The following is a 64868-nucleotide window of genomic DNA, read 5'->3' as shown; positions in this document are numbered from 1 at the left end:
ACTATAAAGTTGGAGATAATGAGGAACCAATAAGGGAATGTTTGGGTTAATGGAACGAGACATGTTGATGGTGTACGTGACTGAGGTCCTATATATATGATTTGATTCTGTTCAATAAACTTGAGAGATAAGAGAGAATCTTTGACAGTGTGTCTTATTCCTCTGTTCTCCCCAAAGAATTCTTTGAGCATTGCTCTTTCGATCTTCCTTCCTGGTTATACGCAGATTAATTTAAAATTTTCCATAACAGTTGTCACAAAGCAGCTTCACACAATTCCAGTAAACAAAGTTTTAACATTAAATGCAAAAATGTAAAGAATGTAAAAATCCCCCTGAAGAATGCCAGGGGCAACAGTGGCAAGTAAAAAAAATCCCTCAAAGCTGAGGAAAAAACCTTGTTCCTTCTTTTTACCTGAGAGTCTCCAGATTACAGAGTGAACTCTTCAGTCCAGCAGAGAGCAGCCCCACTCCTGAATCCTGCAGGTCATTGTTACCGAGGTCCAGCTCTTTCAGGGAGAAGTTTACTGACTGTAGAGCTGATCCCAGAGTTTCACAAGATTTCTTACCAATTTTACAAATCTGCAGACTGCAATAGAATATACAGAGCATATAGGATAATGTAAGAGAAGATGTGAAATAAAGTATTAAAAGATTGCATTTACTGTTTTAAAAGTCATAAGTTCTGTGTTACAATTACACTTTTTTTCAAATAAAGAATGGTTTTAATGATTTATTTTTTAACAAGAGTTTGTCAAAGTGTATCCTTTTCTCTCTTCACATGTTCAAATTATTGCTCTCCAAAGACATATATGTATCTTTATGGACCAATAGAAATGTTCCAAAATAACATATATAATAAAATCTTTTTACATCAAATTCCACTGAATTTAAGAGACAAACCTTGATCTCTCACAAAGTCTACACACCTCAAAAATGCCATGATTTTGTTATGTAAAAATGACAAGATGAAAAATTTCATAAAAACTCCCACCTTTAACATGAACTATAAATTGTACTATTAATTACAAAAACAAATATTTTAAGGGACCTGTGATTGACTGTTGCCCCATACAGTGTGTGTTCCTCCCTTGCACCCAATGACCCCAGGTGGGTTCTCAGCCCTCAATGACCCTGAACTGGATAAGCTGTTGCAGACACTTTATAAATGAATTAATTAATTTTTTTAAGGGGTGGGGAATTTTATATATACATGGCCATAGAGATCAACTTTGGTCTCATATTTTCCCACATGCTTTTGGCAGACATGATGTAGGATTTTGCAAATTGGGCTTGGCTTTTGGCCTTTGATGCTTTGTAAGCTCTGTAGGGACCATTGCTTTTGCTATGTACATTTACATTTACATTTTACAGTTATGCATGTGGCAGACGCTTTTATCCAAAGCGACTTACAAAAGAGGATCTAACATTTGACCATTACTATCAGCAAAATCCTACATTAACAGCTGAACTAAATATAAGGTTAAACAGTCTCTTTAATTGATGGAAGGTGTGTACTGAATACTGTTAAAGGATCTGAAAGTGATTGGTTAATTCCGATCACAGCCTCACTGCCAATTATAAGAGGGTGTGCACACTTATGCAATAACATTATTTTGTTTTTTTCCTCCCTAAATTAATTCAGAGGGTTTTTTTTTTCAGTTCAACTTTACATATTATAGGTCACATAAATGATGGAAATATATCTGAAACTATTTTAACAAGGGGGTTTACCATATTTACATCATTACTGATGTACATGTTTTAAGATTATTCATTCATTCATTATCTGTAACCGCTTATCCAATTCAGGGTAGCGGTGGTTCCAGAGCCTACCTGGAATCATTGGGCGCAAGGCGAGGAATACACCCTGGAGGGGGCGCCAGTCCTTTACAGGGCAACACAGACACACATTCACTCACACCTACGGACACATTGGAGTCACCAATCCACCTACCAACGTGTGTTTTTGGACTGTGTGAGGAAACCGGAACACCCGCAAGAAACCCACGCGGACACGGGGAGAACACACCAACTCCTCACAGACAGTCACCCGGAGCGGGAATCGAACCCACAACCTCCAGGTCCCTGGAGCTGTGTGACTGCAACACTACCTGCTGCGCCACCGTGCCGCCCATGGGAAGATTAAAAGTGACTAAATTATCTGTGAATATTTTACCTGAGAGTCTCCAGTTTACAGAGTGAACTCTTCAGTCCAGCAGAGAGCAGCTCCACTCCTGAATCCTGCAAGTCATTGTTACTGAGGTCCAGCTTTTTCAAGGAGGAGTTTACTGAGTGTAGAATTGATCCCAGAGTTTCACAGGAGTCCTTGGTGAGATTACAGCCAGTGAGTCTGAAAAAAAATAATGATTATTTTACATTGTTGAAAAAGAATACATTCCCAGTTAGAAAAAAAAAATTGGCATCATTAAAGATGCAGTGAAATTGTGATATTTTTCTTTGATCCTACTAGCTTTAAACTTTTTGTCCCTCACCTACAGTCAAGCCTGTTTTCAAGATGTGTCAGAGTGAATGCACTGACTCTTGACTCCCCATCACTGATTTTTACTTCAATGTCCATTGAAATTTAAGTGATGAAATGTGACAATCACAAAGTCTACACAACCTACTAACACGTTTATGTGATGTAAAAAAAGCCCCTTGTAGGGTCTCCCAAGGCAAATTTGTCCTAGGTGTCCCATGCGCCCACTCCCTGTGGGAGAGCTAGTAAGCTGTGTCTGGTGCATTGTGGATCGGGTGGCAGCCGAGGGCATGGACACTGGCATTCTTATCCTCGGTTACTAAAACTGGCTCTTGGAACATGGAACGTAACCTCTGGTGTGAAAAGAGCCTGAGCTGGTGTGCGAGGTTGAGAGGTACTGGCTAGATATAGTAGGGCTCAGCTCAACACACAGTATGGGCTCTGGAACCAATCTCCTTGAGAAGGGCTGGATGCTCTTTCACTCTGGAGTTGCCTAGGGTGAGAGGCGTAAGGCAGGAGTGGGCTTACTCATAGCCCCCCTGCTTAGCGCCTATACATTGGGGTTTTCCCCAGTGGACAAGAGGGTAATTTCCCTGTGTCTTCGGGTTGGGGAAAGGACTCTGATTGTTTTTTGTGCTTATGCACTGAACAGCAGTTCAGAGTACCTGGCCTTCTTTGGGACCCTAGAGGGGGTGCTGGAGAGTGCTCATTCTGGAGACTCCATTGTTCTGCTGGGGGACTTCAACACTCACATGGGCAATAACAGTGAGACCTGGAGGGGCATGATTAGGAGGAATGTCCCCCCAGATATGAAACTGAGTGGTGTTCAGTTATTGGATTTCTGTGCCCGTCACACACAGCAAATTCACCAGTGTTAAATTAACACTGTTAGTGTAATAATTTAACACTCACAGTGATAATTTAACACTAATAGTGTTGATTCACCACTGATGAATTTGCTGTGCAGTTTATTCATAACAAAAACCATGTTCAAGCATAAGGGTGTCTGTAAGTACACCTGGTATCAGAATACTCAAGGCCGCGTTTCGATGATGACTTTATAGTTGTATATGTGGCCATATTTTCTGGATACTCGGGTGAAGAGAGGGGCTGAGCTGTCAACTGATCACCACCTAGCGGTGAGTTGGATCAGATGGCGGGGGAGGATGCTGGATAGACCTGGCAGGCCTAAACGTGTGTTGAGGGTTTGCTGGGAACCTTTGGCAAAAGAACCTGTCATAAAGATCTTGAACTCCCAAATCTGACAGAGCTTCAACTGCATCCCAGGGGGATGCTGGTGACATTGAGACTGAATGGGCCATGTTCTTGACCTCCATTGTTAAAGCGGCTAACCGGAGCTGTGGCTGCAAGGTTGTCAGTACCTGTTGTGGTGGCAATCCCTGCACTCCGGGATAACCCGGGTGAGGGAGGCTGTTAAGCTGAAGAAAGAATCCTATCAGGCCTGGTTGGCTCAAGGGACACCGGAGGCAGCTGACGGGTACTGAAGGGCCAAACAGATTGTGGCTTTGACTGTTGCTGAGGAAAATCTCGGGTGTGAAAGGAGTTTGGTGAGGACATGGAAAATGACTTTCGGTCTGCTCCAAGAAGATTCTGACAAACCATCAGGCAACTCAGGAAGAGAAAGCAGTTTTCCACCAACACTGTATATGGTGTGGGTGGGGAGTTGTTGACCTCGACTGGGGATGTTATTGGGCGGTCTTCTAAGTCCCACCAGCACGTCTTCCACAGTGGAAGCAGAGTTTGGGGACCCCAGGGAGGGCTCGTCTATCACACAGGCAGAGGTGTCTGAGGTAGCCAGAAAACTCCTTGGCAGTAGGGCCCTGAGGTGGATGAGGTCTGCCTAGAGTTCCTCAAGGCTCTGGATGTTGTGGGGCTGTCCTGGCTGGCACGTCTTTGCAACATCATGTGGACATCGGGGGCAGTGCCTCTGGACTGGCAGACAGGGGTGGTGGTTCCCCTTTTTAAGAAGGGAGACTGTGTGTGTGTGATTCAACTATAGGGATATCACACTCCTCAGCCTCCCAAGTAAGGTCTATGTGAGAGTACTGGACAAGAGAGTTCAACTAATAGTTGAACCTCAGATCCAGGAGGAACAATCCGGATTCTGCCCTGGTCGTGGAACACAGTACCAGCTCTTTACCCTTCCTAGGATCCTGGAGGGTGCATGGGAGTTTGCTCAACCAGTCTACATGTGTTTTGTGGATCTGGAGAAGGTATTTGACCATGTCTCTCAAGATATTTTGTGGGGGGTGCTCTGGGTTTATGGGGTACTGGGCTCTTTGCTACGAGCTTTCCAGTCCCTATATAAACAGAGCAGGAGTCTGGTTCATATGGCTGGCAGTAAGTCAGACTAGTTTCCAGTCAAAGTTGGACTCCGTCAGGGCTGTCCGTTGTCAGCGGTTCTGTTCATAACTTTTATGGACAGAACTTCTTGGCGTAGCCAAGTGGCAGAAGTGTCTGGTTCGGTGGTCTCAGGATCCCGTGTCTGCTTTTTGCAGATGATGTGGTCTTTTTGGCTTCATCGTCCCGGAACCTTCAGTTTGCAGCCGAGTGTGAAGCAGCAGGGGTGAGAATCAGCAACTCTCTTCTCTTCAGGTTGGAAGTGAGATCCTGCCTCAACTGGAGGAGTTCTTGGGGTCTTGTTCATGAGTGAGGGAAATATGGAGTGGGAGATTGAAAGGTGGATTGGTGCAGCGTCTGCAGTAATATGGACTCTGTACTAGTCCGTTGTGGTGAAGCGAGAGCTGAGCAGAAAAGCAAAGCTGTCAATTTATCATTCAATCTATGTCCCAACCCTCACCTATGGTCATGAGGTTTGGGTAGTGACCAAAAATTAATTTCCTCCGCAGGGTGTCTGGACTCTCCCTTAGAGACAGAGTTAGGAGGCTAGACATCCAGGAGAGACTCAGAGTGGAGCTGCTGCTCCTCCATGTTGAGAAGAGCCAGTTAAGGTTCGGATCGGGCATCTGGTCTGGATGCCTCCTGGACGCCTTCCCGGTGAGGTGTTTTGAGCATGTCCAATGGGGAGGAGGCCCCGGGGAAGACCTAGAACACGCTGGAGAGACTACGTGTCTCGACTGGCCTGGGAACGCCTCAGTATCCCACCGGAAGAACTGGAAGAAGTGTCTAGGGAGAGGGAGTTCTGGGTTTCTTTACTCGGACTGCTTCTCCCGCAACCTGGACCCAGATAATCAGTGGACAATGAATGGATGGATGGGTGTGATGTAAAAAAAATCTGAATTTTTTCCACCCTAATGTAACCTATATACTGTACAATTAATTAAAAAAAACTTTAAAATTATTGTACGAATATAAATGGTTGGGCCATCAAGTGTCGCAGTCTCAGAGAGAAACGTGCCTCTTCTTACTTATCTTTCTATAACAACAAGCTAAACATTAATTCCTTTTCATCCTCCATATATCTGGAATTTAAACCCTTTAAAGTTACTGGGGCTATGTTTATTAAGTTTCTAGAACAAAAACTCAGATCAGAAATGTTATGTTTTTTGCCTCACTGAAACATGGGTTGGACCTCATGAATATTTTAGCACTAAATGAAGCCACTCCTGCAGGTTATGACTATGTATACAGCCCGAGATTATCAGGCAAAGATATGGATTTTGTGTAATCTACTAAAATACCTTAGATATCAGTCATAAACAATGTGCCACCTTCACTTATTTTGAGATTCTTTCCATCATCATTACTAATCTGGTCACAAACAAGCTCATGCTGAAGCTGTCTGTATTAAGTCCTTGCTTTGGGAAAATCTTGGTGTTATTATGTCCAGAGTAAGTAATTTTATTATTATTGCTTAAGATTCACAAATATAGTAATTTGGTTGCCCTTTTATGTTCAATGTAATGCCTTGATACAAGAAGTTTATAATATTATGTTTATGTAGAAGGACATTTTTTACTGGCTTACTCCAAGACCTTCAAGGATCTCTATGGACGGCCAGCTTTGTTTTGGAACCTCTACACAGCAGAACTCAACATCTACCCTCGCATAGGAATTAATTACTCTTATCCTTGTTTTTCTCTACAATTGTCCAACAAACAAAGAACTGAATTAAATTGTGAGGACCATCCAATTCTTTACCTATTTTCCAAAGCCATCTACTGTGGGACGTTTAAGGACTTTCTCTTCCTCTCTCTTATATTTTTCTATTTGATAACATGTGAATAGGAATGGTTTGTTTCCCTGCTTTATCACTGGATGTAAATACAAACTGGATTCCAAAAAAGTTGGGACGCTAAACAAATTGTGAATAAAAACTGAATGCAATGATGTGGAGATGGCAAATGTCAAATAAAAATATTTTATTCGTAATAGAACATAGATGATAGATCAAAAGTTTAATCTGAGTAAATGTAACATTTTAAAGGAAAAATATGTTGATTCAAAACTTCACAGTATCAACAAATCCAAAAAAAGTTGGGACAAGTAGCAAGAAAAAGGAAATTGAGCATATAACGAACAGCTGGAAGACCAATAAAAACTAATTAGGTCAATTGACAACATGACTGGGTATAAAAAGAGCTTCTCAGAGTGTCAGTGTCTCTCTGAAGCCAAGATGGTAAGAGGATCACCAATTCCACCATTGTTGCGCAGAAAGATGGGTATCTGCCAGAATGGTGTTACCCAGCATAAAATAGGAAAGACTTTTAAGTTATCATCATCAACCGTGCATAACATCATCAAAAGATTCAGAGGATCTGGAACAATTGCTGTGCGTAAGGGTTGTGGTGGAAAAATTATGACAGAAAATAAGACAGCTGAGTCTCTGAGTCGGCATCAAGTGAGACAGAAATTTTATTTATGTGAGAGAGGAACATGTGCACAACACTGTTTACACCTCTCTGCTGACCATTTTTGATCAGCGTCTTTTATACCTGGAAAACCCTTTGAAGTTCACCATCTGTTCGCCCTTTTACATTTCAATCATATTTCAATGTATCCTGTTCCAAAAACTCTCAGTTTCCCACCATTTGTTTTTCACTCTCTCCTGTATTTCTAACACCTTGTCACGGTTGAGGCAGGACAGACAAGGGAGGTGGACGTAAATGCAAGGAATCTTTATTTAACCGGACCAAAAATCAAAACAAACACGATCAAGGAATTTCATAAACTAACCACACTAACAGAACAGGAACAGACAGGAAGACTGACAAACAACCGAGAACAGCGGTAGACATGGGAGACACCAAGAAAGAGAAACACACATCTACACACACAAGAACCGACAAGGGAACACTAAAACAAAGGGACTATATATACACAGATAACTGATAAGGGACACTTGGGGACAATAACGAGAGGGCAGGACTACAAAGGAGACTCAGATGAGAGGGCGGAGCTAAGGCGGGACTAGGGCGGATACAGGAAGAATAAACAGAGCCATGTGCTAAATGAGCACATGGCTAGGGAAACAAAAACAGGATGTGACACACCTTTCCAGACGTGCCCTGTGCCTCCCCTTCTACCTCTGTGGTCTGGAGACAAAGGGAGTTGATTGAAGGGAAGGTGTCGATATGTTATTTGAAACACACACACACACACATAAGTCTGCTGTCTCACACAGAGAATTAGGAATAAAACAATTTCAGTTTACACAAGCATGCGTGGTCATTGCTGATTAAAATATCTCTATTGATTATGAATCATTTCTATAAACAAATATCCATCACAGGGTCAAGACTGTAAAACTCTACTGGATGCTCTTTATCTCCGGGCCCTTAAACAACAGAACTCACTGCTGGACCTCAACTTTCAGCTTCTGTCATTCCTTCTCTTCACCCTCCGCTGTTTATCGCAGTCTCTCGGTCATTTCCTCCCGGTGTTTAGTTTATCTCTCAGCGCCATGAGCTTTCTCTAATAAACACTCAATTCTTCTGAACTCACCGTGTGGAGGAGCAGTGTTTTAGTGTTGTTTCTCCTTCAGATAAGTTTCTTCTCTCCACACACTTCCGCTATTTCTCCCTCCTCTTTTTAACGGTTCTCCGTCATTTTCCCCCAGATCTGAATCCTGTTCTGTCTCTAATAACCCCTCCACTCTTATACACTTCACTCAGGAGTAAACTCACCGTGTGGAAGAACAGCAGTGTTTTAGTGTTGTTTCTCCTTCAGATAAGTTTCTTCTCTCCACACACTTCTGCTATTTCTCCCTCCTCTTTTTAACGGTCCTCCGTCATTTTCCCCCAGATCTGAGTCCTGTTCTGTCTCTAATAACCCCTCCACTCTTATACACTTCACTCAGGAATAAACTCACCGTGTGGAGGAACAGTGCTGTTTGGGTGAAATCTTGGGTTCGTCTCCTACAGCTCCGTCTCTTTATTCCTTGTCTCCGCTCTTTACTTACACTTCTGACTCTGGGAGCAGGAGAAGCCTCTCCCTGCAACCTGTAGGAAGGCGGAGTTGGACATCAAGCCCCGCCCACATCCAACCCCGCCCTCTCAACACGTCAGAAGCCACGCCCGTGCCCAGTGACTTTTCTGTGTCCCAAATGGTGCTCTAGTCACTATATAGTACACTATTTTAAGGTAGTGTCCGAAATCGTCCCCTACCCTCGTGAATTCGAACACAGCTCACGCTCGCGCCCAAAAAACTCTCAAACAGAATTTTATTAACGGAAAAAGTAACAGCGCACGTTATGTCGGTGAGTAAAAACATTTAGTTTGTAAGTGTAATTACAAAGCTCGTTGTTGTCAGTGTTTTTGCTAGATACACGAACACGATAATATTGCCTCCGTGTAAGGAACAAGACTTTTGACTTAAAGAAAAGCTCACAAATGTAGTTACAATGAACAGAGATAAACTGTAATCTCCTTTTATTGTTTTATGTTTTTATTTTTTTCAGCGTCCAGCCCACGTTCAGGACACTTTTGACCCTTCAGTGTTATAATGTTCTCAGCTGTATGTATGGGATGTTTCAGTATGAACTCTACATGGCCCTTGGTTGGCCTTTTAGTGATTACTTCAGATTATTACTTTTTTGAGGATACATTTCCAGTAAGACTTTAAACTGCATTCTGAACTTTGTCATTTGTCTGTGAGAGTGACATCCCACAGCTCCGTAGGTGGTGGTGCTGGTTACTTTCAGGGAGCATGTCACCTGCAGGGTTTATACACCTGTTACTGAAACAAAAATATTTACACACACATTCAGCTTTCTCTTCAGACACATTGTACATTGTACTGTGATGTTTTACATTTTAGAGAGACCACTCGTTAAAGTCGTTGTATTGAGTTATTTACATTGTTTTTGTTTGATTGGTTTATCGCAAACAACGTAATGTTTGTAAATGTAGCTGATAAACCGAATTTTCTATTATCATTTATATTCCAGCTGTATTTTAGAATGGTGAGCTCTAATGCACAAGGAAAGGCCAGTAAACAGAAGAAGGGAAAGACTGAGGAGCGTTTATTTGAATTTATAAGGGCACATGTCAGTGTGAAACTGGTGTGACTTAAAAGCAGTTATTTATAGCATCTGATGAGCTCAAATTAGACATGGCCCATTGATAAATAGTATTTATATTAATTTCAGTCTGGACAGTAACAGTAAAGGAGACAGAATGTTTACAGTCTCCATTGACCAGGTGTTTATTATGTGTCTGTTCTTGAAGCTGAACTGGGCATTTCAACTTTCATTTTGTTTAATGTTTTGCTTACCGGGTTTGTGAACTGCGTATGAAGTTTGAGAATTGTTTCTTTTGCCGGTGGTTGCAAAAAAGTTGACAAATAAATTTTTATGATCAGAAGATTTTGTTGGAATTTTGCTGTCAGGAGCGAGGGGCGGACTGAAAGAGGCGGAAGCACTCGCTAAAACACAGTAAACGTTTATTTTAACTGAAAATAACAAAACAGACTTTAAACATAAGGAAAACAGATTAAACTACACACTAAGAAATAAACAGGGTAAACGGGGACAGACGGACAACAAAGAGAAACGACGACAGAGGAAACTTCGGAGACAGACAGAAAACACGACTGACTAGACATGGGAGAAATGTGAAATGTTTGACAAACAGGACGTGAAACAAGAGGGCTTAAATACAGACACAAACGAGACACACCTGGACAGATAACGAGGACGGGTTAACACATGACACGGACGAGGAGGCGGGACGAGGGCGGAGACAAGGATATAAACAAAACATAGCCATGTGCTAAAAGCACATGGCTGGGGACAACAGACATGATAGGACAAAGGCGTGACAGATGCCCCCCCCAAGAACGCGCAACTCCCGGGCGCGTATTCCTAAACCCCCCAGGAGCTGGCACAGGAGAGGGCACGGAAAACATGACAGGACAACAAACCAACGGGTGACAGGACTCAGGACAATACGGGAACAGACACTGGAGCTGGGGACACAACAGAACCGAATATACGAGACGGGACATGGGACATGACAGGTGACTGACAAAGGGAGGTAACAAAAGACTGGAACGGACTGGACATGACGGGAGTGGACACATGAGACTCGACAGGGTTTTTGACATTGGACATGACACTGGATGGAAACAGGGACTGGACATAAGACGGGACAGGTGACAGGACTTGGTGCTGGGACTGGACGGGAGCAGAGACTGGTGACAAGACACTGGACAGGATAGGAACGTTAGACTGGACAGAGGTACATGACTGGACAGAAGACAAGACAGGTGACTTGACACTGGACTGAAACGGAGACGGGACTGGAGACTGGACAGGGGATTGAAAGGGAAACTGGACCGGAGACAAGACAGGTGACTGGACATTGGATGGATACGGGAACTGGACGTGAGACAAGACAGAGGGTTGAAACGGGGACTGGACAGGACTAACAGGGGACTGGACATGAGACAAGACAGAGGGTTGAAACGGTGACTGAACAAGGGGTTTGAAACAGAGGCTGGACCGGAGACAAGACGGGTGACTGGATATTAGACGGATATGGAGACTGGACATGACTAACAGGGGACTGAACATGAGACAGGACAGGGGATTGAAACACAGGACTCACAGGAGACTGGACTGGACTTGGTAGGGGAACAGGGACCAAGACATTCAGGGGGACAGACACGAACACAGTGACAGGGACTGGGACAGAGACAAAAGCTGACACGGGTACTGGGACAAGGACAGAGACAGGAACCAAGACAGGGACAGACAAGGGAACCAATATAACAGGGGGGTGCCCAGGACTGGCTAATGTCTGTGGGGCAGTCTGAGGAACCAGCCTGGGCACAGTTCTGGGGATCGGCTCTGAAGTCCTTCGGGCCGACCTACGGACATGGACAGGAGCGGCCGTAGCCACAGTCACGGGGACAGGAGCGGCCGTAGCCACAGTCACGGGGACAGGAGCGGCCGTAGCCACAGTCACGGAGACTGGAGCGGCGGGGGCCGCCATCACGGAGACTGGAGCGGCGGGGGCCGCCATCACGTAGACTGGAGCGGCGGGGGCCGCCATCACGTAGACTGGAGCGGCGGGGGCCGCCATCACGTAGACTGGAGCGGCGGGGGCCGCCATCACGGAGACAGGAGGCCCTGCAGCGACGTCCACGAAGGCAGGGGAACCTGCGACGTCGTCCACGGAGGCAGGGGAACCTGCGACGTCATCCAAGGAGACTGGAGATTGTGCGACGACGTCCACGGAGGCAGATGAATCTGCGACGTCGTCCACGGAGACTGGAGAACGTGCGACGACGTCCACGGAGGCAAAAGAATCTGCGACGTCGTCCACGGAGACTGAAGAGTCGACTCCTCCGGTATATGAATCGGAACAGCGCCAGGCAGGAGCTGGAGCCGGCGACTCCATTCCGAGGCCTCTTTCAAAGCCTCCCCCACAGGATCTTTGGGGCCTGTGCGGAATGGAGTCCGGCGAACGGCACACCCCTTAAGGTAATAGTCCGTGCTAGCTGCGTCCTGGGGGTCGTACATTCTGTCAGGAGCGAGGGGCGGACTGAAAGAGGCGGACGCACTCGCTAAAACACAGTAAACGTTTATTTTAACTGAAAATAACAAAACAGACTTTAAACATAAGGAAAACAGACTAAACTACACACTAAGAAATAAACAGGGTAAACAGGGACAGACGGACAACAAAGAGAAACGACGACAGAGGAAACTTCGGAGACAGACAGAAAACACGACTGACTAGACATGGGAGAAATGTGAAATGTACGACAAACAGGACGTGAAACAAGAGGGCTTAAATACAGACACAAACGAGATACACCTGGACAGATAACGAGGACGGGTTAACACATGACACGGACGAGGAGGCGGGACGAGGGCGGAGACAAGGATATAAACAAAACATAGCCATGTGCTAAAAGCACATGGCTGGGGACAACAGACATGACAGGACGAAGGCGTGACATTTGCAGTCAAAAGCAGTGTTGCTGGCTTTGATAATAATAATAATAATAATGATAATAATAATGATAATAATAATAATTATGATAATAATAATGATAATAATAATGATAATGATAATAATAATAATAATAATAATAATGATAATGATAATGATAATAATGATAATAATAATGATAATGATAATAATAATAATGATAATAATAATAATGATAATAATAATGATAATGATAATGATAATAATAATAATAATAATAATAATGATAATAATAATGATAATAATAATAATTATGATAATAATAATAATAATAATAATAATAATAATAATAATAATAATAATGATAATAATAATAATGATAATAATGATGATAATAATAATAATAATGATAATAATAATGATCCATCCATCCATCCATTATCTGTAACCGCTTATCCAATTTAGGGTCGCGGGGGGTCCAGAGCCTACCTGGAATCATCGGGCTCAAGGCAGGAATACACCCTGGAGGGGACGCCAGTCCTTCACAGGGCAACACAGACACACACACATTCACTCACACACTTAAACCAGTCGGTCCTGGGGATCGAACCAGCAACATTCCGGTACCAGGTCTGGTCCTCTAACTGGGCTTGGTACCGGCCAAAGCTGCTGGGTTTGTTCAAATAAAAATCTGTAGATGGTTTTACAGTTGTTCTCAATTGCCAAGACACATTTCCTGAAACCATGCATCCATTTCTCCAAACTGTAAACACAAAACTCAATTCACACACTACATTCACAAAACCTCTGACTCTTCATGCAAAACCACACTATTGCCTCAAAACAGTCCACGCAGTGCTCAACACCAAACAGTGTGGTCAAATCAGGCCTCGAGTCAATCACAATGATAAACAGCACTGAACAGTCATTACACACAACACTGAAAAAAGGAAAACACAGTGATCAGATCCTGAAGCTGTAGAAATAATCTTTATTGTCCACAAAGAAAAAAACATACAGTATCTACTCTAGTGCAAACATTATGTTGATGGGCTGGGTCACACCACAGGACTTCATCTACACCACAGGCCACATTCTCCCTGGCCAGACAGCATGGGAAATAACTCCTAGTATGTCAGGCTTGGCATGCATCCACCCCTATGGCCAATCACATTCCTGCCTCTCCTCCTCCTTTTGGTGAGATTGAACCCAGCTTCATCCATGTAAATATATTCATGTGAACGGTCTGAGAAATCCAGCTGAAACATTCTCTGCTGTATTTCGCTCAGTGTGATTACACTTGTCTTTGAGGGACCATGTCAACAATGAGGGTCTCTTGGAGTGGGTTCCACATAGACGTCCTCCCTGCGATATGGCAGTTTTGTGATTCTACAAAAGAACATGGCATTACAGAATATTACATGCAGTACTAAGACTACAAACGTTTTAGGAAAATCAGGTAATGAAACACCATTTTCAGATCTGTACTGAGTCATACTGTAAACGTAAACATACACGACATGAATAAAGCAGTTACCTGTTCTCCTCTCTGAATGTTCAGACTATGGTGGACACTGAATCTACTCAGTTTGGGCTGAATTTGAAGTCCTGCTTCCCTCAGAGTCAATCCATGGACAAGAACGTGGTCAATGATGGTTGTCCGTATTTCATCTGAGATTATCATTCTTCGTCTCGTCCCTCCTCTTCCACCTCTTCCCCTTACTCTGCCTCTGTTTTTATTCACAGTGAAACTTCTACGACCGGGACCCTTGTACTGGTTTATATTGGTTTCTTCACATCCTAGGTCACATGTGTGATCAGTTTAGAGGCTGTGTTTAAGTTGTGACACCAGTGCTTTATTTGAGTTTCAGCTCCCTGTGCTCACCATTATACAACCCACGTGCATCACAGTGCAGAATGTGTTTCAGTGGGTGAAAATATGTAGCAAATTGTGTCTTAATTGATGAAAAGTGCTTAAGGTTCTGACAAAGGGGTGACAATTTCAATGAATGGGTTTAGGACACTGAGCATTTGATTCAGAAACAGAATGTTGTGTTTTAGCAACTGAGAAAAACTGTAATGAGACTCTTAAAAATTCCTGCTCCAGAAGCTCAGATACATCAGTGATATGCTTTACATTCACAAAGAATTCACAACACACACAGTTTCTATAATCTCTGTATAATTACAATAAATAACACTCTGGAGCAGCTGCATATGGTCATACAATCATGAGTGATTCTATTTCACTGCAGGGAGACAACAGGCAAAACGTAGCTACCAATTCCCCCAGTTTCTGAATCTGAAAAGAAAAAAAATAGTACCACTGTGTTGGAAAGGAACCACGCACTCTCTCTCTCTCACTCTCTCACACACACACACATACACCTCACATTGAAAGTGAAACCCCACAATTAAAACAACACACCTCTCCATACACCAATCCCTGACCACCCACCCCAACACACACACGCACGCACACACACACACACTAAAATCCCAAATAAATGCACAACATCCATTAAGCCGTAAAACACCACACAAGCTGTCCAAACGACAGGGGGCGGAGTGAATGCAGAAAAGGCACTCTGTGAGTCCTGATTGGCCCAGGACCCTCAAAGTCCACAGCAGACATCCATCCATCCATTATCTGTAACCGCTTATCCAATTTAGGGTCGCGGGGGGTCCAGAGCCTACCTGGAATCATCGGGTGCAAGGCGGGAATACACCCTGGAGGGGACACCAGTCCTTCACAGGGCAACACAGACACACACACATTCACTTTCAAGTCGCCAATCCACCTGCAACGTGTGTTTTTGGACTGTGGGAGGAAACCGGAGCACCCGGAGGAAACCCACACGGACACGGGGAGAACACACCAACTCCTCACAGACAGTCACCCGGAGCGGGAATCGAACCCACAACCTCCAGGCCCCTGGAGCTGTGTGACTGCGACACTACCTGCTGCGCCACCGTGCCGCCCCCACAGCAGACACTGTTTTAAAAACTACCTCAGGTTTTACTGGAATATTTAAACTCACCTGGCATTTTGCAGCAGTGTGAAATGATGAAATGATCCAGGGTCTGCTTGAGAGAGAGAGAGAGAGAAAGAGAGAGAGAGAGAGAGAGAGAGAGAAAGGGTTAAATGTGATTTTAAGTAAATTAATAAACAAATAAATAATACATGCTGTTATTGTCATTGTACATTTTAAAGGATTGTTTTTCTTGTAATTTAACCCATTCATTATTTAGGTTCATCAGGTTATTTACAGTGTGACCACAAACCTCTTACTGAACTAAAGTTAATATAAAACTTATTAGATTTAGTTTTTCTGAAGAAGCAGATCTCTTATATTTTTCTGTCAGTGTGTAAAAGAAACTAGAGCCAATTTACTGCAGCATGGGTCCAATGCCCCTTTCTGGTGTTTACCTGGAGGAGCTGTGTGTGTGAACGCAACCTCTCACAACAAAGAGGAAACTTTACAGAAAAAACACACATTCCCCAGACAAAGGCTGGCCATGACTCTGCTAACAGTAAACATTAGCATTGTTCACCCGCTGGATAAATATGTAATAATTATTTATGTCTGAGTGGTCCTAATGTTTTGGCTCATGTGTACTGGGTAAATCCCTGGTCTAATGATATATACAGACTCAAGAACAGTTTTCCCAAAAGTCATAACCACTCTGAACGCACACATGCACTGACTTTTACAGCCTTGAAGTAAAAACACACAGCGTGGCTCATTCAACCCACTGTCTCTCTCTCTCTCTGACATGACCAGGCTTTTAATGACAGGTCCTCGCCTCGTGTAATTCTGAGTCTCGACAGCAGGTGGAGCTAATGCACTTTGATACAATCTGGGTCGATCTAGTGAAGCTGCACTGGACCGGAATGAGTTGAGGGATTACTTCCTTTTTAACCCTGGACCTGGAGGCCATTCCTGGCTCCGGAGTCTACCCGGATTCACTGGGCACAAGGCGGGAACACACCCTGAAGGGGGCGCCAGTCCTTCACAGGGCGACACACTGGAAAATTACTGTAAATGTAAAGATAATATTTTGAACCTGATTGCAGTAATATGCTGTAAAATTAAGAGCTATTTGTATAAACCTGTTTACAGTGAACATTTAAAAAAAAACTACAGATTTACTGTAAAATATTACATCTCATTTCCATGATAAACACATTATTATAAAGACACGATTATTATACAGTGTTTTATTGTAAATTTAAACTTTACAGTAAATTACCAGCAGCTGTGGTTGCCAGAATATCCTTTCAAACAATACGCACTACACACTAGGCTTTACAGTTTTTTTGTTAGAAAGGAAATAGAGTTAAATATAAACCAAGGGACAGACTATTATTGAGGCATTAGTCCATTCTCAGTGTAAAAAAGATGGAACAGATCCAATACCTTTCCCAGTACACTTCCACCGCAGTGGTGAGGTCACGTGTGTCCAAACGTGTGTGTGTCCACTAATCCATGGTGGAATGAAGAAACATTATGAAAAGTGGCCACTTGCCCTAGTTCATCAAAAACACAACTTTCTGCAGTTGAATTAAGATAAAACTGAGATTGATCTATTTGGGAACAGCAGTGAGACACAGATTGGCTCGTGACCTTGGTGTATTAATGGACTCAGATCAGTTTTAGTCTCATATTAAAGCAGTTACTAGATCAGCATTTTACTGTCTGAGAGACATATTGTCTCTTAATTGGACTTCCACAAAAGACCAATAAACTGCTTCAGCTGATTCAAAACACAGCGAGACTCTATTTTGGAGCAAAAGAAGAATCACATCACCCCCTTCATCCTCAAATCTTTACATGGGATACCAGTCTGTTACAGAATAGACTTTAAGGTGTCATTACTGCTCTATAAATGTCTTAATGGGGTAGGACCAGTGTATTTATCTGCTACAGATATATGAGCCGAGCAGAGCTCTCAGATCTTTAGGAACTAGAGTTAGTCCTGTCTCAGGTGAAAACATCATGTGCAATAACTTCTTATGTGTAACCATCTCTGTATGGTTGTATGGGATATGTTTTGTGAGTATTTAAGTTTAAGTCTTTTCCTCCATTGTTTTTTATTGCGTTACTGTCTTTTTTTCCCCCACTTCTTGTCCAATGCCTAAGATTGTGTGCTGCTGTAACAAGTGAATTTCCCCGATGTGGGATCAATAAAGTCAAGTCTAAGTCTAAAACTAAACATGGAGAAGCAGGGTTTAACTCAAATCAAATCAAATTTATTTATATAGCGCTTTTCACAACTGATGTTGTCACAAAGCAGCTTCACAGAATTCCAGTAAGACAAGATTTGACATGAAATGTAAAGACAAATGTAAAACCCTCAAGTGAGCAAGCCAGGGGCGACAGTGGCAAGGAAAAACTCCCCCAGCTGAGGAAGAAACCTTGGGAGGAACCAAGGCTCACAAGGGGTGACCCATCCTCCTCTGGTCAATCTACTGGTGATGATAGTTAGTAGTCCATGAGAACTTCAGTGTAGGGACAGCTTCAAGGCACTTGGTGGTTGCTGGAGCGTGGGCAGCTGGTCTGAAGCGTGGAGGAGGATCTCGACAGTCATCCATCAGTGTCCAGACAGACAGGTGGGCAGTCGTTTACTCGGAAAGATGTAAAGGGATGGAATTAGTTTTGAACTGTTTTGTGTTTGTAAAGTAGAAAATATGAAAATTTCCAGAGTGTGGCTAATGACTCCGGCAGATCTGACTATGACAGCATTAACTAAAAGGAGAGAACCAGAAGGACACACAGACACGGGAGCATCCTGAAACACTGGCATCCCTCCGCTCCACCGTCAACAAACCTGAGTGATCGCGAGAAGCGGCGGGACGACAGCACCAGCGTCTCAGTATACTATAATTCCCTGTGTCCATGGACCCCCCGGATCTGCCGCCTTTATCTATGGGGGAGCATTAGCTACCAAATGATAAACTAAACAAATGAGTTTTTAGCCTACATTTGAAGATTGCGACTGTGTCTGAGTCCCGAACATTTTTTGGAAGATCATTCCAGAGTTGGGGGGCTTTATAAGAAAAGGCTCTTCCCCCAGCTGAGGCCTTCTGAATTCTGGGAACATTTAAAAATCCAGTATTCTGTGATCTGAGTGAACGTGGAGGCTCATAATAGGAAATTGTATCTTGAAGATATTCAGGAGCAAGCCCATGTAGAGCTTTATATGTTAATAACAAAATTTTGTAGTCAATGCGGAATTTAACAGGCAGCCAATGAAGTGATGATAAAACTGGGCTGATATGTTCAAATTTTCTAGTTTTAGTGAGGACCCTAGCTGCAGCATTTTGAACTAGTTGAAGTTTTCTTAAATTGCTGCTGGTGCATCCTGACAGTAGTGCGTTACAGTAGTCAAGCCTTGAAGTAATAAAGGCATGTACTAATGTTTCTGCGTCCTGGAGGGATAAGGCATTTCTAATCTTAGCAATATTGCGAAGATGTAAAAAAGCTGTCCTAGTGATACTACCTATGTGTTGATCAAATGATAAATCCGGGTCAATTATGACACCAAGATTTTTTGCTGCTGAACCAGGTTTAACTGGAAAGTTAGCTAGATCTAAAATTAAATCTGATAATTTATTTCTTGTCACTTTTGGACCCAAAAGCAGGACCTCTGTTTTGTTGCTGTTTAGAAGGAGGAAGTTACGCAACATCCAGCCTTTCACGTCTTTTACACAGTCCTCTATTTTCTTTAATCTGTGTTTGTCATCGGGCTTGGCTGAAATATACAATTGTGTGTCGTCTGCGTAACAGTGAAAGTTAATGTCATGGTTTCTTATAACTGTGCCTAGCGGTAACATGTATAATGTAAATAATAATGGTCCTAAAATAGAGCCTTGTGGAATTCCAAATCTTACTTTAGAATAATTTGAATTTAGATTGTTTACTTTTACGAATTGATAACGTTCCGTTAAGTAAGATTTGAACCATAATAGGGCTGTCCCTGTGATTCCAACCATGTTTTCTAACCTTTCTATGAGAATATTGTGGTCTATTGTATCGAAGGCTGCGCTTAGGTCAAGAAGCACCAACAGGGATACGTGGCCTTGATCAGAGGCAAGAAGAAGATCATTTGTTATCTTGACTAGAGCTGTCTCTGTACTATGATGTTGCCTGAATCCAGATTGGAATTTTTCATATATATGATTCTTATGTAGATATGAACTAAGTTGTTGGGCCACAGCTCTTTCTAAGATCTTAGACAGAAATGGCAAATTAGAAATAGGCCTGTAATTAGACAGTGTACTAGCATCAAGATTTGGTTTCTTGATCATAGGTTTAATAACTGCTAGTTTAAAAGCTTTGGGTACATGGCCCAGACTAAGCGATGAGTTTACTATAGTTAAAAGAGGATCAATAATAGCTGGTAGTACTTCTTTGAGCAACTTTGTGGGAATTGCGTCAAGTGTGCAAGTTGTACAGTTTGCGGAGGTGATAATCTTCTCTAGTTCTAATTGTGGGAGTGGGTAAAAGGTTTCAAGTCTTTCTTTTACAGTTATATTATGTTTTATTTCATTCACATCAGGTGGCAGCCAGGATGGATTTGATCCTGTGGCTAGAGTTTGTTGTCTAATATTCTCAATTTTATTATTAAAAAAGTCCAAAAAATCTTTACTGGTGAGAGTTGCTGGAATTAGTTGTTCGGAACCTGCTTGATTTTTTGTAATTCTAGAAAACACACTAAACAGTGCTCTCGGATTATTTTTATTATTGGAGATCAGCGAGGCCAGATATGCTGAGCGAGCTTTAGTGAGGGCATTTCTATACTCTATAAGGCTGTCCTTCCAGGCAGAATGAAACACTTCAAGCTTGGTTGATCGCCATTTCCGCTCTAGTTTTCGTAATGTTTGTTTTAAAGTACGGGTCTTATCGTTATACCATGGTGCGAGCTTTTTCTGTCTTATACTTTTATGTTTAAGTGGTGCTACCTTTTCTAAAGTAGATCGACAGGTATTTTCTAGGTAGTCAGTTAGTACATCTAGGTCCATTGGGTCTGATGGAGTTGGAACTGGGGTCGATAGTTCTGGTAGGTTTTCTATAAATTGTAGGGCGGTAGATGGTTTTATTATACGCCTTGTAGAATAGCGAGGGTTCTTACATATATTATGGCTAAAACGTAGCTCATATGAAATTAAGTAATGATCGGAGATTGCTGAGGATTGCGGTAAGATATTAATTTTGTCAATGTTAAGACCTAGTGTCAGAACTAAGTCTAAAGTGTGGCTGCAGTAGTGTGTAGGCCCTGTTACATTTTGAGTAATACCAATAGAGTCTAAGATTGAGGTAAATGCCTTTTTTAGTGGGTCACTTTCCTTCTCGAAATGGATATTGAAATCTCCTACAATTATAACTTTATGATTGCACACCGCTAGGTTTGTAGCAAAATCGCTGAATTCTTTCAGAAATTCTAAGTAAGGCCCTGGTGGTCTGTAAATGTTGCATAATAAAAATGCGTCCTTTTTTGTGACCGGATTTGTAATAATAGTGGAGAGAACCTCAAAAGAAGAAAAGGTGTCACATTGTTTAAGACTAATTTCTAGGGTATTTTGGTAAATTACACATACTCCACCTCCTTTGCCTGATATTCTTGGGCTATGTGCATAATTATAGCCTAGGGGGGTGGCTTCATTTAGTGCTAAATATTCATTTGGTTTAACCCACGTTTCCGTGAGACGGAAAACATTGAATTTATGATCACTTATAATATCATTTACGATGAGTGCTTTTGAGTTTAGCGATCTTATGTTGAGTAACCCAAATTTTAGTTCTGAGGTGTTGCTGCTAGGTGTTGTGTATGATTTAATATTGATTAGGTTGCTGAAACAGGCTGATTTTGTTTTTCTACTTTTACATTTAGTTCGGGGGAAAGACACAGTCTCAATACAGTTGAACCTGGGTGACGCCTCAAGACAGTTCGCAGACGGTCGGTTTAGCCTGTCTGTCTGCGGCCTGGTCCCGGCTCTGGATTGTCAGCAGCTATCTACACTACTCTGCCGACTAACTAAAAGACTATGTGCTATACTGCAAGAAAGTAAGGCAGCACCCTCCCGCGTGGGGTGGATACCATCCCTACCTATAAGACCAGGCTTGCCCTCAAAACGTAACCAATTGTCTATAAAGCCCACTTGATTTTCGGAACACCACTTGGACATCCAGCAGTTTAACGCCCAAAGTCTGCTGTAAGCTTCGTCGCCACGCCGCATTGGTATGGGACCAGAGCAGATTACGGCATCGGACATCGTCTGGGCCAGTTTAATCACCTCTGTAATATTACCCTTAGTTACCTCAGACTGCCGCAGACGAATATCATTGGCCCCTACATGAATGACTACCCTCGAATATCTCCTATTAGCTAACAGTCTAAGGTTGCCACTAATATCCGGCGCTCTGGCTCCCGATAAACAGCTAACTGTTACTGCCGGCGCCCCTAAAGGAGTAGCTAATTTCACGTGCCGAACAATAGAGTCTCCTATAACCAGAGCACTCTTAACAGGCTCCTCAGCGGGTGCTTCGCTGAGCGGGGCAAACCTGTTTGACACGCGAATCGGAGGAGCGTGGTGTCCCGGTGGGCTAGCTTTGGCCTCAGCGTTAGCATCAGCCTTAGCTCTCCGGCTATGACGCCGAGACGTCACCCATTCACCCCGCTGTGAGGGCTCTAACGCCGGAGTCGTGGGGGTGCTAACTCTCCCTAAGGCACCCGGAGTTGCTAACACTGAATCTCGCTGTTTATCCCTCAACAATAATAAGCTCCGGATGCGCACTTCTAGCTGGTCCACTTTATCCACCAGAGAGCTAACTAGCTGACACTTACTACAAATACAACCACTATATTTATCGCTAGAGGTGGAAAAGGGCGTTAAACTAAACATGCCACACTCTGAACAGGCAAAACAGCCAGTAGTAGCCATGGAATTGCAGGTACTTACCGCTTTTAGTGAATTTTAGTAACTTACACCAAGAACGTTACTCCAGGGTCCGGTGGCAGTTTTAGTGCCTCTGTAATGAATATTCCTGCGGAGACAATCTAAAAGATAGATCTATGGATGGTTAGTAGGTTATAAAAACAGATATAAATATAGAAATAACAATGGAAACGATTAAACAGGAAAACCCGAGCGATCAAAACAGCTTCCAAACGGGTACAGAAACAGCCAAACGGGTTGCCAGATCTGGCGCCGCTCTGAAACAGAACCAGATTGACAACATGAGAGCCCTGACTTTAGACTCTTTTAAATCAAGACTGAAACATTTTTGTTTGAGCAGCTACAGCTCGGTTTAAAACACTCTGCACTTTTATTCTGTAACGGCACTTTAGTTCTTTTCTTTTATTGTATCATTTTATATTGTTCTAATAATTTTTAATCATTTTACTCTTTGTATGTATTTCCTTTTACTGCAACATTTTACTGCAATATATGATTATTTTATGATTTTTATTCTTGCTTTGATTTTAACTGTTTCTTCTGTAAAGCACTTTGAACTGATTTTGTATGAAAGGTGTTCTATAAATAAACTTGCCTTGCCTTACAGTTGAGAGTGGCATGGATTCTGGTCAATATCAGCATATGCTTGAGAACAATGTTCAAGAATCAGTGACAAAGTTGAAATTGCCCAGGGGCTGGATACTTCAACAAGACAACGGCCCTAAACACTGCTCAAAATCTACTAAGGCATTCATGCAGAGGAACAAGTACAACATTCTGGAATGGCCATCTCAGTCCCCAAACCTGAATATCATAGAAAACCTGTGGTGTGATTTAAAGTGGACTGTCCACATTCAGTAACTATCAAACCTGACTGACCTGGAGATGTTTTGTAAATAAGAATGGTCCAAAATATTTTCAGCCAGAGTCTAGACTCACACTGGAAGCTATAGGAAGTGTTTAGACTGTTATTTCTGTAAAAGGAGGATCTACTAAATATTTCTCTATTTTTTCTGTTGGGGCGCCCGGATTTATGCACCTGACTAATTTAGTTTAAATAATTATTGCACACTTTCTGTAAATCCTATAAACTTCCATTTCACTTCTCAAACATCACTGTGTTCGTCTGCTGTGTGATATATTTAACTGAAATTGCCAATGATTTATAAAGGAAAAATTTTTTCTGACCAAGAGCAATGGTCAAAGTACTTCAGGATAATACCCAGAATGCAGTGCTACCTGGATGATAGCCTGGTTACAGGGAAGGATGACAGACTATCTACAAACCCTTAGCAAAGTGCTTAAAGAGAGAAAAAGTGTGAAATACCATACTGTGGCCATGCCATTGATAGATTAGTCTTACACAAATCACAAAAGAAGGTTGAGGCAGTGTTAAAAGCCTCAAGACCAGGAAATGTGTCTCAAATAATATCATATTTGGGCTTTGTGAATTACTATCACAAGTTTCTCCCAAACCTTGTATCTCTTGAACACACTGCTGCAGGTAGGAACTAAATGGGAGTGGTCAGAAAAATGTGAAGGAAACAAACCAACTGATAACTTCAGACGAACTGCTCCCACATTAGGACCCACAATGGCCAGTTCATCTGGCATGAGGCACATCGCCTTATTGCATTGGTGCCATCTTGCCATACACCAGGAAAGGAGTCCCTGTGATGTCCGCCACATGACCGCAAAGATGGGCACTCTTCCTCAGGGCTCAGTCATATGATATATGAGGATATTAAACAACACTGCAACACAGATGGCTTGTCACACTTCCCTCAGCTGACAGCTGAGGAAGAAAGGCCTTCAGCTAGAGATCCAGCAGAAGTGTTGCCTGTAACCAGTGCTGAGATTCAGTGAGAAACTAGAAATGATTCTACACCATTCAAAGCGTATGACATCACAGTTCAAGGCTGCCCTTCACACGCTATGTGCAATGTTTCCTGAATTTCTACAAGATGTGATCAACTCTGTTTGCCAGGGAACACTAATGTGTGGATCATGTGATGTAGTGCCCTCGAAGCTGGGCAAAAGGGTACTGGAAATGAGGGTCACCTTGGCATGGGTTAGATAAAGAGCCTCGTCTGTGGGTATGATGGCTTGGAATAGACTGATAAATTGAGGACATCACCAACACCTGCTCAGGATGCCACAACATTCAGAACACACCACCACAGGCAGCGTTACACCCATGGGAGTGGCCATCTACAGCATGGCAAATAGTGCACATTGATTTCACAGGACCTTTGTGACAGAACGGACAATACAAGACCACTAGATAAATATTTCTGTTCCCCTCTTATTCCTCATAGCCCTTTCTGTCCCTGTTTTATCTCCCAGTAGCCCACACACACATTATTCTTTTTCAATTTTACATCCATATTGCTAGCTTGGTAAACAATCTCACCCTTTCAGATAAAATACACTACTGAGTTGTAAGGCAGATATGTCATACTTACATAGGACTTACTGCACCTTCCTGATCCAAAAAAAGACCCAAACTGAGTTTTAGGTGTCCTTAAATAGTGCCTGAGCAAATTCAGACCTGCCTGTTGGAGCCAGGTTGAGTAAGGTCGGAGAGTTGGCTGAATAGTTTGGCTGAGAAAGTATCTTTGGAAGAGAAACGATTAATCCCTCTAAACCCCTGTATGTAATTTGTAACTATTGTAACTAAATAAAGCACCTTGCACTGTAAGTGCTATTCTGGTTTGCCATCATTTAATTAATTTATAGTTATTTATTTTCTTAACCCATAACCTTGTCGAGACACACTACCCTCACCAGTGAGCAAGGTGTGACATATGGTGGCAGCGGTGGGATGGCAAGCCACAAGAAAACTGCCAAAGAGAACTGGATTGCTGTCACAGAAAGTGGTTCCAGTGAAGACAAAGTTACCTGCAACAGACTCGGACACCGATGAGCAGTGGGGCACAATGGACTCTGAGGAGGAGTACACAGCATGAATTCAATGTTCCTGATAGCTGTGGATGCCCATTCAAAATGGCCAGAGGTCATACCAATGACACCCATAAGGACATATTATCAAAGAAATGGACCAGTGATGTACATTGGAGACCAAACATGGAAACACCATTCAGATCAGTTACTGAACACTCAACCAAACATCTCCAACTGCCTGTTTCCAACTCACAAGAAACAATGGGTTTGCCAATAGGTTTTTAAATGAGTTAATTTACTCAGTGTAGTACACATCTACAATGGGAGAAGTGAATTGTGTTAAATAAGGATCTACTTTCTTTAGTGGAAGAACTCCCCCATGCATTGTTTGCCCTCATTGGTACTTTGCCTAGAGCATTGATACTTTAATTTAAACAAAACCATGGAAAAACTAAAAGTAAACTAAGTGATGCTTCACAAGTGGATTTCACCTCTGCCTCTGTGATTAGTAGACACGACAACCACCACACTAGGAAATGGAAACGTGTAAAGGTTAAGGGGAAACAGTTCCTCTACATCCTGCTATAACCTTATCAGCCCCACTGTTTGCATTTTCATTTAAATAGACTTCCACCTGTCACTCATCCCATTACACTCAGCAGACAAGACTTTAACTAAAGACGTGGAAATCTGGTTAGTTACTCTTACGTTAGCAGAGGAGGTGAAGGAGTGAAACATACTGCCCCAGCAGGCCCAGTCTTCCCCCATGAGTTATCTAATGTTTTTAGTCGTTTTTTTTTAGATGTATTCTGTACAATGGGGTTCTGGTAAAGAAGAGGTGCATAGTGTACCAAGTGATTAATGGATTTATAACAACTTCAGAATGTGAATTAAAACTAGTATTTATATCCATCTTGAACGACCAGGTATGGAGCTCTAAAGTAATTCTGGGAGAAGATGAGAAATAGTATTGGAAAACAAAACCATAGCACAATGTAGAAGAAATGAACGCTGTTAATCCGTCTGAGGAAACACTGTAAACATTTTCTCTGTGCATTTGTCAGTTAAATACATGTCCAAGAGAATAATAATATCACAGATTCTTGTTTTATAGCATTTTACAAAATTGTTCAGAGTTGTGTAGAAAGGGTGTTTCTATGTGAAACATGGATATGTATGATTTTGTGTATGTTTAAAAAGTATGGTGCCATTACTTTCAATGCAGTCTCGAATAGAATATTAGATTCCTTTTGAGAGTTGGCTTCCTTTTTAAGTGATCTTCACAGTTTTGGGCCTAGTTTAATAACCATTTTCTTTCTCTTTTTTTGCAGCTGCAGATGATTATAGTACCGTATTTTCCGCACTATAAGGCGCACCTAAAAAACTCAAATTATCTCAAAAGTCGACAGTGCGCCTTATAATCCGGTGCGCCTTATATATGGAACAATATTGAGCCACACCAGGTCTCGCAACTACGGTAAGCAGCCGCCTACTTCATTTTCTTCCGTGCGCGGTGCATGCTGGATATATACCGGTATATATATTTCATTTCCATTTGTTTTTTATGTAAAGACCCCAAAATGGCTCCTATTAAGAGACACGCATATGACGCAGAGTTTAAACTCAAGGCGATCAGTCACGCAGAAGAACACGGGAATAGAGGAATAACTTAGTAAAGTGAGCTTTACATGTTTATTTTGTGTGTTGTGTGATTTTAACGTTTGAGCAACGTTGAGTTATTGATATATTGTTATCGCTTTGCACTATTTCGAGTGTTACTATATTGTGATTATTATTATTATTGAATCGAGGAGAAGTTCCCCTCCCCCCACTATGTGGGGTAAATTAACATTGCACTACATGTTTTACCTTAAACTACACTGGGTTGTAATCTATTAATAAAGTTGAACTGACCTATCTGACTGTTTTGTTGACATTCCCTTTAGCGCAGCTCCATCTAATTGATGCATAACGTAACCCCCGGCCTCTACTGTAGCGTCTATTGTATGCGCCTTATAATCCGGTGCGCCTTATAGTGCGGAAAATACGGTAATGGGAACGGTACACAGAGATAAAATCAACAGCAGCATTCAGCAGCTCGAGGCTCTCCTGACTCCAGAGGTCCTTAAGTAGCAGCCCAAATACAAGCAGAGATTCTTGAATTTATGATTTGTAATTTTGGGAGTAGAACCATGCCCAACGTCCTCCCCTAAGCCCTATATACACCCAGCAAACTCCTGTCATTTCCTGTCAGACAAACTTGCTCCCACCTCCACCCTGTCTCCAGCCTTTTCTCGTATTCGTCTATCCGGTGAAGGGGGGTTGTTCCAGCTTCATAAGCATTCCAAAGCCGCCCTGAATTCATCCCCAAAGACTTTTTCACCTCCCCATTTCAGGGCGTGGCCGTACAAGCAAAATAAGGTTTACCATTCTAAAACAACAGCAGCAAAGGCCCACATTTTCCACCAGTGCAGATATGAAGTACATTATTTTTATTTTTTTAAAAGTGATTTGTATGGAGTTTTGTAAGGTTTATATATTTTTATTTTCTTACTTAAGTTTATTCATTTGGAGGGAACACTGCTCCGTGGCATGTTCAGTTGATCACAGTTAGGGATTTAGGATGTGGGCGAAATGTACTCTGAGCTACATTTTGTATGAAAGACGCTATACAAATAAATATCATTAATTGTTATTATTAATTTATTAACTGAACATTTTCTAACCACGGCCTGTTATTCCTGTCCCTGTATATCAACTAGAATTCAAACACAAAAACACAAAATAAACTGAGGAACTAATTTTATTTCATCATTAAACAATCCTCCCACATGTCAAACCTTTTCATGAATTATTTCTGATGAACAGATCTGGTGTGTCTCCATGTCACAAATGATAACTTTCCAGAAAAAGGCAGTCAGGTGCAGGTTTAATCATCCAAATACGTAGTCAAAATTCAATCCAGATCAATAGCAAATAAACAGTTCAAAGATCCATACAGAATATCCCAAAAACATGATTCAAAAGCTCATAAACCAAATAACAAAAGTAGAATGTCAAAAACACACCCTTAAGGAAGGAAATAAGAACACGAGATACAGATAAGGCTTAGAATTATAGAACAGAACCAAGAACAAGACTTCACAGAGAACCTATTGTGCAATGTGCTTTATATACACACACACACACGCTCACAATATGGCCGCCAACAGTAACCTGAGTAACACTAGTATTCTAGAGAGAGTGCTCTCTGCTGGCGTGGAGGGGAACTACCTGCTGCAGACCTGACACTCCAGGTTGGAGGGTAATGAAAAACATGAACCTGCAGAGACAGGAAGTCCCTGTTCAAATATTTTATTAATGGTCACACTTAATATGTGTATGTGTGTGTCTGAGAGAGAGAGATGTCCTAGTAAGTGGAATAGCAGTGTGAGTGATACATTTATTCATGAAAATGGGTCGATAACTGGGTTTGATTACTGGAGAAAAATCTGGGGAGGTATATGTTTTATGTTTATGAAAAATTTTATTTCTCATTTAACTCTTGGACTAACGTCATATAGAATTTCCTTAACACTTCATGAGACACCAATGGTTCCCTATCATTCCTTTCATCCTGCATCTACAAGAGCTGCTGAGAGTATCACCTTAGCAAAGAAGAAATTCCCATCACCTTTCCCTCTATATTGGTTCTGGAAAATAACTAAGATCTATGTCTATGATCGATGCAAGCTGCTGAAAAAAAGAAAGAAAAAGACATATAAATCCCCAATGATCTTAAAACAAGAAACACATGCAGGTCCCAGGAGATTAAAAGGTGATTATGGTCAGTAGCAACAAATCACCCGTGTGACAACATCAATGCTGAAAGGGAAGCAAAAAAAAAAGAGATGTTATTAAAGGATATTGTTCTCCAATAATTATATGATACACCAGTACAAACCTTTACCATACCTTTCAGGGACAGTAGAAATAAAGTGACTAATGCAGTTTCTTGTTAGATTCAGTCACAGTTGTTTGTGCATCAGTGTAAGTGACGCCCTTGTAGGTTCCACTGGTTGGAAACTCCAGAACAGATCCATTGACGCAAGTGATTTGGACGGTGCCAGTGTAGGGGAGCTCAACTGTGGCTCGACCGATAGTGATGGTAACATCCACAGTTTTCTCTGCGGGGACTGTGACTGTGAATGTTATCACTTCAGTTTTCTCCTCAGAATTCTCTAGGCCTCTAGTGCTTTCAGTTCCCACTGAAAAGCTGAAACCAGCAGATACCTCTACAACATCTGGAACTCCTGCTTTCACGTCCATGTGGAAACTGAACTCCATCTTGTTGGTCACTGACCACGAGGAGGTGGTGGTTATTTTCTTTGAAGTTTCTATTTTGTATTCTTGAGGGACAGAGGACTTATTTTGGTAAGTCGCAGATTTGATTTCTTCAGTAGCGACATTGGGTTTGGTCTGATCAAGTGTGGGATATCTCACGTTCTTTAACACTGTAGACTTGATGGTGTCTATGAATATGAAAGCTAAGCTGTCTATATCTGCACCTCCTTTTCCTGCGAGTCCCACACAGATCCCAGAGCCAATGTCAATGGGGTACTCTGTTTTCAGATGCCAATCTGTCATGGATGCAAAAAACTCACGCTTGTGGTTGGTTTTGAATTTGATGGCACCAAGGCGAGTTCCAGCTCCATTTCCCCACAAAGAGAGAGAGGTGAAATGCTCTCCATTTTCAAATACAAATTCAGAATAATTCCCACTAGGATCTCCAAACTGCATGGACCTGCCATCAGTGAGCCACACCTTGATGGACTTCACCTGCCAGCCTCCCACCCACACCCATATCTTTTGCAGTGTGGCTCCATTATTAGTGCCAATTAATTCAAAAGGAGAACCTCCTTGCCCCCCAACATGATGTATCAGGAGTGACATGTCCTTGCTATTAATTTAGACCTTAAAACCAGTAAAGAAAATATAGAAAGGAATAATGTCATATACCTCCACTTTACAAAGTGAAATGGTTAATGTTGGGAAAGCGTATGTAAAAATAATGTATCAATCATTAATCATTAATGTAATGCTTTAAACACATCCACATTTTCAATCTGTGACTCTCAGTTTTTCATGTGCTTCTGTGAAAAATACCCCAGATTTTAAAGCTCTGTGGTCATTAATATCTTTGTAATAGCTTTCCTCCAGTGTTATTTAGATACATTATAAAATAAAGTGAGCATATTCAGCTAGTGACTGTTTTCCGCTGTTTGGGACACTAAGCCAAATGTAAGAAAAATGGAATTCATGTCATTAAACTCAAAATGATCACAATCAAAACTGACTTTTAAAAGTGTTAGATACTTACAAGAAAGTTGGGAACAGAAGGCAGATGTAAATCTTCTCAGGAAAAGCACTTCTTCTCAGCTGAAAGGTGCAGTATGAAGTAGAGAATGTGCCCACCCCTTTAAATAGAGCTCAGCTCCAGTGGGCGGTTCTCTGATCAAATTCCAAAACACCCTTCAAAGTACTTCATACCTTTTCTTTCTTGTGAAGAGTATTAATCTTTAAAATTAAAACCTAACAGAGAAATAATTGTTTTAATATTTATGAAGTACAAAGATTACACTTCTGTTGTCTGCAACTGATTCTTCAGATTTTTACGAAACTGTTGAGCCACTAAATATTTGGTTAATATTTTTCTGTCTTACAATGAATTAATGTAATGACCTTTACTAAATGAGCTGTGCACTGAGCGAATAAAAACTAAAGCTGAAACATAGGCCCTGCAGTTCTCTCTGAAATATCTGTGTGGGTTTAAATTTGTTTGCTGACATCGGGGATGCGATGGGGTTGGGGAGGCTGGAGTTGTGGGTGACTTGTAGTGTGTATGTAAAGCCCCACCCAGGGCTTGAGCGGTCAGAGAGAAGAAGGGAGGAGGTGGGGTGGCAGTGGGTGCGATGTTGTTCAACACCAGGAAGAAGTGAGTGTGAAAGGGTTTAAATAGAGAGACGGAGAGGTGATTGGGGCGTGGTCTGATTCTTAAAACTACATCACATTCTGACTTCACTTATTTAAACTTCAGGATAAAAGTGAATTTCAAATTCTACAACTTTTACAAGTCTCTCCAAACAAGAGGTTCTGTGCTCTGATGGTAATTAAAAGTTACAGGTTATGTGTAATATGAAAAAAGTAAAACACTAACCCTAGCCCACACTGTACTGTGTTGTTTAATGCATTGTAAACTACGTTGGTTCTAAGGTTGCTCCTTCCTGGATCAGAACCTTGTGGTTTTGGAAGGGTTTGTGTAGTTTAATGATCTCCAGGCTTATGTCATTGGGAGTTCTGAGCTCTCACTAGGGTCCCCGTGACAAAAAAGATCTCCCCAGAAGTCAGGTTTGTTTGTAGTGTTCAATGGCGTGTTTCTGGTGGTTGGGGAGGCCACATAACTCACGGTAACCTCCTTCAGGACGTGGGTGAAGGGGTCCGCGGTGGTATGGACTTAGTGCCATGGATCTGGGCAAAGGTAACTGACGCATGGCACATGGAACATGACCTGACTTGGAGGAAGGAGCTGGAGCTGCTGTGGGAGGTTGTGAAATTCCAGCAAGGTATAGTTTGGCTAACCTCTACACACAGTGTGGGCTCTGGAAACAAATTCGTCAGTAAGGGTGTGTCTCTCTTCTACTCACAGGGGGAGAAGTGCAGGGCAGGTGTGGAGATACAATTTAGAGTTTGTCCCTGCAAACGGGAGTTGCCTCGGTGTGACTGCCTCTCAGAGAAGACCCCATTTACTCCTAGTCAGTTTGTGTGGGAGCATTTATATAGTTTTACGTAGAGAGACTACAACGTGTTTCAATATCAGTGAGAAACTAAAGGAAGAAAATATACAATAAAACAGTAACACACACAGAATCACACAGAAACACAGCTTTGTCCTTGGATGAAAACAACAGACACAAAGCCATATAATGTGTTTAAAGCATATGTTGTACACCTACTTTTAAGAGTATGGGGTGTCAAAAAGGAGGAGGACCAACAGATCAGAGCCTCATGAAGATGGAGGACCAACAGATAAAAATATTATGAAGATGGAGGAGGACCAACAGATCAGAGCCTTATGAAGATGGAGGAGGACCAACAGATCAAAATATTATGAAGATCGAGGAGGACCAACAGATCAGAGCCTTATGGAAAAAAAAGGAAACCCACACAGACAATGGGAGAACACACCACACTCCTCACAGACAGTCACCCGGAGCGGGACTTGAAACCACAACCTCCAGGACCCAGGAGCACCTGTATAACTGACACTGTCTCTCTGCTTCATTTGCTACCACAGAATGGCCACAGAGTGACAGGGACAACTCAACTCAACTCAACTTTATTTATAGAGCACTTTAAAAACACCAACAGCTAAAACAAAGTGCTGTACAAAAGATGTTTATAAAACAAACTAAAACAAAATAAAATAACCAATAATGAAAAAATTAATAACTTAAATAAAAACAACATTAATAAAACTAATAAAACAAAACAAAAGTCTCATGCTGGGTTGAAAGCCAAGGAATAAAAATGGGTTTGATGCAGCTTGTGCAACCAACAGTCACATATCTGAGACATGATCTGTCAGCAAGGAGAAAGTCACTGTGTGTGAAAAGAGTCTCTGCAATCGCACACATACCAACACCAATTACAGAAAAGCAGCTTCTCTCTTTTCTAGGCATGGCTGGATACTGCAGAATGTGGATTCTTTGCCCCTCCTGTCCAGTGTCTGCTGCTCCCTCAGGTCGTCCTCAGTGGGGGGAGGATGTTCTGGTGTTCTCAGTGAACTATGAGTTTTGGGTTTGTTCCCCATTAACAGTGTCATCTCCAAAGATCAGGGCGTCTGCTGTAGGTTTGTGAGGGTGTTGTGACCTGTGGACACTTCTGACTCTGTACTGTGTTCACTGCGTTTGTGATTCTCACTGAGGGCATGCAGTGGTTCAAACCTGTTTTTCAGGTGAAGTGAGTGAGAGTGATATTCTGGTCTGGTTCTGTGCTGTGATCTCTCAGCAGCAGTGTTAGGTTTAGCACCTGAAATTCCTGGACCGCCCACCTGTCCGGCTGGACACTGATGGATGACTGTCCAGCTCCTCCTCCACGCTTCAGACCAGGTGTCCACGCTCCAGGCACCACTGAGTGCCTTGGAGCTGCCCCTACACTGAAGTTCTCACAGACTCCTAACTATTATCACCAGTAGATTGACCAGAGGAGGATAGGTCCCCTGTGTGAGCCTTGGTTCCTCCCAAGGTTTCTTCCTCAGCTGAGGGAGTTTTTCCTTGCCACTGTCGCCCTTGGCCTCGCTCTCCTGGGGGTTTATACATCTTTACATTCTTTGCATTTTTACATTTCATGTTAAAACTTTGTTTTCCCGGAATTCTGTGCAGCTGCTTTGTGACATCATCAGTTCTAAAAAGAGCTGTACAAATAAATTTGATTTGATTTGGACCACCTCTGGTACCAGGAGTAGAAGACAAGACTACAGAGCTATACACAGCACGGCGCTTGGGTCTAGCTTCAATCTGCACCCATTGCCCGTCTCTAGCTGTGCTCACGGCAGTGTTGCCATCCACACGATCTTCTGGTCTGGATCTGTGTCCCTCCACTGTCCACTGCTCTGTTAAGTCCTCAGCTCACTGTCTGCTGCCTGTACTACCACTTACTGTTACTCCTCACACAGCTCTGAAATGCCAGTCCTTAAACTCTGATAGCAGGCTCCAAAATCCCTTTCCACAGCTGTCATTCTCTGTAGAAGTCTGTAACCATTCTGACATCACGTGTTGAAAAAGATGTTTAAAGGTTTCTCCCGCTGTAGCCTGTTGGAACTGTCCTGGTTGTTGAAATGGTCCTACTTCCTAGAACTACCACACTACTTTAAAAAGTATCAAAAACAAACACAAAACTGTCATGTCCAGTTAGACCTGTCACGATTATTACGTAATCACACGATCGTGATTATTTGAGCTAACCGCGATGATTTGTGCCGACCATGATCATGACATGTTTTATTCCAGTCCCAACAAACAGAATATCAGTTACGTGTATTTCTAAACAAATGGTGAGACAAATGAGTAAGGAGCTTTAGGCTGTGCACATCTCCTGCTTATACTTCTGTCTGCAGCATTTTTATACACTTCATCTATCAGAGAATGTGTTTTATTGAAGCAACTGTACGTGTAAAAGTACACTGTGGCCCATTTCGACAAGGTACCACAACTCGTTAGAACAGTGGGATTTACTGTTAAACAGTGGCTATAAAAGGTGCCAGTACAACAAACCCACCCCAGTTCTCTAAACTTAGGAAGACAACTGCATCAACAGATTCTTCCCGGCAGCTGTCTTTTCCGAAGACTACGTTCACACAGCAGGTAAAAGTAAACCAAATCTGATTATTGTGTTCTGTTGTTCACACTGTCTATATAATGTGACCTATATCTGACATCAGTGTGAACAGATCACGCTCCTAAACTGAGTCGCACACAAAGAACAAGGCTTCAGCCGCTGACCGGAAGGAAATGTCCGTCTGTTTCATATTTACTTTAATATGAAACACTTTAATATTTTAAATGAAGGAATGGGACCGGACTGGTGTTTTACTGCAGCACTGTGTCACAGATCCTCCCCTTTCTTTATTCCAAATGAGTTCAATGTTAAAAACAGAGTATTAATTAAAGACTGTATAGAATATTAAAACGTGAGCTGATTTCTCTTTCATTCCAAGCGCGAATTTCCCAGGTCTCTCATGAACACGAGTCTCCAAAGAGAACGAGACAAGAACAGACATGAGTTTAATATTTCCAGGAGCCACATTTATACAGCTTCACACACGAACAATATAAAACTGATGTACAACTACTACAAAGAAGCTCTTGATACACAACATTTAAAACAACATTTATACAAACTTGATACACTTTTATACACTTTTATTTTATTAAAAATGATAGATAGAAACCAGGATCAGGAGGTTTCCATGTTTTTCGTTTCCCAGTTTATTACAAAACAGAAATGCTTTGACCTGGCTGTCTCCACATTAGCTCTAGATCTGTGTGTGCGCGTGTGTGCGTGTGTTAGCTCTAGTTCTAACTGTGGGTTAAGTCTAGTTCTGTGTGTGTGTGTGTGTGTGTGTGTGTGTGTGTTAGCTCTAATTCTAACTGTGTGTTGAGTCCAGTTCTGTTACAAAACAGAAATGCTTTGACCTGGCTGTCTCCACATTAGCTCTAGATCTGTGTGTGCGCGTGTGTGCGTGTGTTAGTTCTAATTCTGTGTGTGTGTGTGTGTGTGTTATTTCTAGTTTTGTGTGTGGGTGTGTGTGTGTTAGTTCTAGTTATGTGTGTGTTAGCTCTAGTTCTAACAGTGTGTTGAGTCTAGTTCTGTGTGTCTATGTGTGTGTTAGTTCTAGTTCTGTGTGTGTGTGTTAGCTCTAGTTCTGTGTGTGTGTTAGTTCTAATTCTGTGTGTGTGTGTGTGTGTGTGTGTGTGTTAGCTCTAGTTCTGTATGTGTGTGTTAGCTCTAGTTCTATGAGTGTGTGTGTGTGTTGCACTAGATTTGTACTAGTTGCACTTTAATGTTGTGTATTGTTTTATGTAGCACCTTGGTCCTGGAGGAACACTATTTCGTTTCACTGTGTACTGTAAACACCATATACTGCTGAAATGACAATAAACGTCTTGAACTTGAACTTGAACGTGTGTGTGTGTGTGTGTTATCTCTAGTTCTGTGTGTCTGTTAGTTCTAGTTCTGTGTGTGTGTGTGTTAACTCTAATTCTGTGTGTGTGTGTTATTTCTAGTTTTCTGTGTGTGTGTTAGCACTAGTTCTGTGTGTGTGTGTGTGTGTGTTAGCACTAGTTCTGTGTGTGTGTGTGTGTTAACACTAGTTCTGTGTGTGTGTGTGTGTGTGTGTTAGCACTAGTTCTGTGTGTGTGTGTGTTATTTCTAGTTCTGTGTGTGTGTGTGTTAGCTCTAGTTCTCTGTGTGTGTGTCTCTGTTAGTTCTAGTTCTCTGTGTGTGTGGGGTAGGAGTTGTGTTTGTGTGTTTGTGTGGGTGTGGTATATGTATGTGTGTGTGTGTGTGTGTCTGTTAGTTCTAGTTCTGTGTGTGTGTGTGTGTGTTAGCTCTAGTTCTGTGTGTGTGTGTGTGTGTGTGTTATTTCTAGTTTTGTGTGTGTGTGTGTGTTAGTTCTAGTTCTGTGTGTGTGTGTGTTATTTCTAGTTCTGTGTGTGTGTGTGTGTTAGCTCTAGTTCTCTGTGTGTGTGTGTGTGTGTGTGTGTGTGTGTGTGTGTGTTAGTTCTAGTTCTGTATGTCTGTTAGTTCTAGTACTGTGTGTGTGTGTGTGTGTGTGTTAGCTCTAATTCTGTGCGTGTGTGTGTGTGTTAGCTCTAGTTCTCTCTCTGTGTGTGTGTTAGCTCTAGTTCTCTGTGTGTTAGCTCTAGTTCTCTCTGTGTGTGTGCATTGGCTCTAGTTATCTGTGTGTGTGTGTGTGTGCGTTAGCTCTAGTTCTGTGTGTGTGTGTGTGTGTATTAGCTCTAGTTCATTGTGTGTGTTAGTTCTAGTTCTGTGTGTCTGTTAGTTCTAGTTCTGTGTGTGTGTGTGTGTGTTATTTCTAGTTTTGTGTGTGTGTGTGTTAGCTCTAGTTCTGTGTGTGTGTGCGTTATTTCTAGTTTTGTGTGTGTTTGTGTGTGTGTTAGCTCTAGTTCTCTCTGTGTGTGTGTGTTAACTCTAGTTCTGTGTGTGTGTGTTTGTTTATATTACATGGTGGGGTCCGCAACCTGTTAGCACACTCACGGTGTGGGGACCAAAAACATGGTGGGGACCAGTTTGCTGGTCCCCACAATGTTTTCAGCCAAAATGGGTCAGCTGACTCAGGAGGCCATGCTGATATGGGTGGTGCAGTTTTTTTTTTGGCCCCCATGCTTCACACAAACCTGACAGCCGTGTGTCTCATCTGTGTGTGACTCTGCTCACCACGCCCCCGGTGGCACTCGGTGGTATTGCACGAACACACAGATCGTGGGGGTCCGTACACACTTCACTACTGCGTCTACGCAACACTGATAGTGACTCATATTAAATGAACTAGGGTCCTTTAAACACTGCATTAATGGCTCCTTCTCCAAGGTAAACACAAATAAAACACCGTACACAACTAGTTAGTCTTTTAAACAGAGAAAATAATCTTAACAAGAAATGTACATGGACATATATTTAGTTACAAAATATTAATCCTGGTGTAGTATATTGTAAGTTAGTGCGGAGGCGAATTAAATTGTTTAAATTAAAACTTTTAATTCAAACACCAGCGTTATAAAGTCTTTAATGGTGACACGTTCAAGAGTAAAATTCATATACGTGTAAATATAGTCCACTCTTTATGTATTAAAATAGCTCAGCCGAACATTTGGTTGAAGATAATGGCTCTGTGTAATGGAAGCGAATATAAAATGGCGGTTTGTAGTTTTCACCGTTCTACATTGAATGAAAGAAAAGCAAATCGGAACTACAAAGGAACTACACTTCCCATAATCCCTCTGTTCCACGAAGAGTCTGCGGGCCGTGCACAGGACGAGCTGAAAGGTAATAAACAACTGCTTAAATATATGGCTTTACTCGGTAATGTGACGCTTATTTTAGTCGTATTTATGTGTGTATATAGAGAGAATGGGAGTTATTAAGCTGTTTTAAATGTTTTAAAGGGCTATATTTCCGTGCGAGAGTAGTGCAGAGAGAAAGAGGCCCGTGAAATGTGACTTTAAAAGCTTTCGTGCTTTAGCTAACGTTATACTGGTTATAGAGAGAATATTCGGCTGTTTTTGTAAAATTAAGTTTTTAAAGGACTCTGTTTCCATGAATGCGTGTTGGAGACAGAGAGACAGTTACTTCAGCTGTTTACATTATAGAGGCCAGTTAGAGGCAAGTGTTTAAGGCGACGCTTCATTTGTAAATGTTTAATATTGAGAGTAAACGTGATATTTTATTAGAATCATATAATCAGAGTTTTATTAAAACTGTATTTTCAGTGCATTGAGAGAGAAAGACAGACGTGAAAGTTAAATTAAAGTGCCAATATGTGGGTTTTTGTAATTAGTTTAAATCACGTAAAATTGCTTTGAGATGTTAAAAATCTGCAAATCTAAAACAATGTGTTTGACAGTGTAGCCTATGATTATATTTGCAACTCCTTCATTTGAAAATCAGTGAGCATTTGGTGTGTACTATAAGCCTGACTTGCTTGTAACATTTGGTTTGTTTGTATTTGTTTACTTTTAGGGAGAGAGAGACTGTGGAGAGGGAGACAGCAGAAGCCGTTACTGGGCAGGTGGAAAGAGGAAAAGGAGAGTAATGCACTGACCCCTCGACTGATCTGCATCTAAGCTCAGAATACGAGAACTGTTTATTCACATTTAGATGTATACTTACAGTAAGTGAGTTAATGAATTACTGTGTTCCTCCATAGCTCCAGACTAACCTTAACATGCTCCCTATTCTCCTCACAAACATTCATCAGTTCCTCAAAGTACTCCTTCCACCTTCAAATATCATCTCTTCATTAGTCTGCACAATACCTTCTACATTCATTATCATCCTAACATGCTATACATCCTCACATCCTGTTCCTCTCTCATCTCGCCAGTCGATACATGTCTTTTATTCTAACCTCACTATCCATATTCTCATACAACTTTTCACGTGCATTTTCCCTAGCCTTTGTCACTTCTCCGTTTGCTTGATGCTGCATTTTTTTGTATTTCTTTAGACATCTCTCTTGAGATTCCAATTCTATTTTGTCGACCACTTCCTTCTTAAGATTTCCTGCATGATCTCCTCATTCCAGCACAAAGTCTCCTCCCTTCCTTCCTCTGTCCATACAACAAACACAGTACCTGTAGCCGATTCCCTCACTGCTTTTGCAGTCTCTGCCCATCTGTCCATCACCTCGTCCACCCCACCTAGCATCTGCCTCACCTCCTCCCTGAATCACACACCGTACTGTTCTTACTTTAACGTCCACCATCTGATCTGTGATTTAGCCCTCACCCACTTCCTTTTCTTCACCTCCAAATACATCCTACCTACCACCACCGTCTGATGCTGCCTTGCTATACTTTACCCCTGCCACCACCTTAGTCACTAAATTACTTCAGGTTGCTTCGCCTGCATAAAACATAGTCCACATGTGTAGACCTTCCTCCACTCTTAAATGTCACCCTATGCTCTTCCTTCTTCTGAAAATAAGTATTTACTACTGCCATTTGCATTTTTTGGGGCAAATTCTACCACCATATCATCTACCTCTCTCCTTTTACCAGTCATAGTGCTAACGTTCAGTGTTTTCACTCTCACCTCCACCTTCCTCACCCTCTTCTTTATTTTGTCTCTCAACTCTTGTTCCCCCTCTCCTTCTCCTCCTGTGACCAACAGTATCCCAATTTCCACTGGTACACTGGCAGGAAACAATCCCAATGGTGGACGTTGTTAACCCGGGCCTTCTCTGATCCGATATGGAACTCTTGTTAGTGATCTGCATTGTTAATTTGACATACAAAAGATAATCTTTCTGACACAACCCTCCCTATGTATACACGCTTGGGACCAGCATTACAATGCAATGTATTTCAGTGGCTAGGTTATGATTTGTCTGCCTACATTTACGCATATTGTGAGTTCCAGGAGGACAGTACAATTGAGACGGAGGAGAGTGAAAGCACTTGGTGAAGCAGCACAGAATGTCATCAGTGCCACTATCAACACCAATGTATTGGAAGGTATCTCTAAACTCATATAAAGGTAAATCTAGTATAATCTTTTCTTCAAGATTAAATTGTGCATTATGTTTTTTTTTTTTTTTGCCTGTATAGTTCACTTAATGTTTTAAATTAGCAGCCTTTAAGCAGTTGTAGAGTAGTTATTTGTAATATAAGGAGTACTGGTAAAATTCAGCTTTTTATTTTTATTTTCTGCTAAATGCTAATGTGTTTTTAAAACTTTTCAATTTTTGAACTGAAGCTAGGTTATGCAGAATATGTAGATTAAAATAAAAGATTGTGTATTCATTAAATTACACTGATAGTCTCATTTGTGGTTACCAAATGTTTAATATTAAATTGTGATATTTCATTAACTGTAGGCTGTTTTACTGTTGTTTAAAATCTCTGTAGAAGGCATGAGAGGACACCGCTGACATGATGGACATGGTAGAACAAACCCCCTGAGCTTCTGGTCCTGTGCTCAGCGCTGGAGCTCCGTCCTCTGACTTGGAGGTATTTAAAAAGGTTTCATATACATATAGTCACTGAAATAGGTTTTAGTGAGGCAGGTCACTGTGGTCAGTTGAAGTTAATTTCTCTGGTACAAAATTGTGATAGTTCATTGCTTTTGGGTGAGGCCTTAGGGTCTTTTCTGACACACCTCTTTAAGCTTATATTAGTGACACACACTGTCAGGTCTAGCATAGAGGGGTCCCCTTCTAGGGAGACACTCCTACTATAGCAGTACACTCACAGGTCAATATACAGACAGCGTTTCTGAACTACAGTGTACATTACCTCATGACTGATGTCACTTTGAGTTTAGTTTGAATTTGTTATTATTTTCTTTTCTGACACAGCGCTTTAAGCTTAAATTAGTTACACACACTGTCAGGTCTTGCATAGTGGGGTCCCCGTTTAGGGAGAAACACCTACTAAAGCAGTACACTCACAGGTCAATATACAGACAGTTTATCTGAACTACAGTGTACATTACCCCATGACTGATGTCACTGAGGGTTTAGTTTGAATTTGTTATTATTTTCTTTTCTGACACAGCGCTTTAAGCTTATATTAGTGACACACACTGTCAGGTCTTGCATAGCGGGGTCCCCGTTTAGGGAGACACACATACTAAAGCAGTACACTCACAGGTCAATATACAGACAGTTTATCTGAACTACAGTGTACATTACCCCATGACTGATGTCACTGAGGGTTTAGTTTGAATTTGTTATTATTTTCTTTTCTGACACAGCGCTTTAAGCTTATATTAGTTACACACACTGTCAGGTCTTGCATAGTGGGGTCCCCGTTTAGGGAGAAACACCTACTAAAGCAGTACACGCACAGGTCAATATACAGACAGTTTATCTGAACTACAGTGTACATTACCCCATGACTGATGTCACTGAGGGTCTAGTTTGAATTTGTTATTATTTTCTTTTCTGACACAGCTCTTTAAGCTTATATTAGTGACACACACTGTCAGGTCTAGCATAGAGCGGTCCCCTTCTAGGGAGACACTCCTACTATAGCAGTACACTCACAGGTCAATATACAGACAGCGTTTCTGAACTACACTGTACATTACCTCATGACTGATGTCACTGAGGGTCTAGTTTGAATTTGTTATTATTTTCTTTTCTGACACAGCGCTTTAAGCTTATATTAGTGACACACACTGTCAGGTCTAGCATAGAGGGGTCCCATTCTAGGGAGACACTCCTACTATAGCAGTACACTCACAGGTCAATATACAGACAGCGTTTCTGAACTACAGTGTACATTACCTCATGATTGATGTCACTGAGGGTCTAGTTTGAATTTGTTATTATTTTCTTTTCTGACACAGCGCTTTAAGCTTATATTAGTGACACACACTGTCAGGTCTAGCATAGTGGGGTCCCCGTTTAGGTAGAAACACCTACTAAAGCAGTACACTCACAGGTCAATATACAGACAGTTTATCTGAACTACAGTGTACATTACCCCATGACTGATGTCACTGAGGGTTTAGTTTGAATTTGTTATTATTTTCTTTTCTGACACAGCGCTTTAAGCTTATATTAGTGACACACACTGTCAGGTCTTGCATAGCGGGGTCCCCGTTTAGGGAGACACACATACTAAAGCAGTACACTCACAGGTCAATATACAGACAGTTTATCTGAACTACAGTGTACATTACCCCATGACTGATGTCACTGAGGGTTTAGTTTGAATTTGTTATTATTTTCTTTTCTGACACAGCGCTTTAAGCTTATATTAGTTACACACGCTGTCAGGTCTTGCATAGTGGGGTCCCCGTTTAGGGAGACACACATACTAAAGCAGTACACTCACAGGTCAATATACAGACAGTTTATCTGAACTACAGTGTACATTACCCCATGACTGATGTCACTGAGGGTTTAGTTTGAATTTGTTATTATTTTCTTTTCTGACACAGCGCTTTAAGCTTATATTAGTGACACACACTGTCAGGTCTTGCATAGCGGGGTCCCCGTTTAGGGAGACACACATACTAAAGCAGTACACTCACAGGTCAATATACAGACAGTTTATCTGAACTACAGTGTACATTACCCCATGACTGATGTCACTGAGGGTTTAGTTTGAATTTGTTATTATTTTCTTTTCTGACACAGCGCTTTAAGCTTATATTAGTTACACACGCTGTCAGGTCTTGCATAGTGGGGTCCCCGTTTAGGGAGACACACATACTAAAGCAGTACACTCACAGGTCAATATACAGACAGTTTATCTGAACTACAGTGTACATTACCCCATGACTGATGTCACTGAGGGTCTAGTTTGAATTTGTTATTATTTTCTTTTCTGACACAGCTCTTTAAGCTTATATTAGTGACACACACTGTCAGGTCTAGCATAGAGCGGTCCCCTTCTAGGGAGACACTCCTACTATAGCAGTACACTCACAGGTCAATATACAGACAGCGTTTCTGAACTACACTGTACATTACCTCATGACTGATGTCACTGAGGGTTTAGTTTGAATTTGTTATTATTTTCTTTTCTGACACAGCACTTTAAGCTTATATTAGTGACACACACTGTCAGGTCTAGCCTAGTGGGGTCCCCGTTTAGGGAGACACACCTACTATAGCAGTACACTCACAGGTCAATATACAGACAGTTTATCTGAACTACAGTGTACATTACCTCATGACTGATGTCACTGAGGGTCTAGTTTGAATTTGTTATTATTTTCTTTTCTGACACAGCTCTTTAAGATTATATTAATGACACACACTGTCAGGTCTGGCATAGAGGGGTCCCTTTCTAGGGAGAAACTCCTACTATAACAGTACACTCACATCTCAATATACAGACAGCTTTTCTGAACTACAGTGTACGTTACCTCATGACTGATGTCACTGAGGGTCTAGTTTGAATTTGTTATTATTTTCTTTTCTGACACAGCTCTTTCAGGTTATATTAGTGACACACACTGTCAGGTCTAGCATAGAGGGGTCCCCTTCTAGGGAGACACTCCTACTATAGCAGTACACTCACAGGTCAATATACAGGCAGCGTTTCTGAACTACAGTGTACGTTACCTTATGACTGATGTCACTGAGGGTCTAGTTTAAATTGGTTATTTTCTTTTCTGATTCAGCTCTTTCAGGTTGTATTGGCGGTTGTATTGGTGGTATAATCTGAAATTGTTACTTGTGTCAGGACAAATGTGTCTTACGTTTTTTAATACCATGGTGTATCCATGTCAAGTCAATTTGACTCAGCAATTGTTTAACTGATGAGAGATTAAACATGTTGTAAAATGTATTGCACTTTAAATACTAATGTATTTGTGTGTGGTGTTCACCAAAATGTTTTACTGTTGTTAGAAATCTCTGTAGAAGGCATGAGAGGACACCGCCGACACGATGGACATGGTAGAACAAACCCACTCAGCTTCCAGTCCTGTGCTCAGCGCTGGAGCGCCGTCCTCTGACTTGGAGGTATTTAAAAAGGTTTCATGTTCACATAGTCACTGAAATAGGTTTTAGTGAGGCAGGTCACTGTGGTCAGTTGAAGTTAATTTCTCTGGTACAAAATTGTGATAGTTCATTGCTTTTGGGTGAGGCCTTAGGGATGGTACTGGTTACACACACTCTCAGGCCTTACGTTGTGGGGACCCTCTCAGGACGGAACTATTGAAACGGTTTTGGTCAAATGTGCACACACACACTGTCAGGTCTTGCATAGTGGGGTCCCCGTTTAGGGAGAAACACCTACTAAAGCAGTACACTCACAGGTCAATATACAGACAGCGTTTCTGAACTACACTGTACATTACCTCATGACTGATGTCATGAGGGTCTAGTTTGAATTTGTTATTATTTTCTTTTCTGACACAGCGCTTTAAGCTTATATTAGTGACACACACTGTCAGGTCTAGCATAGAGGGGTCCCATTCTAGGGAGACACTCCTACTATAGCAGTACACTCACAGGTCAATATACAGACAGCGTTTCTGAACTACAGTGTACATTACCTCATGATTGATGTCACTGAGGGTCTAGTTTGAATTTGTTATTATTTTCTTTTCTGACACAGCGCTTTAAGCTTATATTAGTGACACACACTGTCAGGTCTAGCATAGTGGGGTCCCCGTTTAGGTAGAAACACCTACTAAAGCAGTACACTCACAGGTCAATATACAGACAGTTTATCTGAACTACAGTGTACATTACCCCATGACTGATGTCACTGAGGGTCTAGTTTGAATTTGTTATTATTTTCTTTTCTGACACAGCGCTTTAAGCTTATATTAGTTACACACGCTGTCAGGTCTTGCATAGTGGGGTCCCCTTCTAGGGAGACACTCCTACTAAAGCAGTACACTCACAGGTCAATATACAGACAGTTTATCTGAACTACAGTGTACATTACCTCATGACTGATGTCACTGAGGTTCTAGTTTGAATTTGTTATTTTTTTTCTTTTCTGATAAAGCTCTTTAAGATTATATTAGTTACACACACTGTCAGGTCTAGCATAGAGGGGTCCCCTTCTAGGGAGACACTCCTACTAAAGCAGTACACTCACAGGTCAATATACAGACAGTTTATCTGAACTACAGTGTACATTACCTTATGACTGTTGTCACTGAGGGTCTAGTTTGAATTTGTTATTATTTTCTTTTCTGACACAGCACTTTAAGGTTGTATTGGTGACACACACTGTCAGGTCTAGCGTCGTAGGGACCACTTCTAGGAAGACACTCCTACTACAGCAGTACACTCACAGGTCAATATACAGACAGCTTTTCTGAACTACAGTGTATGTTACCTCATGACTGGTGTCACTGAGGGTCTAGTTTGAATTTGTTATTATTTTCTTTTCTGATACAGCTCTTTAAGGTTTTATTGGTGACACACACTGTCAGGTCTAGCGTCGTAGGGACCACTTCTAGGAAGACACTCCTACTACAGCAGTACACTCACAGGTCAATATACAGACAGCTTTTCTGAACTACAGTGTATGTTACCTCATGACTGGTGTCACTGAGGGTCTAGTTTGAATTTGTTATTATTTTCTTTTCTGACACAGCTCTTTCAGTTTGTATTGGTGACACACACTGTCAGGTCTAGCATCGTAGGGACCACTTCTAGGGAGACACTCCTACTATAGCAGTACACTCACAGGTCAGTATACAGACAACATTTTCTGAACTACAGTTTACGTTACAGTGTATTTCTCTAAGTAATATGCATTTTCCCCAAGCATTTTTTTTCTTTTCCACAACTGCTGACTAGATTTTCAGCTGGTTCTGATAACTCCTCTACAGCTGCCCATAGTTTTCGGCACCTGATATCGAAGTTCACATGCATGGATGCAGCAAACTTGGCTACAAATCCCATAACACCTATCTCTACTGGTCTTGCATGTGCCTGCCACCCACGTTCTGCACAGTTCCCAAACTTTGTTCGATATTTGGACACTGAAAGCCGTGTTTGGTATTGAACCAACACAGGACACCATTTATTATATTGTTTTGAGGTTAGACTGTAAAAACTTATAGTTTGAAACAGACAGAAGCTCTGCTGGTCTCCCTTAGCCAGAGGGAGGGGCAGGTACTCCACAGAACATGCTTCTCATTGGTCCTCACTTGTATTAACTGTCCATGATTTATTTATATAAATTGTAATTAGTGAAGTATTTAAAATAGTAAAGCTATAAATGTGTCCCTAAATTTGGTTTCAGAAAGTTGGCAGCCTACAATTTCATAAATCACACTGCTTATTATTATAGAAAGAATAATTGTGCCCACACACTTTTACACAGGCCCACCCAAAGATCAATTTGTGGCTATGCCACTGATGTAGTTAACGTTTAGTCATAGTTCCTAGTTTGAATAAATGTAATAATATAAACTGGACTTGCTGCCACATCAGGCCATTGGTCTCGTTACACATACAAGGCTGGGGTTTGCATTCTTGCAATTTGCTGCTGATACAATTTAAATACAAAAATTCAGGTATCTCGTTTCCACCTGCCACTATCACTCCTCTCATTGAAGTGTTTGTAAAATAAAATAACTGTAGTTAGTAAGGCCTACCGATTTACATAGACTTAATATATTAACCGAAATAATAAATCTTGTAAAGTACTGTATGAAAAAATATGAGAATGACACCCTGCCTTTACGATGTTTGTTGGATGTGGCCCTTGAGTAAAAGTAATTGGGGACCCCTACTCTATTGTATCTCTGATAGTGCATTTCCACCAGAACGGTTCCAGTTCGCAAGGTGAATTTGGAACCGTTTGGTATGTTTCCATCTACACAAACTGGTTCGCGACCTAGAAAAGTTTGTTCCCAGCTGAGTTTCAAATGCAGCGTTATTGCACTGCGGAGCTTGACAGGGTAATTTACAACGTTTCAAATAAATAAATAAAAAGAAATAAAACAGGAACACGCCCTGTTTTTTTGTTTCTGGTGCTGTTTGTGTGCGATTCCATTTGTGTTGGTCAGAGCCGCAGCTCTCGGTTACGTTTCTCTGCTGTTCACAAGCTCAGCAGGACGGCTCTGAACTCGGCAACATTTACACAGTATTATATCTCACTCGGGTCTGACTTCATGGTAAACGAAGAATAAACAATGACTCTAACAATGAGTCTAACAGTCTTTGGTGCTGGCGCTGTATTCAGGCACAGCGACTCCCCCGCTAATGACGTATACCTGTTTCCCCTTTAAACGTGTAGAAACGCAGCAGTTCATTGGAAAGAACCAAGGTTCCAAGAATCAGGAATGGAACCGGTTTAGGAGCCAGAGTTCTTTTAGTGAAATAGCGCTGTGATTGACAGCAACAAATCAATGTTCTGATCGGTTAAATAAACCTCACTATATGATTGGTACAGCTAAAGCTTTCCTATTAGTACATCAGTTGGCCAATCAGGGTCAAAAATTCACAACTGTGAAAAGAGATTTACACAAGCAGCAGAGAAGGTGAATGTGTGCATTTTTGTCACATTTGGAACATAAAGGTTTGCTCTGGTGCATTTTAAAACAATACTCACAAATGTAATGGACTTTCTTAACTGCTTTTGAGCAACTACATACACGAAATTTTAACTGTGCTTGAGCAACTACATACACGTAAAACTAAAATCCACAAATGTATTGGAATGCACAAATTTAAAACAACAACTACAATAATAAATTAAATTCACAAATGTGCAAAAAAGATTTGCATTTGTAAATGAAATGTTGTGAATGTGTGAATCGGTAACTTCTCAAACGGTTTAAAATGTGCAAGAGCAAACCTTTTTAAAGTTCCAAATGTGACTGGGGGAATTTTTGAATGAGATGGAAAAATCCACACATTCTCCTTCTCTGTTGCGTGTGCGAATCTCTTTTTGCAGATGCGGATTTAAGACCCTGTTTTGACGGCCAATTGATGGACCAATAGGAAATCTTTAGCTGGACCAAGCAGATTGTGAGGTTTGTTTAACCAATTGGAACATTGATTTGTTGCTGTCAACCATAGCGCTTTTCCACAAAATCTACGGAAACGCATAAAAATGGGGCATGTTCCTGTTTTTTCCTATTATTTATTTCTATGAAACGTTGTGAATGACCCTGTCAAGCTCCACTGGGCGATAACGCTGTATTTGAAGCTCTGGGCTCTTGGTTACATTTCTCCGCTGTTCACAAGGTCAGCAGGATGCCTCTGAACTCAGCCATAGTGTCTCCGTTCATGACGTATTCCTGGTTCCCCTCAAAATGTGTAGAAATGCGGTGGTTCACTGGAAAGAACCAATGTTCCTAGAATCAGGAACAGAACTGGTTCAAGAACCAGAGTTCTTTTGGTGGAAAAGCGCTATGGTTGACAGCAACAAATCCGATTGGTTAAACAAACCTTGCGATCTGATTGGTCCAGCTAAAGCTTTCCTATTGGTCCATCAATTGGCCGTCATCGAGATTGCCTATGACCAAAGGGTTGTTCCCGTGATCCCCTAAAACAGTCTTTGACAAGAAAATCGGGGCTACAATCGTGCAGTGTGATCATATATATCATATATCAGGAATCCATCAAGAAACATGTAATTGAATGATATTTATGAACGTACTTGTTTTATGAATGAGATGGATTCACTCAAGTATAAAGAAATGGTAAAAAGGTACTCTACTAAGTATTAATTAAACCTGTCACAAAGGGTTTTAAAAGGTGTTTAATAATTCTGAGGCAGTAGTTATTTTGGGCATTTTTTGTTGTATTGGGAGAAAACAGTTTTATCTATATAATTGTTATTTTAATCACTTTTTGCAAAAAAAAAAACTAATAATCCTAATTTGGGGCTTCATACCATTTTGAGTGCCAATGTAGGTCTGTTTTCTCTTTTGCATGTTGTAAGAAAAACAGCCTTATTAAATCATGCAATTTGTGCCAAAAAAGATTTACATTTACATTTATGCATTTTGGCAGAAGCTTTTATCCAAAGCGACTTACAAAAGAGGATCTAACATTCGAACTACAGCACAAATTATACAAAATACCTTACATTAAGTGCAATATGCCAGGAAGTAATAAGTGCATTAAAGAAAGACATTCAGTGCAAAAGATACTCTCGGAAGAGCTGGGTTTTCAATGATTTCTTGAATGAAGAGAGGGTTTCTGTTGCTCTGATAGTGCTTGGAAGCTCGTTCCACCAGCGTGGTACCAGAGATGAGAATAGCCTCAACTGACCTGTACCTGTTGGTAAACATCCCCCCCACCAAAGATGTTGGTAAAAGAGAAATTTTTATTAAAATTTAGGCATAGGAAAATTTCCTTTGAGATATATATATATATGTTTTTTTTTGTCACCTAGGTCCAGTGAATTCCATGGAGTGGAGAAGCTCATGTTGATGGAAAGTTCCTGGAAAGCTGTTTGTTCACTGTATACATCTGAACAGTGGGCTCTTAAACCTGTCTCTGCAATGTTGTGATGTGATTTATATTGTTTTAAAGGTTCTGTTTTCAGACTTGATCAAAGCTCTCTCGGACCAGGCAGTTTTGATAGGAACACCTTGTGTCTATACTCACTGTTCATTTCATTAGCTCCATTTACAATGTAGGAGCATTTTGTAGTGCAGCATTTACAGAATAGTGTCCATTTCTTGTGCTGCATGCTTTGTTTACCAGATTTCACCCTGTTCTTCAATGGGCAGTACCCCTAGAGTACCCCTAGGGACCAAACAGTCCAGTAGTGTAGGTCCCATGCATTGCACAAGCACAATTAATGTGTTGCTCTGGTATGAGTGGATCAGACATGGCAGTGCTCCTACATGGTAAGAGTAACTAATATAATGGACAGCGAGTGTAAGTACAGTGTTCGTAATGGAGTTCTTGGTTAATATCATAGATGGACTGTCTCATGTCAATTATTCTGAGTTTATATTGTGTGTGTTCATATTGATTTTTAATTTTCTTTAGCCTAGCTAAGCTCATCAGTTATTCAAGGTATTATTTATTTATATTGTGTTTTATTCTCTCAGTTTTTGGCTAACTTCATTGCTTCTACAGTATGTACACATCTGTGCCTATCTTTTTCAGAGTTTAATAAAAGAACAAATTAGTTCAAATAACGTTAAAGGTTAATAAATTAATCTTTAAACGAATGCATCGGCCTGGATTAGTTGTTTTTCTGCATTAATTATAGATTTCACATTGTTCTGTCTCAAAATGAAATTGGTCCCCACAAAGAATGAGAACAGGTGTTTTGTGTAATATTTGGTCCCCAAATATACTCCAAACCTGAAATGTCCCCACAAGTCACGAGGACGTCTGGTCAGAATCAATTTTGGTGAGATATTTGTAATTTGAAGTGATATTAAGATTCACAAGTGCATTTTGACAAAGCATGATTTTTTTCAAGTCTGTAGCACCTTGGGAAAGGGTGGACCCCACAATGTGAGTATTCCTCCAGGTGACCCCCACAACGCACAGAAACAAGTATGTGTGTGTGAGTGTGTGTGTGTGTGTGTGTGTGTGTGTGTGTGTGTTAGCTCTAGTTCTTTGCGCTTCATCATCTGACCAGGCGTTAGTTGAGATCTAGTTATGTTCTAGTTATGTGTGTGTGTGTGTTAGCTCTAGTTCTAACAGTGTGTTGAGTCTAGTTATGTGTGTGTGTTAGTTCTAATTCTCTGTGTGTGTGTGTGTGTGTGTGTGTGTGTGTGTGTTAGCTCTAGTTCTGTGTGTGTGTGTATGTGTGTGTTAGCTCTAGTTCTGTGTGTGTGTGTGTTAGCTCTAGTTCTGTGTGTGTGTGTGTTAGTTCTAATTCTGTGTGTGTGTGTGTGTGTTAGCTCTAGTTCTGTGTGTGTGTGTGTGTTAGTTAGCTCTAGTTCTGTGTGTGTGTGTGTGTTAGCTCTAGTTCTGTGTGTGTGTGTGTGTTAGCTCTAGTTCTGTGTGTGTGTGTGTTAGCTCTAGTTCTGTTTGTGTGTGTGTGTTAGTTCTAATTCTGTGTGTGTGTGTTAGCTCTAGTTATGTGTGTGTGTGTGTGTGTGTGTTAGCTCTAATTCTGTGTGTGTGTGTGTGTTAGCTCTAGTTCTGTGTGTGTGTTAGCTCTAGATCTGTGTGTGTGTGTGTGTGTGTGTGTGTTAGTTCTAGTTCTCTTTCTCTGTGTGTGTGTGTGTTAGCTCTAATTGTGTGTGTGTGTGTGTGTGTTAGCTGTAGTTCTGTGTGTTTGTGTTAGCTCTAGTTCTCTCTCTCTCTGTGTGTGTGTGTGTGTGTCTGTGTGTGCATTAGCTCTAGTTATCTGTGTGTGTGTGTTAGCTCTAGTTCTATGTGTGTGTGTGTGTGTATTAGCTCTAGTTCTTTGTGTGTGTGTGTGTGTGTGTTAGTTCTAGTTCTGTGTGTGTGTGTTAGCTCTAGTTCTGTGTGTGTGTGTTAGCTCTAGTTCTCTGTGTGTGTGTGTGTGTGTGTGCGCATTAGCTCTAGTTATCTGTGTGTGTGTGCATTAGCTCTAGTTCTGTGTGTGTGTGTGTGTGTATTAGCTCTAGTTCTTTGTGTGTGTGTGTGTTAGCTCTAGTTGTGTGTGTGTGTGTGTTAGCTCTAGTTCTGTTTGTGTGTGTGTTATTTCTAGTTTTGTGTGTGTGTGTTAGTTCTAGTTCTGTGTGTGTGTGTGTGTTAGCTCTAGTTCTCTGTGTGTGTGTGTGGGGGGGGGGTTGTGTGTGTGCTTGTGTGGGTGTGGTATATGTATGTGTGTGGGGGGGGGGTTGCATGTGTGTGTTATATCTAGTTCTGTGTGTCTGTTAGTTCTAGTTCTGTGTGTGTTAGCTCTAATTCTGTGTGTGTGTGTGTTAGCTCTAATTCTGTGTGTGTGTGTGTGTTAGTTCTAGTTCTGTGTGTCTGTTAGTTCTAGTTCTGTGTGTGTGTGTGTTATTTCTAGTTTTGTGTGTGTGTGTGTGTGTGTGTGTGTTAGCTCTAGTTCTGTGTGTGTGTGCGTGTGTTATTTCTAGTTTTGTGTGTGTGTGTGTGTGTGTTAGCTCTAGTTCTAACAGTGTGTTGAGTCTAGTTATGTGTGTGTGTTAGTTCTAATTCTCTGTGTGTGTGTGTGTGTTAGCTCTAGTTCTGTGTGTGTGTGTGTGTGTGTATGTGTGTGTTAGCTCTAGTTCTGTGTGTGTGTGTTAGCTCTAGTTCTGTGTGTGTGTGTGTTACTTCTAATTCTGTGTGTGTGTGTGTTAGCTCTAGTTCTGTGTGTGTGTGTGTGTTAGTTAGCTCTAGTTCTGTGTGTGTGTGTTAGTTAGCTCTAGTTCTGTGTGTGTGTGTGTGTGTGTGTGTTAGCTCTAGTTCTATTTGTGTGTGTGTGTTAGCTCTAGTTCTGTTTGTGTGTGTGTGTTAGTTCTAATTCTGTGTGTGTGTGTGTGTGTGTGTTAGCTCTAGTTATGTGTGTGTGTGTGTGTGTTAGCTCTAGTTCTGTGTGTGTGTGTGTGTGTGTGTTAGCTCTAGTTCTGTGTGTGTGTTAGCTCTAGTTCTGTGTGTGTGTGTTAGTTCTAGTTCTCTTTCTCTGTGTGTGTGTGTGTTAGCTCTAATTCTGTGTGTGTGTGTGTGTGTGTGTTAGCTGTAGTTCTGTGTGTGTGTGTGTGTGTGTTAGCTCTAGTTCTCTCTCTCTCTCTCTGTGTGTGTGTGTGTGTGCATTAGCTCTAGTTATCTGTGTGTGTGTGTGTTATCTCTAGTTCTGTGTGTGTATGTGTTATTTCTAGTTCTGTGTGTCTGTTAGTTTTAGTTCTGTGTGTGTGTGTGTGTTAGCTCTAGTTCTGTGTGTGTGTGTGTTAGCTCTAGTTCTGTGTGTGTGTGTGTTAGCTCTAATTCTGTGTGTGTGTGTGTGTGTGTGTGTTATTTCTAATTCTGTGTGTCTGTTAGGTCTAGTTCTGTGTGCATGTGTGTGCATTAGTTCTAGTTATCTGTGTGTGTGTGTGTGTGTGTGTATTAGCTCTAGTTCTTTGTGTGTGTGTGTGTGTGTATTAGCTCTAGTTCTTTGTGTGTGTGTGTGTGTGTGTGTGTTAGCTCTAGTTCTGTGAGAGTGTGTGTGTGTGTGTGTGTGTGTGTGTTAGCTCTAGTTCTGTGAGAGTGTGTGTGTGTGTGTGTGTGTGTGTGTGTTAGCTCTAGTTCTGTGTGTGTGTGTGTGTGTTAGCTCTAGTTCTGTGTGTGTATTATGTGACCAGGCGTTAGTTGAGATGAGGACGTTGTGTAATGAGAGAAGAGTGGAGTGTGTACAGGGCTGAGCTCAGTCTGTATGGGTTTCAGCATTTCCCTAAACACCACACACACACAGGTCTGTAGAGGTCTGTTCTGGTGTGTGATGTGGAGGTCTGCTTTTGGGGGCTGTTTTGTTGAAAAGTCAAATTCCTCTCCCTCAACAGGTTTTCAGCAGAGCCCTGAGGGTCTTGTACTGAACTGTTCACACCCCCCCCCCCACACACACACACACACACATACCCCCCACACACATACAAACACACCCACAAACTCACACACAAGTCGTACAGAGACTAAATCCGCCAGAAATTCCTGTAGCTCCCATAACACTGCTGCAGGCGTCTTGACACTTGACAAGTTTCCTTCTTGTGTGTTCATCAGTTTCAGAGGGACATTCAGTTTTTGATAAAGTTAATGTTGTGTTGATTGTTGACCATCTTCACTGTGTACTCTGCTGTGTTTATTGTCTTGGAAATGTGTATTGTGCCCTTCTCCTCAGTGATAATGTTCAGTAATAAAATCCACTGGATCCTCTGTGAGATCTCTGTGGATTGTGGCTGTTGCTGTAAGATGTAACTGACAGTAATATCACTCTGTGAAAGCTGAACTAAAGCTGGTGTTAAAGAGGGTCACTTTACTAATGGCAGGTGTGAAGTAATTATCTAAATGAACTGCACACACTAAAAGGTCCCATCTGAAATGTAGTGTGTAGTGTTGAATATTTATATCCGCTGTAGTTAGATGATGAAGTGATACGATTAATATAATCCCAGTTAGAAATGAGTGCTAAGGTGCCCCTGGCACAGGGAACAAAGGGCCTTCACACAACAGAGCAAGGTGGAACTGTCAAAGTTAGTGGCTGGTTGTGATTAGTTAGTAACCATCCACACTTTGGCGCTGGTTAACTTTTGTACGCGGAGATTTCCAGCAGTGCCACAGCTCCACTGTTCCCTGAGAACACCCCGAGGTTCTGGTCTGATTCAGACAGGTTAGTCAGGACAGCACTGTGATTGATGCAGTAACACATGACTCCGCCCCGTTACCTGGAAACAACCCTGCAGCTCCTGTTGCTGTACAGGTGTAATCCAGGCCTACCGCACTGTAAAGAGAACTTAATGTACAGTGGAGAGAGAGAGAGAGAGAGTGTGTGTGTGTGTTAGTCAACTGGAGACTCTCAGGTAAAATATTTTTAGTTTAAATCCTCAATGAACACATTAGAAACTTTAGCTCTTCTTACGCAGTATAAACATTATTAGTGTGATAACATTAATAAACATCAATTTACATTTACATTTATGCATTTGGCAGACGCTTTTATCCAAAGCGACTTACAAAAGAGGATCTAACATTCAAACTACAGCACAATTTATACAAATTACCTTACAATGAGTGCAGCCAGGAAGTAATAAGTGCATTAAAGAACGACTTTCAGTACGAGGGGGTTGGCCGTGTTAGTTGGCGCTTCTTTGAGGAACGGAGAGGGCGGGCACTAACATATGATTTTAAGTGTCTATGAGAGCAGAACCAGTGAATACTCTGAAGGCCATCATTAGTGATTTAAATTTGATGCGAGCAGCTAAAGGTAGCCAATGCAGCTCAACTAATAGGAGCGTGACATGTGCTCTATTAGGGTGATTGAAGACCAGGCGTGCTGCAGCATTCTGGATCATCTGTAGCTGTCTCACAGCACAGGTCGGAAGACCAGTCAGGAGGGCGTTGCAATAGTCAAGATGGGAGATTACTAATGTCTGAACAAGGAGCTGTGTTGCAGGTTGAGTTAGGTATGGCCTAATTAACGAAATCCAAGATGGCGCCAGTTTGTTTGTTGGCATGCCGTCGGTTTTTACCCGTCCTGCTGCTATCTGTTCTGTGTGTATTTATTTTTGTGTGCCTCCTTTTCCACCAATTTCCTACAGTACCAGCGATTCAGTTTCAATATGATCGTCAAACTCTGCTGACCATACGATCTATTATGGACATATCTGTTCATAAGACCGGTGGAGACCGTTTTTTTCATCTGCGGTTTTCCACTGTGATTCAGCCATACATCCGTCGCTTGTCCTGCTGCAATGCGCAGAGAAGAAAGCGCCAGAGAAAGTGAGGAAAGCCGGGGTGAGAGTAAAGATGCGCTATTTCCTTCGCACATGAAACCATGCTTACCTGGTGCCTGTTTACCTGGTTCTAACATCTGAGCCCTGCAACCACCCTGTGAACCTGAGAGAGCCTGCTCAGAGGAGAAGAGGCGTCCAGCTACAGAACCTGCGGCTCTAAATGTGCTTCATCACTGAAAATGGCCTTGACTAATGTAAGGTCAATCTCAAATAAGTCTTCCATTTTAAATGACTTTTTAACGTCTCAAAAACTGGACTTTCTTTTTTTTAGTTGAGACATGGCTGCGAGCTGATGAACTGAGTTTGTTCTCAGATCTGTGGCCTTCAGGCTGTAGCTTCCTAAACTCTCCGCGGATGACCGGACGAGGGGGAGGGCTTGCAGTCGTGTTTAGAAACGGGTTTAAAATGTACTGCACTCGCTACTGAAGCTTTTTCTAGTTTTGAGTTGCTTACTTTTAAAGTTGAAGATACGATCTCACTGCTTATCATTTTAATCTCCAGACCACCTAAAGCTAATATAGACTTTATTAAAGATTTTTCAGAACTTTTATCAGCAGTAATGATGATGTCTGACTGGATATTGATTTTAGGGGATTTTAACATGCATGTCTGTTGTCCCCATAAGCCCATGGTCAGTGAGTTTAATCACCTGTAAAATACCCACTTGATTGTATTCAACATGTAAATGGCCCTACACATGGACATACTCTGGATCTTGTTGTATCTCATGGGTTTAATGTAGAGAAGGTGAAAACATTAGAAACTGCATTCTCAGATCATATGCCTGTTATGTTTGACTCACTGCTTGCTTTACAACCTTTGACCAACAAAGCCCCAGAACATGTTATCAGAAAGTTTGACCCTACTACAGCTGCTCAGTTTGCAGTTATGTATAAAAACTCTTTCTTCTACTGTTTCTCAGTTGGATATTGAGCATCTAACAGCTTCTTTTCAATCTTCCTCTACAGCAGTGCTGGATTTAGTTGCCCCTTTTCAGAGTGACTCATTCCAGTTTTAAATCTGGACCCTGGTTGAATGATTCTGTCAGGATGGCTAGGAAAGAATGCAGGAAAGCTGAGTGCAAATGGAAGAAGGATAGGCTGCTAGTATCATTTGAGACTGTTAAGTCAACATTGTTCAGATTTCAAGAAAGGTCTACTAAAGCAAAATATTTTTCAGAAATTATTTCAAAAAACCAGCATAAGCCTAAAATTCTTTTTAATACAATAAATTCAGTACTTAATCCTGTTCCATGTATTGGTCCTGAAGCATCTTCTAAAAACTGAGTCTTTTCTGGATTTCTTTCTGGGCGAGGTTGAGAATATTAGAGCTAATATTTCAACTTCTGTGTTCAGACCTGTTGCCCATGAGCTGGGTATTCCAATAGTGGAGAAATTCGACCCAGTTTCCTTGTCTCAGCTGGCTGATATTGTTTCTCATATAAAGTGCTCTAGCTCTGCTGTTGATGTTCTTCCATCTTGTTTTTTTTAAGGAAATCTTTGATACAATTGGCCCTGATGTTTTATTAATTATAAATACAAGTTTAGCCACGGGCACAGTCCCTGTTTTAAGCATGCTGTGGTTCAGCCTCTTTTAAAGAAGCGTAATTTGGATACAGGGGTTTGGAGTAACTAGTGGCCCATATCAAAACTATCATTTCTCGCTAAAGTTTTAGAAAAAGTCATTTTAACTAAAATCATTCATCGACAGCCATAATATCTATGAGACTTTTCAGTCGGGCTTTAGGGCATTTCATAGCACTGAGTCTGCTCTTTTAAATGTTACTAATGCCCTTTTACACAATGCTGATTCTGGGCTGATTCTGTCCTGGTTTTGCTGGACTTGAGCGCTGCATTTGATCCTGTCGACCATGATTTACTCATCGAGCGCCTGGAGTCCTGTTAGAATCAAGAGCTTGGCTCTTAATTGGTTTATTTCATACATTAAACAAAGGACTTTTTCAGTTAACATTGGCAAATACTTCTCAGCCTCCTCTATGGATCAATTTTAGGCCCTGTTCTTTTTTCACTATACATGCTTCCCCTTGGTCAAATTATTCGTAAGCATGGTGTCTCATTTCATTGTTATGCAGATGATCTACAACTGTACTTACCTTTGAATCCCGGGAATCATCACGCTCTAGGTAGACTCAATGAGTGCATCATGGATATTAAAAATTGGATGAGTCAAAGCTTTCTTCAATTGAATGACAGGTTGAAATTGAATGAGGTTATTCTACTTGGGACCCCTTCATTAACTAATAGTCTAAAGGAAAGCCCAGGCCCCTTAAAACCTTTCCTGAAAACACGGGTTAAAAACCTTGGGGTAATTTTTGACTCTGATTTCAAATTTGAAAAGCAATTAAATGCAGTAGTGAAGGGCAGCTTTTTCCAATTAAGAACAATCTCCAGATTAAAGTCATTTCTTAATACCTAAGATCTTGAAAAAGTCATGCTTTTGTAACCTCCAGACTGAACTGCTGTAATGCACTGTACTTTGGAATTGGTGAAGCATCTCTTGCGCACTTACAGTTAGTTCAAAATAGTGCAGCCAGATTATTAACTGGTTCCAAAAAAAGACCACATCACTCCAATCTTAGCTTCTCTACATTGGCTCCTAGTGCGTTACAGAGTCCAGTATAAAATGGCACTGATGGGTTTTAAAGCCTTAAATTGACTTGCACCAGCATACATTGTAGACATGCTTTGCCTGTATGTGCCCTCAAGAGCTCTAAGGTCTTCAGCTCAATCGTATCTGAGTGTTCCGAGGTCTCGTCTTAAACATAAAGGGGATCGGGCATTTACTGTTGCTACACCAAGGCTTTGGAATGGTCTTCCAGGTGATGCAAGAAACGCACCATCTGTGACTGCTTTTAAAACCAAGCTTAAAACACACTTTTACCGTCTGGTATTTGGCAGCTGTGGATCTGTGGATTAGGAGCTGTGTTAATGTATGTCTTTCTGTGTCACTGTATGCTGGTGGTTAGAAGGTGGAAATTTCTCTTTTGTTTTGTGTGAAGCACTTTGGTTTTAAACGTGCTCTATATATAAAATTTTATTTACTTACTAATCTTCCTTATGTTGAATAGGGAGAAGCGACACGATCGATCTACAGCGGTAACCTGATCTGCGAAGGTCAGCTGGTCATCGACCATGACACCCAGGTTTCTTACAGCCTTGGTGGGAGCCACTGATAGGGACTCTAGCTTGATGCTGATGTTGTGGAGAATAGCTTGCTTGGCTGGAGGACCAGTAGTTCAGTTTTGGATAAATTCAATTGGAGGTGATGTTCTTCTTCCATGTAGATATGTCAGAGAGACAGTCAGAGATTCAACAGTATAATAAATATTATTATAGGCCGTCACAGTGGTGCAGCAGGTAGTGTCTGTCACAGCTCCCTGTGTCTGCATGAGTTTCCTCCGGGTGACTGTCTGAGGAGCGTGGTGTGTTCTCCCTGTGTCTGTGTGGGTTTCCTCCTTTTTGAATGGAATTAATGAAATAAATCACCTTTTCCTGACTATTCTTATTATATCACCAGCACCTGTGTTTGTGGAGTGATGTGTTTGATGTTAATTGTGTGATAAATAATTATTAATATTTAATTAGTGATTAAAGAAATGCAGTGTAGAGTCCGGTTTAATGGCTATTAAAGCTTTTACTACGTGACTAATGTTTATTTAGATCTGATTTACTGAGACTGAAGAGAAGTCAGTGCAGGTGTCTTGTGGAGAAAAGAATGGATGAGTGTGAAATAATGTTCTTATTAAAGTCATTGATGAATTAATAAATTACTGATCAGTGCATGGTTATGGTCTGTGTTTATTTAATGCCCAAACGAAAATGGTAAATAATGAAAGTACTATATCATCCCCTAAAGTAACGACATGGCTTTGTCTCTGTGGTGGTCCCTAATCAGTCAAAACTGTGAGGGGTACATTTCTAGTGTCTTGTGCAGTGCCCAACCTGGCCACCAGAGGTCCTCATCCCCTGAGTATTAACTGTTGCAGCACCTGTTCCCAATAATAATAATAATAATAATAAGACCAACTTATAGAGTGCATTTCCCAAACGCAATGATGATTTACATAAAAAAAAAAAGAAAGACAAGTTACTGGGAGTAAAATTAGGGAAACAATGTCTTTAGCAGTGATTTGAAGGAAGATAAAGTTGAACAGTTGTGAAGAAGAGGAGGAAGAGAGGTCCAAAGTTTAGGGGCAGCACTGATAGATCTGCCACCTGGGGTAGAACGTTTAGTTGAGGGGACAGTAAGGAGACCAGAGTTGGAGGATCAGAGACAGAGGGAAGGACAGTAAAAATAAATGAGTTCAGACAGAAATGAAGGAGCCAGACCATAGAGAGCCTTGAAGTTGTGAAGAAGGATTTTGTATTTAATCCTAAACTCAACAGGAAGGCAGTGCAGCTGCTGGAGAACAGGTGAGATGTGTGCTGTTCACTTGGTGGAGGTAAGGACCCTAGCTGCAGGACTCTGGATGTATTGAAAACAGTTTAATAGTTTGACTGAAAGTCCATAGAACAGTGAACGGCAATAATCAATACGAGAAAAATAATAATCAATAATCAATGAGAAAAAACACGTAGCCAAATGAGATTTATGAGAACCATAGTAACACACTGATGTCTCTCAGTGAGGAATGAATGAAAGCACTGAAGGGCAAGGCCAGAAACACCAACAGATGATAGTCTTGATATAAGTAGGTTGTGACTGACCTCATCAAAAGCTGATGTTAAATCCAAGAGAACCAGGATATAAAGGAATCCAGCATCAAAAGACAGCAGTAAGACATTCACAGCCTTAACCAGAGCAGACTCTACTGTGAAACTGTAACTGAAACTGAAAATATAACATTTACAATTGAAAAATATAAGACATCAACTGTCAAAATATATAGGAAAGTAAAAATGAAACTAAATTTATAAAAAAAATAAAATAGAAGTGAATCCAAATTCTATTTAAACTGAAAAACATCATCCTACACTTATTTTAATTTTGAAAACATTGTATTTTTCAAAGTTCAGTCTCAAGATTTGATTTTTCAGTTTGATTTTATTTCAAATGAACAAATCTTTTGACCCTAATACAGCTCCATACACATGCTGAGTCCATTCAGAACATTCAAAAACACTGCAGTTCAGTGTAGAACACAGTTTGAATCAACATGAATATAGAAATCACCCAACAAAATAATAACAGATGACACAGATAAAGCAACAGTGAGGAGCTCAAATCAGAGAAAGGTGTTGGGAGGAGGATAAATCAACAGCAGTGAAATAGATGAGAGGACTTTCAGAGCTAGGTGTTCAAAGATAGTGACATCATGGAAGTCCAACTATTTAACGTTCGGGACCGAGTGGATTACTGCGGCCGAACCACCTTTACTTATGAGACGAGGTTTGGTTATATGAGTAAAGTCTGGGGCACTGATGAACTGAAGGAAATCTCCAGCTCGTTTCCATGTTTCAGTGAGAAGGAGCATGTCCAGGCTCTCATCAGTGATTAAGTCATTTATTAGTGATGTCTTGTGAGAAACAGGGTGAGAGTTCAGGAGAACTATATTCGATGGGAAAGCTCCAGTGGAGAAGTCAGAGCTGAACTCAGTGAGAGAGCGGAGGTGAACAGTATTAATGCCACGTGACTGTTTATGATTTTTAATAATCCGTCTGTGACCAAATAACTGGAATGTGTTCATCAGAAGCACGGCAGGAAAAGTGAGAGCGCGGGGACCAGTGAATACACCAGGGACGACACACAAACCCAAGACTCAGACACAAGTTAAACATCAGAGGACTCAAACGAGCAGGAGTACTGACACTTTTTAGTTCAGATGCAGAGTCTGATCATCTCAGGAAAACAGTACACACAAGTAGTCCACAATCATCCAGCAAACCACAGCCAAATCACTATCACTAAAACCACTAAAGCACGTCATCCAGACCATCAGCACCATCCACAGACTGAGTACAGGGAAGTGACCGACGACTCAGCGAGGGGGAACACACTCACCGCAGCTGTAGTCGAGGAGGGAAGGAGAGCGAAGTGAGAGGGCTTGTGTGTGGCTGGCAGGGGTGAGAATGAAGCTGGGTACACAGCCATGGGAGAATGGTCCAAAGTGAACCGGAGAACAGGAGCAGGGAAGTCCAGCATGAGGTCCAGTTCGAAAAGAAGCCAAAGGTCAAAAGACTGTTGAGAAAAAAACAAAACAAAAGAAGCTGGTGAAAAGAGGCAGCAACAGACGCACACTTCTGCTCTAAACCAGAAGTGAAGTGAAGTGTCAGATGTAATGAAGCTGAGGAGAGTTTACAGGATCCATGTGCAGGCTTTATTCTGACAGAGACAAGGAGGTACACAGTGCAGTTCAGAAGAGCAGAGTCAGGGGCAGAGCAATAAGGTCATCAACCAGAATCACACACAGGAACAAGGCAAACAGTCCAATAAACCAACCCCAAAATCCAGAGTCAAGGGGCAGGCAGAGACCAATCAGCAGGAAGACAGTTCAGAGAAGACTTAGGAAGCAGAAACTACTGGCAGTGCTTCACAAAGAGTGTGTGAGTGAGGGGAAGTGGAAGTAGTGGAGCTGATGAGACTAATGGACTGTTAGTTGGACTGTGTGTGTGATTCTGGTTGATGACATTAGTGCTCTGCCCCTGACTCTGCTCTTCTGAACTGCACTATGTAACTGTTAAACTAATATTGTACTGTGATATTTCCACAGATGCTCTGCTCTACTCGTCTTTTCCCTGTAGATCTGCAGGTGAAGATGCTGCTGGGTTTGTGACAGCGCTGCTCCACGAAGGCCTCTCTTCCCTCTCAGCTCCATGTGCTCTTCATAATGATATTCACACCAGAAAACCACACACACACACACACACACGAAATGTTTAGAAATGTGTGTGTGTTTGAGTCAGTCGTCATGAAAAGCTCATGTAGGAGTGATGTAGCCTCTAAACAGTGTCCTACAGTAAAGAGTTCCCCACCGTTCTCCTACATCACTCATAAACCCAACACTAACAGCCTACACCCTCACCACCGCAGCAGTTCACACACACATCACATTCACCACTTCACCTCCTCTCTAGGATTATTTTATCTTTCTGTTTTTAAAAGACCACAATGTTGACGTGTGGAATTAGTTCATCCCCATCTTCCCATAAGAACTCTGTCAGTTTTACATCTGTTTCTAAACCTCATCATTCACTTCAACATTTCTCCACTTCACTGTGTTCTTTATTCTTCTGTTCTTTAAAACTGCTTTTATCACAGTGTCACTTTGTGGAGGTCAGTGGAACAGTGTGTGTCTTTGGACAGAGAGAAAGCAGCTGTGAACACATGAAATGTGTGTGTGGTCCTTCACACAGATGCAGGTGACCCATGCCATAGACACTGATGTCTCCCCCATACTGCTGTGAGTGGATCAGACACAGCACTGCTGGACTGAGTCTAGTCCACCAACCAGAGACATCCAGACAACAGTGTGTGTGTGTGTGTGTGTGTGTGTTAGAATGTTCCCCAGTGAATGTGGAGTGACACCAAGACTCTGTCAGGAACTAACCTTGGAGAACATGTGTCCACCTCATGGAAGGTTCTCCATCTCAAAGAAACAGAGATGATCCACAGCTGATTTCCTTGGACACGACATTAGGGATCAGTGGAGATCTTCCTGGAGCCTGAAGATACATTACAACTGGATAAGATCAGCAAACTGCTCCTGGCCCTAGATCAGGGAAGAGTTTCAGAGTTCAGGAGCAGAACCCTTGAAGACAAACACTGCCCCTAATGGTAAAGTCACTAGGGAACATTACTGGTGAATATGAAGGGGTTCAGTCAGTGTAGGAACATGACGGTCCAGTGTTTACTGTGTTCAGAGAAGGTGAACTTGGACAGTGATCTGTCTGAAAGGGAGGATGAGGATGAGGCCCAATGTTACATTCTCCTTAAAAGATGGCAGCTCAGGGTCAGAGAGGATGCACCATGGGGTGTGTGGGAATCTGAAGACAGGGAAGACACCACCAACAAAAGTGATCCAAGTATCATTTACTAAGAACAGAACCAGAAAGGACACACACACACACACACACTAAGTTCTAGAAAGGGAAGAGAATAACAGTAAAGAGAAGTCAATAACAGTGAGTGTGTCTAATGTAAGACATGGTTTACACTCTGCTTTAATCAGGAGGTTAAACCAAGCTCGGGGTGGACACTGGACGCTGCCAAAGGAAAGAAACAAATAAAACCACTTACCCACCGAACAGACAAATCTCTCCTCACTAAAGGTACACAGTGGCACTCGCCCCTTACCTAGTGTGTCTCTACAGAAGTGATCTACCGTCTTCAAGAGAAGCCCCTTTTCTCACCTGTCCACACCGAGCTGGAAGAGGTGGGAGCAATAAAACAACAGGAGGTGTAGTGTTAGCAAAACTAAGACTAAAAACTCTTAAAACAACTCAAAACAGTCGTCTGAACGCTTCACAGCAACATTAACATTTTAGCAGCAACAACCTTAGAGCTTTAGCCACAAACAGCACTTTAGTTTTAGTTTGGTTTTGTTTCTTTCCCACTTCTAGTCAAGTCGTTTTGTTGCCTAGTCATTGGTGTCGTCATTTCCGGCTGACATTTCGCGCGCTCAGTTTGTTTGTTTGCTTGCTGCTGTTTAGTACTGTTCCTAAGCTCTTTACTTAAAATCTTTACTTTACTGTTAATACCTTGTTAACTTATCCTTATTAGTTGTGCTTAGTGTTAGTTGTACATTGTTAAATACCACTACCATTTTATTATTGTTGTTTTCATATTAATAACTTCTCTCAATTAATAACTCCTTCTCTCCTGATTATGGCGACCGCGGAGGAGCGATCTCTCTCCAGGCTCAGCACGGAGCTCGAGCAGTTGGGCCGCCGAATTCAGCGTCTCCTGGAGAAGCAGACGGAGCTCCAGCGGGAGAAGACGAGGCTCGAGGCCGCCCGCGATGCCTCCTACGCGGCCGTTGGCACGCCAGCTCCTCCATCGCGACGGCTCCCCGGGACGGCCATCTTCACTCCAGCCCCGAGCTGGG

General features: G+C 41.6%; 2 protein-coding genes and 2 long non-coding RNA genes across 5 annotated transcripts; 1 reads left to right on the top strand and 3 right to left on the bottom strand.

Annotated features, from left to right (window-relative positions):
* Positions 1–21046: 21046 nt before the first annotated feature.
* LOC136701644 (uncharacterized) lies at positions 21047–22791 on the bottom strand. The gene has a single exon (XM_066676284.1). The coding sequence runs from the start codon at positions 22784–22786 to the stop codon at positions 21848–21850; it is 939 nt and encodes a 312-aa protein (XP_066532381.1). The 5' UTR covers positions 22787–22791; the 3' UTR covers positions 21047–21847.
* A 6895-nt stretch (positions 22792–29686) lies between these two features.
* LOC136701956 (aerolysin-like protein) lies at positions 29687–30637 on the bottom strand. The gene has a single exon (XM_066676757.1). The coding sequence runs from the start codon at positions 30635–30637 to the stop codon at positions 29687–29689; it is 951 nt and encodes a 316-aa protein (XP_066532854.1).
* Positions 30638–39019: 8382 nt separating this feature from the next.
* On the top strand, positions 39020–50605 carry LOC136701666 (uncharacterized). 2 transcript variants are annotated; one of them, XR_010803833.1, is made up of 5 exons: positions 39020–39155; positions 40406–40522; positions 40894–40995; positions 44355–44468; positions 49825–50605. It is a non-coding gene; the product is annotated as an uncharacterized lncRNA (long non-coding RNA). The 2 variants fall into 2 exon arrangements; XR_010803832.1 differs by lacking the exon at positions 39020–39155 and having other exon boundaries at positions 39285–40522.
* Positions 50606–60902: 10297 nt separating this feature from the next.
* Positions 60903–64140, bottom strand: LOC136701669 (uncharacterized). The gene is made up of 3 exons (XR_010803836.1): positions 64118–64140; positions 63372–63533; positions 60903–62002 (listed from the first exon to the last, which is right to left on the bottom strand). It is a non-coding gene; the product is annotated as an uncharacterized lncRNA (long non-coding RNA).
* Between the last annotated feature and the right edge of the window lie 728 nt (positions 64141–64868).

This window comes from Hoplias malabaricus, chromosome 7, assembly GCF_029633855.1.
Source record: "Hoplias malabaricus isolate fHopMal1 chromosome 7, fHopMal1.hap1, whole genome shotgun sequence".
Classification (NCBI taxonomy): Eukaryota; Metazoa; Chordata; class Actinopteri; order Characiformes; family Erythrinidae; genus Hoplias; species Hoplias malabaricus.
Note: the sequence above shows the minus strand (reverse complement) of the source record. Positions and strands in the feature narration are given on the sequence as shown.

Excerpts from the sequence above, each read along its gene's own strand:
- LOC136701644 (XM_066676284.1), bottom strand. The coding sequence starts at position 22,786 with ATGGCTACTACTGGCTGTTTTGCCTGTTCAGAGTGTGGCATGTTTAGT.
- LOC136701956 (XM_066676757.1), bottom strand. The coding sequence starts at position 30,637 with ATGTCACTCCTGATACATCATGTTGGGGGGCAAGGAGGTTCTCCTTTT.